General features: G+C 48.4%; 2 protein-coding genes across 2 annotated transcripts; one reads left to right on the plus strand and one right to left on the minus strand.

Moving 5' to 3' along the window:
* Nucleotides 1-20,964: 20,964 nt before the first annotated feature.
* Nucleotides 20,965-22,668, plus strand: LOC127315430 (mitogen-activated protein kinase kinase kinase 18-like). The gene has a single exon (XM_051345919.1). The coding sequence runs from the start codon at nt 21,199-21,201 to the stop codon at nt 22,666-22,668; it is 1,470 nt and encodes a 489-aa protein (XP_051201879.1). The 5' UTR covers nt 20,965-21,198.
* Nucleotides 22,669-31,812: 9,144 nt separating this feature from the next.
* LOC127315431 (mitogen-activated protein kinase kinase kinase 18-like) lies at nt 31,813-44,461 on the minus strand. Its single transcript, XM_071824216.1, has 2 exons — nt 42,743-44,461; nt 31,813-31,867 (listed from the first exon to the last, which is right to left on the minus strand). Exons 1-2 carry the CDS (start codon nt 44,365-44,367, stop codon nt 31,813-31,815), a joined length of 1,680 nt encoding a protein of 559 aa, XP_071680317.1. The 5' UTR covers nt 44,368-44,461.
* Between the last annotated feature and the right edge of the window lie 27,628 nt (nt 44,462-72,089).

Below are 72,089 nucleotides of genomic sequence, written 5' to 3' on the forward strand. Positions count from 1 at the left end.
TTCCATCACCCTGCCTATGTAGGCGTTCTTCGATATCCCTCTTAGGCAACGCTCTGGCTACGTGTAAGAGCCCCGATCCGTTGGATACATCTTGTAAGATAATTTCCGAGAGCTTTACTTGGATGCGATGGAAGTCTTCTCTAAGATCATCATCACTGATTTCCCCGACATTTTAATGGGGTCTCGCTTACTAGGTGGCAGAGACATCATCTCTGCATCCTCGACAAACCCTTTAAGGTGATGGAGGACATAGAAGGCCTCCTTAATGCTGCCAGCTGGCTGCTTGATACAAGGGAAGTTGATCACGTGCTTGAACCCGATCTTTTTAGTGTCCGGCCTGATATATTGCCCATTCTTGTCGAAGGTGCCTCCACTTTTGGAGTAGCCAAGGATAGCCTCATCGAGAACACCCCTTATTCTCGTGTAGTCTTTCTTCGTCGTCGTACTCGACGAGTCGAAATCTTGGGCTAGTGACCACTTTGGATCTAGGATGATGAGTGTGCGATTTGTCCCTGCTCAACACATGCAATTGAAATGGAATGTTGGAAATGATCGGCAATGGAAGAAATATATAAGAAAGCATAAGTTACGACGGCCGTGAGCGGATGTGTACTTACTCGGGAAAGACAGCAGAAGAATGGTGTTGCTCTCTTTGTGCATGAGCATGAAGTTCTGGAGGTACCGCACCGCCTTGGTCCGTGTCCTTGAGCCGTCTCCGGAGCTGGCTATCGCGCATGTAGTAGGGATCCGCTACCGCGATGTGGCGGGGTCTCTCTGTTGATCTTCATCTGAAGATTGATCGCGTATAGGCGCACCAAGTTATAGTCGAGCCGTTTCGAGTGAAATAGATTGAAGACGTCCTCGAACGCTATGAAGAAGATATCCGCGGGGTCTTCATTGACGAAGCTCTGGTCGGACGGCACCTTGACCGAGAACACCGGGTAATTTGGATCCTTTTCTTTAAGAAGGACGCTCTCTTGATAATGAATAGAGTGCTGCAAAGGGAGCATTTGTCCACTTGCGAGGTGTTCCATGTCCGGAGGCGTATAGGTTTACCAGCCTCATGACACCGGGCAAGCCATCCGGGGTAGGTGGTACCATGTCGTCGGCCCGGATCCTCTTAGGAGCAGGCTGGCTCGAAGATGCGCCCTTCTTGGGTCCTCTCTTCCTTCCCTTCTTCACCTGACCTACGGGGGTGCTTGTGGTGCTGATGGTGGTGCTTCGGGTCTTTGGTGGTGCTTCTGAGGTTGCTGGGGTTGATTTGGGTGGCTCCCCGATGATCGTCTTACGCAGCGTGTTAGGGCTGAAAACGGTAGCAGGCTTGACTTGAGCTGGATTGCCAGCCTCCGGAGGAGTGTCTTGAGAAAGACCCGTGACGACTGTGCGCTGCTTCGTGTTGTAGGGGGACGAGTAAGTTGATCGCCGTGTGTGCGGAAGGCTTGTTCATCCATAGGAGGCATGTACATATCTTGGCTGCAGGCGCCAGTGTTGATGTAGGCATCGATGTCATCATCATCATCTACATCGTTGCCATCAAGTGGCGCCATGTCCTGGACCTTAGGTGGTGGCGGTTGCGATGCCGCCGCTTGGCGTACCGCGTGTCTAGTAGACGGTCGTTGCGGTAGCGCTCCCAACAACTGTTTGTGTCGTCTGGTGGTGACGGTGATCGTCGGTTCCTTCCGGGTGGCGGCGGCGACCGCCGGTTCCTTCAGGGTAGTGGGGCGGCGACCGCCGGTTCCTTCGAGTAGTGGGGCGGCGACCGCCGTTTCCTTAATGGTGTCATCGGCGCGGCGATCTTGGGCCGGATGTTAGGGGCGGTGGCGCCGGTGCTTTTCTTACCACTCGGAAGACCCCCCCCCCCAGACGAATCTGGTTCTTCGGCCATGTCATAAGCCATGAGGTGCAATCCCCAAGGGGGAAAACGTCGCCTTCGTGCGTGCCCGGAGGTTGAAAGGGGGGAGGCGTAGCGGTACTCCGGCACTACCATTACCAACTTGACCTTCGCCACGTCTTTCGCCAATGTAGTGCCGTGCATAACGCGGGAAGCCATGACATAGCCGCTAGCAACTTCCACCAACTCGCCGCCGGGCTCCACCGTTTGCGAAGTATGCATTGTTCATCCCGAGTCGGGCGCCATGTTGGGCATCGTGAGATGGCAGTCACGAAAGGCATATATAGATAAAGACGATGTCGCTAAGGAGTAACTACTGATTTTACCTCCTTGATGGCGTCGATCTCGGCCACTGTCGATACAAGGGCGGCGGTTGGGGGCGTCGATGCGACCGATTGGAGCTGCGGCCGCGGTTGGAGCTGCGGCGGCGTACGAGTGGAGCCCCGACGCCGGCGTCGGGTGGAGCGGCACCGTCGGCGACACGTGGAAGCTTGAGTTGCTGCCGCTAATGCTGGGCACATGTATCGGCCCCACTTGACCTCCCGCATTCCAAGCAGCTAACCCCTCCATCAACCCGGGGATGATCTGCCGGATCTTCTCGTCCAACAACTTGTTCATCATCTCCGTGTTCTCCAGAGGCTTTTCGGCCACCAGCTTCTCTAGTGACTCCACCTTCTTCTTCAGCTCTGAACCTCGGATTTATCCTTTGCCGATGACCTCCTCTCCAGCTTTCTCGTCTTGGCATCCGATCCGTAGTACTCGGATAGCTTCATACTTGTGCCAAAGCCGGACACACGGCCACCCGACGTCGGTGGCTTGTCTAGCTCCCTCTCCTTGTATTTGTTCATCGCCCTGTTGAAAGGCGTGTCCCACGGTTCCGTCGACCCACTGGGACGACGGGCCAGCCTCGTCAACTCTTCATCCTTCAGACAAAGGAACTTAAGGTTAGCCCATTTGGCTTCATTGCCTAATAAGATGAGCGAAATAATATAGAACTATCCTTACCAGGTAATTCTCGAAATCCTTCACGTCTTCGTGATCCGTAATAAATTCCCCCGTCTTCCAGTCTAAGTAGTAGCGGGACCGGACAAAGTTCCTAGCCTGTTCATCCTGGATTTTGTGCCGGGGGTTTTCTTTCCCAGACGTACCATCTCGGCATCCTCCTTGTCCCAAGTGGGCTGTTTTCCTCGGTAACCGCCGCTTCCGCAATGGTGGGTCCCTAAGTTCAAATCCCGCATTTTCTTCCCCCAGGCGGTCCATTTTTTAACATCGTCACTCTCTAAGTAAGACTTGAATGCATTAAAGTCTTGTAAGGAGAGCGACGGTTCTTTGGTACTTATCCTCTCCCAGCTTTCACCGGCGTCGATCTTTTTCTTCAGCCGGTTCTTCCAGCTGCTCAAGGCGGTGCTCATCTTCGTGAGAGCTAAAGAGTCCACCTTCTTATTGAACGGCTCCGGGAACGTGTATCGTTGGTGAAGCTTCTGGAGGAGGGATTGGACGATAGCCTCGTTCTCCTTGCTTCTGAGGTCTTGAGTTAGGATCGGCACGGTTTCACGGACGATGCACCCTAGTTGCATGCCGTACCCTTTGGCAACCCACGAAGGCTCCATCGGTTGGCCACTTGGGGAGACTACCGTGACAACATCGGTGACGTTGGCGAGCACTTGCGGCCTCCGATCCCTCCTCGCCCTCCTCGCCGTCCTCTTCTTCTTACCCTCCTGAGGGTTGCCGCCGCTATCACCTTCCGTGCGGTTGGCCGCGTTCTCTTCACCGGTCGTCTCTTCACCGGTCTGGGCGGCGTCGTCCCAGGTATCTTCATCGTCGCCGGTGTCGGCGGCGGCCCCCCGGCCCTCTCCCTCGGAGGCAGTGTCCCGGCCCTCTTCCTCATCGTCGGGCGACTCGGCGGCGGCCTTCCGGGGCTGCTCGTAGTCCTCCCAGAAGTCCTTGTTGGCCTCTCTCGCTTCTTCGTTCTGGCTCCTGGGCTTAGAAGTGTTGCCCGACATGTTTATTTTTGCACTTCATTAAAAAGAGGCAACAAGTTAGTACAAAAGTGAACCAAAAAATTCGGCATGACCTTTGCTATTTTTTCTACGTAGGAGTGCCCATTTCTCAACCGAAACGGAAGTTAATCAACGCTTCGGGAGAAATGGGCAACTCAATGAAATCCCTGCAAAATATCCACCATATACACCATATATCCACCATATACACCATATATCCACCATATCCACCATATCAGTTAGTACTACAAACCAGAAACCTGGAGCACTACAACAAATTAACCTGGAGTACTACAAACCAGAAACCTGGAGCACTACAACACCATATAGTTCCTATTTTTTTTTAACCTGGAGCACTACAACAAATTAACCTGAAGCATCTACAATACATCAAACAAAACCTGGAGCATCAGTACAGGAGGCATTATTAACCTAGAGCATCAATACAACAGATATTATTAACCTGGAGCATCTACAACAAATTAACCTGGAGAATCTACAATACATCAAACAAAACCTGGAGCAATCACCTGGAGCACTACAACAAACCTGGAGCATCTTTTTAACCAACTGTTAGCATATTTAGTGCAGCCAAGGCAGTAGCTAATGACTTAGAAAAATGACTTCAATAGTAGGCAGTAGCATTTCATTCAAAATCAACTTGGCAATATCATTTCATCATTAGCTTGTTCATTTTTTCATTTGTATTAAAAAACCTATTGCATTGTATTAAAAAACCTACTGCATTGTTCATTTTATTGAACCATGTACATCAACAGAGTAGTAGCAGCTTCATTTTAATTTTCATTTAAACAAACTTCATTCTTTTTCAGAGAGAACTTCAAGAACTTTATTAGCTCTACTGCATTTTCTCAACGAACACAGTTCATATATACTATATATATACTGTATATATACTGCAACCATCTATGCATTTAATCATGTATTTAATTAGTGGTCATATGTGAACTAAAACCATCTATTTAATCAGTGGCCAAAGGTGAACTAAAACCATCTACATTCAAAACATTACCTAGCAGTAGTAAATTTGTATCTACATTCACTAACTACATTCAAAACCTAAATCAACCAATTCACTAACTACATTCACTAACCAATTTGTATCTGCCAATTCACTAACTACATTCAAAACCTAAATCAACCAATTATTTGTATCTACATTTCTGCCAATTCGAATTTAGAAAATGAGCATGAGCTATTGCTAACATAGCATTACCTACCAATAGCTAGCATAGCATTACCCAGCAGTAGCAAATTTAAATCACCAAATTATATCAACTAAATAAACCTACTGCTAGCTACTGCTGCTACTTTATCAACTAATTAAAATTGTCCTAAAATTGTATAATTGTTTACTGCAAAACACAAGAGACCAATTAATTGTTTCTTGCCAAAACCAATTAGCTCTAGTGCAAGCAATGAATTAAAAAAAACAGCAACCAATGAATTAAAAAAATAGCAAGAACTTTCTACATCTAGCTATGGAGCCCCTGAATTTCATCACATAGAAAGAATATAATGCCATAACCAAGAAATTAGCTACTGTTAGGATCATGGCAATTCTTTGATGGCTTGGATGGCTTGGATCATGGCAATGCAAACAACAAGAACATGAGACAATACAAAATCTGACCAATGTTGCCCTTCTTCTCCGAAATTCGGGCACAAGACAGTGGGGAGGGGGACAAGGGAGTGGGGAGGGGGAGAGGGAGTCTCACCGAACGGCGGCGGTGGCAGGGCGCGGTGGTGATGGCGTTGTACGTCCTCCTCCTCTGCGGCGGCGGCTCGGGCTGCGCGTCCTCCTCCTCGATCTGCGGTGGCGGCTCGGGCTTGGGCGTCCTGCTCGGCGGTGGCGTGCCCGTCCTCCTCCTCCTCCTCGGCGGCAGCAGCGCTAGGTGGCGGCGTGGCGGTCCTCCTCCCTCCTCCTCTGCGGCGGCGGCTCGGGCTCGCGCGTCCTCCTCCTCGATCTGCGGTGGCGGCTCGGGCTTGGGCGTCCTGCTCGGCGGTGGCGTGGCCGTCCTCCTCCTCCTCCTCCTCCTCGGCGGCAGCGGCGCTTGGCGGTGGTGGTGGTTGCAGTGGCGCTAGGGTTGTCGGGGAAGGAAACTGCTGTTGTGAGTGTGGGGAAGAAAGGGTCGATCGATATTTCACCAAGTGTCTAAATTCTGTGGCGCACCCCTCCATGTGCGCCACGTAATTAAGCATTCGTGGCGCACCAGCTCGACGTGCGCCACAGAATCCCTTAATTCTGTGGCGCACCTAAAGGCGTGCGCCACAGAATTTAGGCACTTAGCAAAACAAAATGGTTTACTGCTGTGTACTGACAGTTACTTAGCACTAGCCCAGTGGTTAAGGTCAATGTTAGCCCATTAGTACCCAGGTTCGAACCCTGGCTGCCACACAATTTTTCTTCCTTTTTTTCACATTTTAGTTACATTTCAATAAATAACACAACATTATTTAGTAATTAGTAGAGTATTATAAATTAATTGTCTCATACAAACATGTACGTTCTTGTTTCTCTCACACACACATGGATGTACTTGTCTAACACACACTCACACACACATGTGATAGACCAAAAAAGATCTTCTTCGTCCGGCTTCGAGCTCTAGCTAGTGTCTCTTCGCAATCTTCTTGCCCTTTCGGTTGTTGGCGGTTGAATACTTTATGCCGGCCACCTTGAGATTTCTTCGCGTGAACGGACAACCTTTAGAGGGTAGGGAGGTCTTCCTTCTTACTTTACTAGTAGTAGGCATGTCGAAGTGCCTGTCGAATTCCTCCTCAATCTTCGGGTCACCGTTCTTGTCCAAGTCTTCCTCGTTGGCGTCTCCTTGCATTCCTATGATGCTCCTCTTGCCCCTCCTGACGACAACACGGCTAGGCCTCGACGGATCGGTGATGAAGAAGCATTGGTCAACTTGGCTACCAAGTACCCATGGCTCATTTTTCGCGGATGCGTTCTTCGATTTTGCATCGGGTATAACCATGGTTGTGAAATATCGGCCTTCTTTTTCGACCTTCTTGGCCCATCTCACACGAAACATTGGCACCGTCTCTCCACAGTAATTGAGCTCCCATATCTCCTCGATCCTTCCAAAAATCTTTCATTGACATTAGTCTCATCATCGGCGTATGACAGCATAGTTACTCCTGAGTTTTGATTTTCACTATTTCTGTCCTTTTCCTCGGTGTAGAATCTGTAACCGTTGATGTCGTACCCTGATAGGTCCTTACGTTATGCGCGGGTCCCTGTGATAAGGTGTATATGAGTTTTTCATCTTCGGTAGAAGGCGTATTTCTACGTGCTTCAAGCAGTTGTGTTTGCTTGAACCAACGCGTGAAGCTGGAGTTGTGCTCTTTGGTTACGTCTCCCATCTTCCTCGGCCGGCCCATATCGATGTAATTCTGCTCGACCATGCTTTTGTGCTCTTGCACGAAAGGTTCGATCAGTTTTAAGTGTTGTAGCGCGACCCGGTGAGCCCTGTCAAAGTCGTCGCGTCGATTTTCAATGCCGACATGGACTGAGCGGTAGCCCTCGCGGTGACCGACTCCCGCGAGCCTCCCGAGGTGTGTCCGGGGGGGTAGACCAACATGATCCTCGTCGTCCTCGGTGCTTAGATAATTACGGCAGAAGGAGATGCACTCGTAGGTTAGAAACCCCTTGGCCATGCTTGCGTCAGGACGGGCCCTATTGCGAACGTATCCTTTCATGACACCGTTCTGCCTTTCGAAAGGCATCATGTTGTGGAGGAACGTTGGGCCGAGCTGCTTGATGTCTTCAACGACATGGAGAAGGAGATGGACGCATATATCACAGAATGCAGGCGGGAAGTAAATCTCGAGCTCACATAGTATCACCACGATCTCATCCTGTAGCATCTTGAGCTGCCTCACGCCGATCGACTTCCTGGTGATAACGTCAAAAAAGTTGCATAGGCCAAACAGCGTATCACGGACGTGCTCGTCCATTATGCCTCGGATCGCAACGGGAAGTATCTGCGTCATTAGCACGTGGCAATCGTGAGACTTCATCCCGGTGAACCTCTTCTTCGCTACGTCCAGATATCTGCTTATATTCCCGAGTAACCGTGAGGAACTTTCACGCCTAGGAGGCCCGTGAAAATCTGCTCGGGCTCCTCCGGACTCGTTGTGAAGCGAGCAGCGGGAAGCTGCACCGCGTTCTTCTTAGCCCTTTACGGAGACGTTGAGTCCCTTCCGTCTGATCATCATCATCATCATCATCGTCGTCAGTACCGGGGGCTTGAAGATCTTTCCTGATGCCAAAATGTTTAAGATCGTATCTTGCTTTCGGTCCATCCTTGGACTTTTCTGAGTTGCAAAGAGTGCCAAGCAGACTCTCGGTAACGTTCTTCGTAATGTGCATGACATCGAGGCTGTGGGCGTGTGGAGGACCTTCCAGTACTCCAAGTCGTGGAAAACAGACCTCGCTTTCCATACACCGAGCAGCGGCTCTGGCTTCGGTCGCTTCTTTCCCGGCGCTGGGCACTCCTTCCAATTTTTCAGAAGATCATCGATTTCTGCGCCGCTCCTCGGGCGTGGGGGTCCATCGGGCTCATCTTTACCATTGAACATATCACCGCGTTTTCTCCACGGGTGATCCAAGCGAAAGCCACCTTCGAGCACCTGGGTAGACGGTTTTCGAGGACCCGGGATCCCTTGGTAGTTGTAGATGCGGGGTATCGTCCATGCACTTCACACAGCCGTTGAATCCGTGGCCCACAGGTAGATACATATGCGTAACCAGGATAGTCCGTGACCGTCGTGATCAACGCGGCTCTCATATCGAAATAAGTTCTAGTGTAGGCGTCCCACGTACGGGGTGGCGTCTTCCACAACGTGTCTAACTCCTCTTTCAGCAGCCCGAGATACAAATGCATGTCGACGCCTGGTTGTTTCGGCCCCTGAATGAGAATACTCAGGTGTATGTACCTTTGCTTGGTGCACAGCCACGGGGGTAGGTTGTAAGGCCATACAAACACAGGCCAGGTGCTATGCGTGCTACTCTGGTTGCCGAACGGATTGAGTCCATCGGTGCTCATACCCAGCCTGATGTTCCTTGCGTCGCCCACGAACCTACGGAATGCGATGTCCAATGTTTGCAACTGTTCAGCGTCGAAGGGTGTGTCGGCATATAGCCCATCTCCGGATCTTCTTCGGGCTTCGCCTTTCCGCGTGCCATTGCATGAGCTTTGCTTCCTTAGGGTCCACGAAATACCGCTGCAGACGGGGAGTGATAGGAAAGTACCATACCACCTTTCGAGGTACCTTCTTGTTCCCAACCTTGTACCGTCCGTGGCCACACACCGGACATGTGGTTCTCGTCCTTGTACTCGCACCTATAAATCACACAATCATTAATGCAGGCGTGGTATTTTTCGTGCGGTAGGTCAAGGGGACACACGACTTTCTTGGCCTCCTCGGTACTACTTGGCAATGTGTTCCCCTCCGGGAGACGATCGTGCCAGAATTTTAAGTTCTTGCCGAAGCTGGAATCGGTCCACTTGTTCTGCGTCTTCATCTGCAGTAATCAAGCGTTACATGCAAGCGCGTATCCTGCGGACGACACCCGTGAAAGATCGGAGTCATCCCGTCTTTCTCCATTTGCGACAGCTTGGCTCTCTCTCTAGCTGCAACTCTATCGTTGCTCGTCTCCTGGAGGAGAAGATCTTGAACATGAGAGTCCCGCAAGGCCGAAATTAGCGGGGTCGCGCCGGAATCTTCTTCTTCATCATGATGATGTTCTCCGCCGGCATCTTCTTCTTCATGATGATCTTCTCCGCCGACTTCTTCTTCATGATGATAGTCCCCGTCGGCATGATGATAGTCTTCTTCATGATGATAGTCATCTCGCTCGACATGGTCTTCATGCGCACCATTTGATGGGGCCGGCCGCGCCTGGTTGTCTCGCATGAAACCGCGCCTCGGCGGGTGCTCCTCCGGTTGTCCGGAATCAGGGTTGATCCAGCGCTCGAGTTTGCATGATCGACACGGACATCTTATCTGGCGCCTATTGTTCCGAATCATGTCCTCCTTCGCGTCTATCTTGTATCTAGAGATTCGAGCGGAACTCATCGAGAGGACCATGCTTGCCTGCAAATGGTATACATAGAACAGGAAATTAGAACCGCACCAAATGCACACACATGCATGGGCCGTACCTCTCCTCAAGGTATTACATGGAGCGGAAAAATTCGGCATGACCTCTCCTCAAAGTAGGACATATGGGTAGTGCAAAACTTGCCGAAACGGAAATGAATCAACATTTCGGCAAACATCCATGCACCACACCGACACACACAAGCGCTTCACCTGCAACAAGCATCCATACACACGACGGCCACACAAGATCAACAAGCATATGCATGTCTCCTCCAAGCATATGTATGTCTCCTCCAACTACTCACCTTCTAGATTCGATACCGAGACGAGACCGCGATCGATGAGTTCGAGAGGAGGAGAGAGTATGGAGAGCCTTCTCCTCAACTCCAATTAAGTATCAACCAAAGTAAGTGCAATAAATACCCAAGCAAGTGAAAAGTAGAGTCAAAATGGTATGAGAGAGAAGGGGGGGACGAGCTAGATGGAGGAAGAAGAATGACTTGTGTAGTGTGGTAGGTGGGAGGTTGGCTCACTTTTGTAGATCTGGTTCGCTAATTCTGTGGCGCACCTGAACAAATGCGCCACGTAATACCTTATTTACGTGGCGCACGAGCCAAGCTGCGCCACGTAATAGCTTATTTTTGTGGCGCACCGTGGCTGTGCGCCACAGAATAGCTTATTTTTGTGGCGCACCGTGGCCGTGCGCCACAGAATATCTTATTTTTGTGGCGCACTGCAGTACATGCGCCATAGAAATAGTAAAACCAATGATTGGGGGTGTCAGCTGGTGGGGCCCACCTAGTTTTTGTGGCGCAGGGTTCTTTGGTGCGCCACAAAATTAAGCTATTTTTGTGGCGCACCTTGCCTGGTGCGCCACAAAAAAAGTTTCTGTGGCGCATATTTAGTGGTGCGCCACAGAACTAAGCTTTTGCCTATAAGGGTTTTCCTACTAGTGCGAGCCCCCGAGTATTATCCGTGTCGCCGAAAGAAGGCCATTAAGGATGAAATACTGAAGATGAAATCCGAGATGAAGTACTTGAGATGAATCCATATTAAAGATTACACCATCATATATTGAAGATGAATCCGCCGATATCATAGAGGATGAATCCATTGACCCGAAGAATCCAGTAATAACCATAAAAGATGAATCCGTTGATATCATAGAGGATGAATCCATTGAGCCGAAGAATCCAGTAATAACCATAAAAGATGAATATGTTGATATCATAGAGGATGAATCCATTGAGCCGAAGAATCCAGTAATAACCATAAAAGATGAATCCGTTGATATCATAGAGGATGAATCCATTGAGCCGAAGAATCCAGTAATAACCATAAAAGATGAATCCGTTGATATCATAGAGGATGAATCCATTGAGCCGAAGAATCCAGTAATAACCATAAAAGATGAATCCGTTGATATCATAGAGGATGAATCCATTGAGCCGAAGAATCCAGTAATAACCATAAAAGATGAATTCGTTGACCCGAAAACGCGTCGGGTAATATTGTATAAGTGATACAATAATAACCCAAAGAAAACCAATCCAGTAATCCAAAGAGAATAAATCCACTGAGCCGAAGAAGATAAATCCACTAAGTCGAAGAAAATAATTCCACTGAGTCGAAGAAAATAATTTCACTGAGCCGGAGAAGATATATCCAGAGCCGAAGAAAAAAAATTCACCAAGTAACCGAATATATTTGTGGTAACGAAGTAATGATATAGCCCCCAGTGTTAGGTGAATTTGCTCTAATGATATAATGACGCAACCCCCGAGTATTCGGGTGTGGCGAAAGTAAATAATAATTGACTATCGGAAGAGGAACACTTAGTTTTTTTATCGGGTGCGGCGGAATCGGCGTGGAAGTAGGTCGTCCGGTAGACGCAGTCGAAGCGGTGAACATAATAGATGTGGCGGATCCTCGATGGATGAGCCCCCAAGCGTAGTGAGCGCCATGGCGAACTCATAGTTTTGTATCGGATGGTCGGACCCATGTAGTAGTAGTCGATGAAGTGATGGGTCCGCACCGGGTAAGCTCCCGAATATATCGAGTCCGCGATGTGACAAGCGAGCCCCCAAGTATGGCAACTATACGCGGCGAAGTAATCGGAGCTTGTTCCGATCTGAAGTTGTGTTGAAGCGCGGAAATCTGATTGTTGTGTCGGATGACTTGCGGCATAAACACGTTGTCGGCTTTCCGAAGATTGCGTTTCGCAATGGCAAGCGGAACGTGTGACTGCATGCAACGAAGTAGTCACAGTTGTTTGAACTCATGATTAGGCATAAATATATACAAAATAAATGTGTGTGGAGATTAGATTCAAACGAGTCAAATGATAGAATAGTCAAGAAGAGAGATTAAATAGGAAAGAAAAAACCGATCAGGGAACATAGCCACGCGGTGACGTTTTCTTGGTGCGACTTGCCTCCTGCCCGATCAAGCACTTTTTCCTTGGGAATTGATTCACGTGAGCAAGCTTAGATGCAATCTGGGATTCGATGAAGACCACAAAGAGCACTCCTTCGGTCCCGTGTTGCATATGCATGCCCACTACCAGCGATGAATTTGCCTCGCGAAAAGCTGGTTCGCCGACTTGGGACACGGGTGTCACGCGATGAACGCGGCGACTTTAGGTCTTCAGTGCACGGAGAAAAAAAAATCCAATCATCCGCCAGATTGATTCGTCGATGATGAACTTGACGATCTTCTATCTAGATGGATCTAGATGTTGTCGATGATGAGGGATCCCGCCCGGATGACGAAATCCAGTCGTCGCAGTCCCCACGGTCGGCGCCAATTGACGAGGGATTACCTCGTCAATGCCTACATATTGTAGACTTGGGTTTCGGGAGAGAGCGACGATGGAGATTCCGGGAGCGAGATTAGGCACACGACGTACCCAGCTTCGGCTCGGTGGAAGATCCCTACGTGCTGCTAGCAATCTACTATATGATCATATGTATGTTTACAGGGTGCCGCCGTAAGCGGAGCTATGTCGCCTATCTGTTGTCTATCTGTTGGCCTCCTTACTTCGGGTGCCCTGGTTAGCTTTATATATGCAACCAGCCTAGGGTTTTACAAGAGTCCTAGTCGACTACTTCTTCGGGTTGCCTTGTTGGGCCTTCTCCATATTGGGCCGAGCCGATCCAGGTATACCAATAATGGGTACCCGAAGGGTATACCCATGTCATCGGGGACCTAGTCCCTCTCGGCTCCTAGTGCGGCGGCTTGGAGGGAGGCCTCCCTACTGGGTACCGGAGGCTGTGTGGTCGGTGATGCGGAACAGAGGAGGCGTGGCGACGCTGGGGTGAGGTGGCTTGCCGCGCCGCCGGCGGCAGTGTGCACGCAGGCCTGGATGGGCTCGAGCGGGCCTACATGGGATCGTGCGGGCCTAGATGGGCAAGTGCGGGCCATGCCCTCTGGTCGCGCCGGCTCGGCTCTGCATCTTCGGAGGGCCGGCCTCAGGTTGGTCCTCTTCCGGCGGTGGTGGTGGACGGAGTTCCTCCGGCGGCGGCAGCAACCTAACTCCCTGGATCAGACCATCTCGATCTCGTTCCTGGTTCGTGATGGGTGGCTGCTGCAATGGTTTTTGTGGTCTTCGTTCTCTTCCGTCGGCTAGCAGATGCTTCCCACGGTAGTGGTTCAGGCCGGTAGTTTCTGGCTCATCTCCGTCTCGGTGGGGGCGGTGTTTGGCCCGGGTGAAAACCCTGCTCGGTACGTCCGATGCTGACCACGGTGACGCCTGCGGGCGCCATTTTCCTTCTTGGAGGCGTGTTCTTGGGCCTGACTGCTCTTCCCCTCGACGCTGGGGGAAACCCTAGGTCTGCCTATCAGACCGGGCAGCGGCGGCGCTGCCACGTTGCTTTCCTTCTTGAAGGCGCTGTTTTGGCTGCGAGGGGTGTCCCAATGCACTCGGAGGTGGTGGTCTTCCCGGTGTTGGCTACTGCTCAAGGGGTGAGTCTCCGGGGCGCAATGTACGCCATCGCCAACACTCTCTAGTCGGCTCATTCCCAAGTTGGTCACACCCAGCCACTCGCTCGCTTCATCTTCTAGGAGCATGTAGTGGTTCGTTGGTCTGGGCAACTTTGGTTGTTGGTCGTGTTGTGGCGGTGTTGGCTGTGACGCGGTCTAGAGAGTCTGTGCCCCGCCTTCTCGCCATTCTTGGGGTGAAGTTGGGCAAGGCGAGTTTGTCGTTGTTGTAGGAGTGCGTTGTAAGCCGAAAGGCATTTGTGGGGTTGTAGCCATTCTATGATGTTTCTTGTCAGCTTAATACAATGACGCGCACTCCGTTGCGGGTTCTCGAAAAAAAAATGCATACGATGGTACTGCTACATGGTAATGTGCACAGCTCGTTCAAAAAAAAAAAAAAAGCGCACAAAACTAGCTAGCCTAGTACGTGCATTCTCGTTGAAGACCTGATCAGCGTGTGAGAAGGAGGGAGCACGCCGCTACACAGACGCATCCGGCCGACGCGACGACCGATCTCTGGTCCGCCGATCGGTCGGCCAATTCAAAGTGTTTCCCTATTTATTTATTTTTGCTATATGAGGTTACGAGTGAGATCTCTGGCCACATCTCCGGTGAGTCTCCGAGGATTTACAATATATGAATAACTTTTTTGCTACAATATTTTTACGATGCTACTATAATTTCACGATATGTTTGCTACGGGGGTCAACGGTGAGGTCTCGGGTGAGGTCCCCTTCAATGGCTGTGACGATATCCATTTTTGCTTCAATAGCAAAATATTTTTGCTAAGGAGTCTCCGGTGAGGTCTCCGTTGAGTTCTCCGGCGAGTTCCCCGATATCCATTTTTGCTCCAATAGCACAACTTTTTACTATGCACTCTCCGACGAGTCTCCGGTGACCTGTCCGACGAGCTCAGCCTTTTTTTTTTGTGGGTGAACTATTTTTTGCTACGCTGAAGCAAAAATACGATTTTTTTACTACCAAAAAGAACACATATCAGCATGGAAAGAGGGAGGCTAGGAAATAAAATCCCCTCGAGGATTCCTAGCACTGTCGTACGCAGATCCCCAGATCGTATATTCGTCACGATCGACGCATGGAGCTCATATCCGAGACAGCGACCCCCCTACCGTACGTGCGCAGCACGTTAAATTCTGCATATCGTACCTCCCGGCTCCCTCCCAGCTGCTTAATTTGCTCGCCCACGTTTTCTTTTCGATCCGACATTATTTCAGGACCGACGGCGATCCGTGTGTGAGGAGTCGCTGCAGCTGGACGTGATACTAAACCAAGAACCGCGTGCGCACTAACTAACCATAAACCATCCATCCATCTATCGGCCATCGGTCTTGCTGGTGATCCATCCATATATGCATCTGATCGATCTGATGAGCAAGTTGCGAGTGTTTCGATAAATATCGTAGTATCAAACAATTTTACGATACTACTTCTTTCCATTGATAGTATCTTAGTCGTATCACGGTACGTATCACGGTATCTTAAGTGTCTCAATATAAAACTGATACTATATGTTTGATTAGGAGTCGATGAACTAAGTACTTCATCCGTCCAAATATAATTGACTCAACTTTATCTAGATATAGTTGTATGTAGATTTTTAGTGTATACACCCGCTATCTTTGAATCATTTAATTTTGAAAAGTGGGAGTATTTAAATAAAACAACTTTCATTAGTTTGTGCGAGAGGTTTGAATAAAAGTGGAGTTTGTCTGAAAAAAAAAGGCAGCCGGTTTGCTTGTATGGAGTACTACATCTAGACCTAAATCTTTTTTTTTCTAGATTCATTTATAGTTGGCTATACTCATTCATACATTGGATGTCAGACTTTGTTCAACATATAAATGCAACACCTAAATGATTGGTCTATATGAATGATATAGAATGCGCCTAAAATTTGAATTAACACTTTATTTTAAATACATTTAAAATATTTTCTCATATATACACGGATAATATGATGAATTATATTATGATATAACGGTAATATTATACTCTTTGATACTACTAACAAGAAAATGATACTATGAGTATCTAAATAGTGAAAACTTTGCTCATGAGTAGTGCGTTTTCAGTTTGTTTTAAAGAGAGCAAAAGTTTTGCCTTATTCATTCATTAAGAAAAAATAAAGTTTGTTAGAAACCGAGCCAAGCTCGGGATACAAAAGATCACTCTCGCGGCATTACCGCATTAGTGAACTCAATTGGTTCACACCCGCCAAGCTTCAAAGGGACAGCTCACACTTAATTTGAGTTAACACAATAGTTGAAAAACCTTTACATTGCATTCGTTTCAAATCGCCCAAGACGTGAGCATGATAAGAAATGCGATAGATTTCCTTCTAGAGCCATTGGGGAATACAAGGCTAAGGCACCAACTCTTCACCGTGTCCAAATTTGCCCAACTTCAAGTGTCCACCGATGATATCCCTAGCCAAGGAACGATAGAGTTCCAGAGTACGTCGTCAGTTAACGCTGCAAAGAATGGCTACGACTGCAAAACGACGCGCCATTACGATCGACGATCAGACGGCGACGACGGGAAGTGCGTGCATGCATGCAGATTTCCTCAATTTTTTCGTGAATGGTGGGCACGATTTGAGGATGGGTATTGTTCAGCAGATCGAGCTGTGATTAGATAGTACAGGCCAGGCATAGTTTAGGTCCACGCGCGGCAACGAGTGGTTGCTGAAAAGAAAGAGAAATATCTCGTGTCTCGATCTTCGCTTTGTTTAAGCTGGACGTGATGTTTGTTTTCCTTATCGTTTAGTCGGGTATGATCATGGGACCGTAGTGTTGCGACACTCGACCTGAATTTCCTGTAGCGTCGGTCTGAAAATACTGACCAGTAGTAATAGCATTTTGATCTGAATATGGCCGGGGGGACACTGCTGCAACAACTGCATGGATCGATGTGCTAAGAATTCTTCACGAAACTATTGCATCTTGCCCAATGCCCACGTAAGCATGCTACTGATCCTGCCGGTAATTTCTTCGCGAGCTGAAAAAACCTACTGATGTGATGATGCCTTTACAGACTGGTCTGATCTCCAAGTCACATGTTTAGCTTGAAAAACAGTTCTTCCCGAGACGTTGTCGGCTGCAAAATGGAGAATCACAATCAGTAAGCCCTGCTTTATACAGAATCCTGAAATCATAAACAGTCGTTGTCGCGAGTTTTACGAATTGTGAGGTGTGCTAACTAATACCTTGAGATCGAAAGCGACTGTCCTGTTTAATCTACAGTATCCCCTACCGAGTCTAAGTTTGAAGTAATGTATTTTTTGCTTGGAATATGCACTAAACTAAGTTGAAATGTCACCGTCATATATTTTGCAAAGCGTAATATATAATGTTGCAAATCAAGGACAAGATAACCAAACAGTGTGTCCAAGAATCGAGTATCCATTTCTATATAATCATGAGCAGTTCTCTTTGAGTGGAAAGACCAAAAGGTTACTTCTAGAAAGGAAAAGGAAAAGATGGAGTCTTGCCACGCAATTCTTCCATTCCATGCCGTATCGCAAGCTCGCAATTGGGGCAATGAAGAAAGATGTGTTCAACTAGATGTGGCTTTGCCACCGGTCACAGGTTGCTCAAGTTGAATGGGAAAGCTCGATTACAGTGGCCAATCCGGAGGAAAACCCTGCGGGCAAGTTACATGGTACAGCAGTAGGAGTATCACAAATTCACAACAGTAGTAGTGTTCTTGTGGCTTTACATCAAATCAGTGGCAAAAAACGCATGCTTTCAAGGCAGGGGAACTGTTAACTGTCCTTGATTATGTCACTGAAAGTACGAGTTAATTAAACGCAATGCTATTGCGTGAGCCGTCAGGTCAGGGTGGAGAATGTTAAAACTGTAAGATCAACTAGTAGTAGATCAGTGTCGGTAGTTCTATCTCGGTAAAGAATGTGTCCATGTATTGTGTTCATGTGCTGCGTGAGAGAGAGATCGAGAGGGAAAGACGACGTACCTTCTCCCTATGAGTTGGAACCGGAAGGAGTGGTCATGGTGGCGACGGCGGCGCGTAGGTGAGGGAGTGGTTGCGGCGATGGAGCTTCCCGTCGGCACTGCGCTGAACCTAGATCGGTAGGTGTGTTGTTGGGGCGAGTGGCACTCCGGTCAATCTCGTGATCTGTGCCATCGCCCCCACCACTCTATATATAGCACAGGCGACAGGGGCTCACCAACCAGTGAATGGTTGGGCACCCCTGATCAGGGCGCGGTCAAAGGGCACGTCGAGCCGTTGGGCTCGTACGTGGTGGAGATCAACTTAACTTTCCCCCCTTTGATCTCAACTTTACTTTTAATATTATACTTTTATTTTATTCGTTTCATTTTGGATCAGTCCATAGGGCATGTTTCATCGTCACAGCTCTATTGCTGATACAATCAGACAGGCACAATACACTTCTCTGTTTTGAAACAATTTTTTTTACTTTTGGGACTCTTATGATCCAGGATAGATAAGACTTTCCCTTAAACCCATGCCGACTACGTGTTCCTTGAACACGCTGGGTGGTAAGCCTTTCGTTAGCGGATCCGCAAGCATATCTTTTAGCCTCATATGCTCTGATACCAATGTTAAAACTGTAAGATCAACTAGTAGTAGATCAATGTTGGTAGTTCTATCTCTGTAAAAAAATTGTCCATGTACTGTGTGCATGTGCTGCGTGAGAGAGAGATCGAGAGGGAAAGACGACGTACCTTCTCCCTGTGAGGAGGAACCGGAAAGAGTGGTCATGGTGGCGACAGCGGCGCGTAGGTGAGGGAGGGGTTGCGGCGATGGAGCTTCCCGTCGGCTCTGTGTTGAACCTAGATCGGTAGGTGTGTTGGTGGGACGAGTGACACTCCGGTCAACCTCGTGATCTGTGTCACCGCCCCCACCACTCTATATATAGCACATGCAACAGGGACCCACCAACCAGTGAACGGTTGGACGCCCCCGATCAGAGCGCGGTCAAAGGGCACGTCGAGCCGTTGGACTCGTACGTGGTGGAGATCAACCTAACAGAGAAGACCAGTATTCAATTCCAAACTGTTGGTGAGTGGTTTGTTGGCCCTGGCAGTACAGTTAGGGGGCCAGTTAGATTGCATTGTGGTAGCTAATCCTTCATTTCTTAACGTCAATCGGTTGGTTGAGATAAGTGGCAGACCACTTCCACACTTCCTGCATATTCTGATCAAGTTATACTGCATTTTACTGCTTGTTTCTGCCTTGGAGGAAATAGAAAGTAGGTCATACATGTACATAAAAAGGGAATATTACATTAATCGATTTTCCCAAATCGTTCCATTTATGAACAAAAGTCCTGCGGAACAAGTATCATGACTTTTGCAACCTAAATTCATTTTTACCTTCTTACATCAAAATGTAGTAAGAGCACTATTTACAGCAGGGGAAGAAAGGTTGAAGGCAAAATTTCTCTAAGTTGAGCTAAAGGATAGACTTAATTGTCCACCAACATCTTTAATGAGATATCCCTGAGCATCTTGCCATTGCAAAGTCTTCAACACCGATTCCACTAGTCATGTGTCACCGAACAATTGGAGCAAGAAGCTTAGCCAACTGGGTGCTGCAAACAAGCAAAAACTCAAGTAAGTCAGGAGCGAGGCCTCTGAATCCCGCAATATTCTACAGAGTATTCCACATAAGCCGGGCAAAAACGCTCTAGAGGACAAGTGTCCCCCTCCCATGAATAAGCAGCCCCATTGTACCGCTGATTAGGAGTATGAAATTGAGAGGAAAAGGAAAGAATACATGCATCTTAGAATAGGAAGGCATGCCAAAACATAGGAATAGGAGAAATTGCATACCACTTCCATTCTCCCTGCAGCCTTCTGATCAAGTTATATTCCATCTTAGGCCCCCTTTGAAACGCAGGTACTCAAAGCATAAGAATAGGAAAAAAAATGAATTGACATGTTGGATTCCAGAACTTTGAGATCACCGTTCGAATGTCACGTGGAAAAAACACGGGAATTGTAAATACAAGCAGATGAAAACATGAGGTTAGACCTCATGTTAGTTTCCTCCAAAATTTCTACTGAATAGGCTATTCCATAGATATTGCAAAGAAATCTTAAATTCTATCATTTGTTCCAAAGGGCACCATGAAATTTTGTTTCCTGTAGGAATTCTATCCTCCTTTTTTTACATTTTTTTATTTCTTCCGAACGGGGCCTCACTGCATGTTTCTCTTACGGAAGTAATAAAAGGTAGTGCATACCAGTATTTTTAAATGTATAATCTTACATTACCCGATTTGTCCAAAGAAAATTCGAAATTAAAATCATATTTATATTAATGAACAATATATACTTGTAGAGCAACAAGTACCATGAATTTTACAACCTAGATCCATTTTCACCTTTTTTACTTCAAAATATAATAAGAGCGCCAATTAAAGCAGGAGAATAATGAAGGTTTAGATAGAAGGCAAAAAATCCCGAAGTTGAGCTAAAGGATCTTCAGTGACTGTCCACCTACATCTACGTACATCTTCAGTGAGGTTTATCATGCATCATCTATCAACTAAACCTAGTAAATCATTTATCATTGCAAAGTCTTCACCCCAAAGAATTGGAGCAAGAAGCTTATCCAGCCATTTTCGACCTGCGGCTGCAAACAAACAAAATCTCAAACATGTCAGAAGCATAGGACTTCCAGTCCCCCAATATTCCATTCCACACAAGCCGGGCAAAACCTCTCTGGACGACAAGTGTCCCCTTCCCATGATTGTTGATTAGGCACCACCAATGAAACCCTGAGGTCCAGCATGGCAATGTGCCCCATTGTACCTGTGGTTGGTGCTGCCAATATGAAACTGAGAGGGGAAAAAAGAAAGAATGCAGGCAGCTTGGAGTAGGAAGGCTAAGCCAAAACCCCACCCCCAAATGGCGAATCTCGTGGCGACGGCCAGGTCGGACCGCTTTGCATTGCATTGGACAGCCCAGAATTAACCACCTCGTCGTTCCAGCGAGCCTTGTAGTTGCAAGCTCGCTGTGCCCAGCTTCGAGTAGTATATAAGCATGGCCGATCACACAAAGCGCGATGGTGAGTAGAGTGCCCCCAATTCCAATTGCGTCCACCACTCCATAACAAGAAGCAGAGCGCACGCCACCGCGCCTCGGTCCAGCCCTTCTTGCGGCGGCGGCTGCTGCAAGAATGGGCGTCGTGGAGTGGACGCGGGGACCGACGATCGGCAGGGGCTCCTCCGCCACCGTGTCGCTCGCCGTCGATCGGCTGACCGGGGAGCTGCTCGCTGTGAAGTCCGTGGGCGCCGACCGGGCCGCCGAGCTGAAGAGGGAGCAGAGCATCCTGTCCAGCCTGACCTCCCCCTACGTCCTGCGCTGTCTTGGCTCGGAAGTGTCCGCGTCGGCGGGCGGGAGCGGCGGGTACGACATGCTCATGGAGTACGCGCCCGGCGGGTCGCTGGCCGACGAGATCAGGCGGCGCGGCGGGCGGTTCGAGGAGGAGGCCCTGATCCGTTCCCGCGCGCGCGACATCCTGCGCGGGCTGGCGCACGCGCACGCCTCCGGGATCGCGCACTGCGACGTGAAGGGCCGGAACGTGCTCATCGGGGCCGACGGCCGCGCCATGATCGCCGACTTCGGGTGCGCCCGGAGGACGACGGGCGGCGGCATTGCGGGTGAGCACCGTGTGATGGGCACGCCGGCGTTCATGGCGCCCGAGGCCGCGCGGGGCGAGGCGCAGGGCCCGGCCGCGGACGTGTGGGCGCTCGGCTGCACGGTCATCGAGATGGCCACCGGCGCGGCGCCGTGGCAGCGGTTCGGCAGCGCTGTGGCGATGCTCCACCACGTCGCGTTCTCGGGGGAGGCGCCGGAGTTCCCCATGTGGCTGTCGGAGGAAGGCAGGGACTTCCTGGGCAGGTGCCTGCGGCAGGATGCCGGGGAGAGGTGGACGGCGGAGCAGCTGCTCGAGCACGAGTTCGTTGCAGCCGCTACCGTCACGTGGTCGAGTTCCTTGCCGGCGATCACCGAGAAGGAGCTGTTCGTGTCCCCCAAGAGCGTCCTGGACCAGGCATTGTGGGAGGACAACGACGACGACACGACGGCGGACACCCCTACCGCCTGCCCCATCGACAGAGTCCGCGGCCTGGCCGCCGGCGCGCCGGACTGGACCTGGGACGCGAGCTGGATCGCGGTCCATTCCTCCGCCCCCAGCAGCGACGACGACAACGATGAGCCGGCAATGTCAGCCGAGCCGGACATGGACACAGATACCGACCGCGATTCCTCCGTCGGCGGCAGCAGCTCCGCTGGGCGTGTGTCCTCGAACAGCCAGGCCTCACATGCCGACGGCGATGGTTACGAAGGCACGGGCAGCTGTAATGCGGAGCGCCGTGATGATTGTAATCACGTGATTAGTAGCGATTGTACAGCCATTCTTCCAATCACAACAAGCAATGGATTATTTTCGGATAGTATGTTACTGTTCGTCCCAGCTGGCTGTGCCATTTTACTACGCTTTCCCCTGCTGTTATTCTTCCTGTCATTTGCTTCTCTCCTTCTCTCCTTCGTCCCCATTATTATTAGCAGCAGCAGCACTAGTACCTCAGACTTAACACGGCGCGACGAATGCCAGCGAACCGTCCTGGCCAATTGGCACGCATGATCGGAGGAGAGGAGACGGGGAATTTTGTTTGGTTCATGTGTGGCGCGTGACTGGCAACAACTCGTAGGAGGTGCGAGCTGGTTAGTGAGTGGTGGTTACGCCTCGCGGTACGGTACGGCCGGCGGGGTTAGTTATTAGGAGGCGGCGACGTCGGGCGTGACAGCGGCCGGCGGCGGGACCCGGGCGGCCGGCGGGCCATGGAGTCGGGCGCCGGCGACGTGGGCATGAGTGGCACCATAGCTGAGTCCGGTCCAGCCATCCAACCCGTCCCTGACCCTGACGGCGACGCTCGGACGCACGTACCTACCCTGCCCGGCGCACGTTCGGCACGCGCGCACGCCGCGTAAGTTCCAGCGTCAGCCTCGCTCGCTTTCGGGCATGCGGCTCGGCGCTCGCGAGCACAGCACGCGATCGTCTTCCTCGTGGACGTGCTGGCGGCCTAGTCTTCACCGCGCGCGGTTCGCGCCAACCATCCGACATAAGGCGGCCCTTTTATATGCTGTACTGAACGGTTGCATTATTAATGGAACCGGGGGGGCGCCCCTTTTCTCTAAAAAAAAAATAAGGCGGCCCTTTGCGTCTGCGCGGACCGGAAATACATCTACACCCTGCTCCAGCAGGGCGACGCATCGTGTCCGGAGCATCCGCAGCGACAACAAATATGCGTCAGGTTTGCGTCTCCGCGGACGCTGTGCGGTCGCGCCTAGCGTCCGCTCGCTTCCCCAAAGGCCCTCATGGCAGCGACCCAGGTTCGATTGGTCTCGAATTCACAGCAAACGCGCGAATGTCAACCGTCGGTGTGGCAACCACGCCGATCAAACCGCCAACCGCGAGCCCTCATGGCAGCAACGCAAATGGAGCGCGGAACCGCCGCGGAAGAGCAACCGCCGGCCTCTTCGTTATACGCGCCGCCGTTAGTCCCCGCAGATTATAACCCCTGCGTCTACGGTAATTCAAGTCGAACCGCCTCCTTCTTCTTCCTCTTCTCCAACACCGGCACGCCATGAGCAACTACACGCTTCCGTCGGACTCGGAGAGCGAGGGCAAGTCGCCCGGATTTCTGCATTGGTGGGAATCACCTGCGTCGCCAAGCGATCCGGGCTCCACGCCCAGCGATCCTACCTCCACGCCGAGTGAGGAGGAGGAGGAGGACGGAGGCGGCAATGCCAGGGAAGGCCAGGAGGAGGACGGAGGCGGCGCTGGCAGCGACGCCGAGGACGAGGAGGAGGGGAGGGAGGAGGAGGAGGACTCCGACGCCAAGTTCGCCCGGCTGGAGGTGCAGGAGGCGGCGGATGACAAGGCGGCGGCAAGGAAGAAGTCCAGGGCCCGGGCAAGGGCGCAGGCGCGGGCGGCGCGTCGTCGTCGGCCGTTCACCGACGACGACGACGAAGACGACATTTCTTCCTGTTCCAACTCCTCGACGGGCGCATCGGCCTCCAGTTCCTCTTCCGACGAGGAGGTGACAAGCAAGAGGCGCAGGAGTTTAGACGACGAGGCATGGCCTTCTAACAAGAATGCCAAAAATTAGTTTTTAGTTTATATATGCTTTAAAATTTGTCCTTATTTGTATGTTAAATATGTTAGAATTTTTTCGATTGAAGTAATCTATCCGATGAATTCTTTCGATTCGAGCAACAAGACATTCAATACTACTTGTTTTACCCTTTAAACTTGCTCATTCAACAAAAAAAAAAGAAAAAAAAAAGCAAGGAAACAAAGCACTGGGATGTCCAAAATGCGTCGGATCGCTGTAGGTAGCCCCCGACGCAAACGGATATTTCGCCCCTCGCGGTCATTTTGGCGTCCGCCTAGCGACGCAAACGGACGCCCGCGGATAATTTGGATGTCCAAAATGCGTCGCGCCGCTGGAGATACCTTAATTGTCCGTGGTGGCTCGCTGGTTGTGCATCAACCGTTGGAGTACCAGATTTAACTGTCGGTACAGTTAAGCCATGCAGTTACAGTAGATTCGGACAAACGTCACCACATTTTGCACCTTATGGCGAGTAGGGATGGCAAACATGTAGATAATTCGGTGAAGTGGGGTACAATTAACTGTCGGTACAATTAACCACCTCTCTTTGCCCTTCGAGCGTCCGCTGTCATCCATCCACAGCCCCATTTGAATGGTCTTGACCTTAAAACTCTTATATTAAACTCCCCATGCATCTCGGAGAGGAGGTGGCGCACATCATAGCAACACCGAAAATAAGGTCAGCACCAACGAAGATTGGAGGGTGGACCTCTGCTGTAGCCGCCACCATAGAGATCTCCTACCCCTCCAAGATCTACATCAGTACCACCAAGATGAGAGGGAGTAATCCACCTCTCGACTATGGATTGGTGGAAGTAACTTGATCTATCTATCTCTTGTTCTATCTATCAATGTATTAGTACCATATGAGCTTCCCTATGAGTTGATATTTGAGATTGAAATCCTCTTTTATGTGAGATGTATAAGTACCCCTTCTTGAGTACTTGTTTTATCCAACTTGCATGAGATAAGATTTGTGGAGAACATGTGCATTAGATAGATGTAACATGGCGGTAGTGATTGAATAGTGACTTCTACTTTGGTGTTTTTTTCCTTTCTTTTGTTGCCTCACTTGGAATTAAGTTGATAGATGTGCTATGGTTTCATCTAACGACAATATAGGTGGTTTTGTTAAATCAAGGTACAGTATTATATTTGAGGTCCAAATGATTATGTCAAAGTTCTTAACACTATACCCTGTTATTTCTTAAATCCACATTGCTTGGACTTTTCACTTTCTAGTGGAGTATAAGAGAGGTATCACACAATGCCCATACAAATGCTTATTTCACAATATAAGGTTCCACCAACATAATACTCCCTTCATTCCTTTCTATAGTGCCTATAGATTTTTGGCATTTGTTTCAGAATATAAGGTTGTAGCTTAAAAAATATAGCTTTTTTTCAGTTACCCCTTCCCCGTTCTGCTCCCAAATCGTTCAGCTCTCAAATTTGTTATGGTAAGTTAGGAAGATATGGATTTTACAAATTTTACGTTGATCTCAAATCGTTCAGCTAGGGGTCTTGTGTAAAAAATACTCTTGCGCTAATTTCCGTGCCAGAAAACTATAAGCACTATAGAATGGAACAGAGGGAGTACAACTTAATGAATTATTAGTGTCCATTACACCTTTATGAAAGAGTACTCAAGTGAAACCATGAATCCCGGTCCAATTTTAGTCATAAAAAAACCAAACCAACACTTTTATCAAATTTTATAATTTCAGCACTTATTAATTTCAAAAATCCAAAAATATATTTACCTGTAGAAAATTCAATCCAAAACCCAAAAAGATCTTTACTTGATTGTTTTACTTTTATTTCCTAGCATAGACTGCTATTTAATTTTATTTATTTACTACAATCTTCATATTACTTACACGAAACCTTATACGTGACAACCACACGGTGCAGTTGTGGACGCAAGGCAGTTTATTTTGTTTTGTAGGTTGCTCGAAGAGGAGAAGGGGTGTAATTCTTCGCCAATTCCCCTAGAGTTCGATACAACCCTTGAGTCACCATTGTGGAGAAAATACGCTTGCTACAACACTCTGCACTTGGAGTCCTAATGAGTTGGTACACACGGAGTTGTTGCGATCATGCGCGAACACCATCAACATCCGATCTAACAAGCATGGTTAGATCATGGGTTTTCAGCCTGGAGAAGGTCTATCTCCAGAATTTTTCTTCAACAAATGAAGGACTAGGGAGCCACCATCGCCAACTAGAACCACTCAATGTCAAACCTAGGATTTTCACCCTAGAAACTCAGAACGAAGTATGCGAGGGTCACTGTTCCCACTTATTGAGAACAATGCTTCAAAATGCCGATCACCCGACACAAAAAACATACTTCTTCTAATGCTCTGCTGGTACTCCTTGGGATCTTCTCAACTCGACACGGTCCCGGAGATGGAACTCTAGAGCCTGCTCGATCTTCATCAAACATGACCATCATGATCACCTATCAACACCTTGGTAATCACAACAACGGAAGTGCAAGGACTAATTTAACCAAGGTGGATGGAGATGACCACAAGCCAATGGAAAAATAATCTTCACGTCAGGTCGCACTCCAATGGCGGAGTCGAAGAGCAGGAAAAGAGCCCAACGCGATGTCTACTACATATGTCGATGTGGTGCACCACAGATGTCGATCGAACGCATGACTTTTGAATACCACACATATGCCTCCTAGGCGATTTCCAATGTGATTCCTTTGCCGGAGTAGCTCGGAAGGAATCCGATTGACGCTAGAAACCTTCATCAAGAGGAACATCATGGCCTCACCGGGTTCAACTCTTTATCCAATCTAGTGCCACTGGAATAGGGCGTAGATGGCCGTGACAACAGACCACGATAGGGCCAACAGTCTTATCTCGCGACGGCGAGTAGAGGCGGCGGAGAGGTGGTTTGGGTGGTGGCGCAGGGGGCCTCCAAAGTCACCTGATGCGATCCAAGAGGATCTATGGTATCAACCCATTGCCTGATCAGGGAGCCCCAAATTCAGCAAGCACAAACAACGTAAACCGGCTCATCCGCCGTCGGAAACTCAGGGCACGCCACCAGAGAATACCTCCTCCACCACCACCACGGCACAGGGACGCCGCCCTGATTGCTACGAATCAAAGAGCCGGCCTCACCGTCCCAGCCGCCCAAGCAGTTAGATCGAACTTTATCTTTTATTGGTACCAAGGGAGGATGACCGACTAGAAAACTCGTAACTAAATAAGTAAAAAGAAGCCACAGTTCCTTCCTAAATGGCAAGATCTTTGGCGCAAGAAGAAGGGGTGACCCATAGAATCTTGACTTGGTTTGGATTCCTCTTTCTGTTTTAAGAATACCGATTCAGGTTTTTCTCCTGCCTGTATCGAATATACACCAGTGGGAAACGGGGCTTTAGCACCGGTTGGTAAGGGTTTTTTTACCGGTTGCCCAACCGGTGCTAAGCATCTAGTGCTAAAAGGCCCCCCCTTAGCACCCTTTCAGTTACGAACCGGAACCGGTACTAAAGGGCACCACATGGCGGCTGCCGAGCGCCCGAGCGAGAGGACCTTTACCACGGTTCGAAACACGAATCGGTGCTAAAGGGTCTGCCGCGGCAGAACCCCGCTACCGGTGCCATTTTTTATATCCAATTTTCCCGCCCTCTTTTTTTCTATATTTTTAGAATTTCTAATATTTTAGTTATTTGACAAGTTTAGTCTATAACAAATTACTTACTCGTGGTCAAACTTCCCGCTCGGTCACCCATCCTCTCACTACTCCAGCACTAGCACCCTTAACTTCCGAGTTCCATCCCGTCCCGCGTCCAAGTGCTTCGCGCGCATGTATGTGTTACTAGTATCATATCAATCCTATTTACATGTTGGTCGATGTCACATTTTTTTATTGTTTCAATTTCAGATAATTCTTTTAATAAACAAAAGTAATGATGTAATAATAATCTTGAGTAAATAAATAAACATTAACTTTTAAATTTGTATTATTTTTAAAAAAATTAAATTTTAAAATATTTATTTTTTTGCCAAACCTAAAACCTAAAAATTTGAAAATCTAAAAATTGGCTAAAAGTAATAGTAATATTTATGCAGGATGCAATTATTAATTATAATTTTTTGAAAAATAAAAAAAATATAAAATCCTGAATTTATAGCAAAAAATAAAATCTTCCTGCTTTCATAATTTTTTGTGATTTATTTTTTGAATTTTCTATCAATTTCTTTTATATTTTACAGAGCTAAAAAGGCAATCGGGGGGGGGGGGGGGTGTGGAGGTGCGTGGTGAGCAGAAAAACCTTTTACACCTGTTTGTAACATGCACCGGTGCTAAAGGGTAGACCTTTAGCACCGGTTCGTGGCACGAACCGGTGCTAAAACTCCGGTCTTTCGTACCGGTGCTAATGCATCCTTTAGTCTGGGTTCATAGCCCGTCCGGTGCTAAAGTTCCAGGCAGCTCTGAACCAAAACCTCTTTTTCTACCGGTGATAACAAGCTAATTGATTGACCGTAATAGTACGTATGGCTTCCCCTAATTCGACCGGAGCGCTATGAGTGGGATTCCGACCATAACATAATTGATAGATTTGAGATGTGCCCGCAAGTAAAGGGGTTCTTGGTCCTGATGTCAAATGGAACGATTTGGAAAAATAAGCTCCAGAAATGCAGTCGAAAATAATAAGTAAACTAGTGTACTACTACTGTACTAATCGTAATATGTCAGCGGGGCATGCTTAATTTTGGCGCAAAGCAGCATTGACTTTGTTGTTCACTACTGTTGTTGCTACCGTAGCCTGAATCGACGCATGCTCCGGCGACGAGTCCAGATCCATGCATCTTGACTTTGTGCATGTCATCCCACGTTGATTCGTACGCTGAATAGCGGCGGGGCAGCATTTGTCGGCCTGCTCCGGTAGGCGTTCGTCAGATTAGGGTTTAGTGTGTTTTCGGCTAAGAGAAATTGGAAAGAAACAACCCTACATTGTCAGTCATATGACACCCCCTGCTTGAGCAGAGAGACAAAATTAAGCAGCATAGTGGTAGCTAGATCCTGGCGACATGTAGCTCTAGCGATCGGGTGTTGTCCCCTGCACAAGCAAAAGCCGAAAGCGAGCGGGCGGCTGGAAATCGTCATGACAGCCTTTGGCTTGAAGCTTTTCCCGTCGGGCATTGCCTCCTACGCAAGGATCGCATTTTACTTGCTCACTCGCTCCTGTGCAGCTGTGTTGTTCAAGCAAAACCTGCTGCGGCGCATCCTCTACCTAGCTAGCTAGTCTCATGCATGAACAATTAACATCGATCGCATCGGCCACACACAAAACTAGTCAGAATAAATAAATAACACCATCTCGCCTAGTTTTAATTAACCTAGAGAGATCCGTACTGCCATTTGAACCGCTGGGTGTGTGCTCAGCATCTCATGTGCTTCTATCAACGTATTTTTCTTTATCGAAAAAAAAAATATATTCTTACCCTTCACTCAGTCCATGCCTTCACTTTGTTAAGCTTCATGCACTAGCCACTTGAACCAAAAGTCCGAACTGATGGAAAGGGCTAGGCAATCTACTTGTACACTTCACAACACCCCCACTCGCGTGTGACGGGAGAAGAGAGTCAACACGTGAAAGAAGAAGAGCACACCGAAACACAGCGGTGGCTAAAGAGGGGGGCAACAACAATTTTTAGGCTTAATTGCGAAAACCAGGATTTGAACTCGAGACCTGGGGCTCTAATACCATGTTAAACTTCATGCACTAGCCACTTGACCCAAAAGTCCGAACTGATGGATCAGTGGCCAGTGGTCCTTTGCCTAGTTAGGGCATCTCCAACCGGCCGACCCAAACGGACGCGCTGGGCCGTCCGTTTTGGGCCGTTTGCGTGGCCGCCCGGACACGCGGACAGCGCCCCGCGTCCGCGTGTCCGTTTGGGTCGCACGCGGCGCCCAACGCGGCGACCCAAAGAGACGCCACGTGGTTCGTCTTCGTTGCGCGGCGCTGCGCCATGGCAGGGCTCGACGGGACAGCCATGGTGGGCGGTGGAACGCGCGGGAAAGATCCGCGCGCACCAAGGTTCCCGCGCGAACGCCATTGGCGCGCGCTCGCGCCCAAGTTTCCCGCCGGACCGCCGGCTATAAAAGACGGCGGCGGTCTCACAAAGACCGCATCACCGTTCTCTCCCCCTCCACCTTCTCCGGCGCCATGCCGCGCACCTGCGAGGCCACGTGGGCCAAGCTCTCCCTCGCCGCCGGGCCAGGTTCCCGCGGACGGAGGAGGAGGAGCGCGCGGACTCGCGGTGGGTCGCCAACGACGAGCGCTCCGCGTCGCGGCGGATGCGGCGGCGACGAAGGAAGGGGATGTGGAGATGGTGGAGGCGGCCGCGGACGGATGGCACGAGACCGCGGACGGGCTGGTACGAGGCCGCGGAGGAGGGCGGCCGCCGCGGAGGAGTCCGTCGACGAGGAGGACCTCGCGGCCGGCGAACATCAACGCCGCCATCGAGGAACGTCTCGCCGACCTCACGCGCGTGACGAAGGAGCACGAGGCCACTGCCGGGCCGGCCGCCGCCGATTAGGCGACCTCCTCGAGCGAAGAACCGGTTGCTCGCTATGCGAGCAGCCCGTCACCTCGTCCGGATGCCCTCGCCGAGCGGCGCGCCGGGAGGCTGCTGCGTCGGCGGAGCGCGGCCGGCAAGAGCGCATGCGCCGGCGCACAGGGAACCACGAAGCCCGGGCCGCCGGCCGCGTCCGCCGGGAGGCGCGCACCGCTGTGGAACGCGCGGCCCTGCAGGAGCTGGAGCTATGCGGGAAGCGGATGGTGCCGCAGCAGGAGGCGGAGCGCGAGCGCGCCCGAGGCGCGCGGACGGAAAGGAGGAGGATGAAAGCCTCCGCCGCAGCCGCAGCCGCCACCGCCGCACCACCCAGCTCGTGAGCTGGAGTGGAATCCTCACGCGTACAGGCCGCCCGCGTCGAGTGAAATCCACGGCCCCGACGGCGAGCCGGCGAGGATCCGCCGGCGAGGCCGCCGGCCCCATACGTAGTAGGATAGAAGTAGTAGTGTAAAAAAAATGTAATAGGTTCTTCTAAATGAAAACAAATGTTTATGTCTATGACACGCGGGCCAGGGGCGGATAAGGGGCGGACGCGAGCGACCAGCCTTTCGCGTCCGCGACCACGCAAACCCGGCCCAGATTTAGGCCGGGTTTGCGTCGTTCCGGACGCCGCGGCCATCCGTTTTAGGGATTGGTCCGCACGCTGGGCCGGGTTTTTGTCCGTCTAGACCCATCCGGACGCGCGGGCACGGGATGGATCGCCCCGTTGGAGATGCCCTTACGTCCATGGAGATCCAGTGCAACATGCAGCAAAGGAGCACCTAGCTAGCTAGGTAGAGCTAGCTTGTCACATGGAGTGGAGGATATGAATTGGTGGCCAATTGGGCGCGCCCTTGTAGCATGATAGGCCATCGCCAGCTTCTCGGATAATCCTATTCTTTTGCCACTTGTGTCGATCGTCTTTTTACCTTTCGGTGACGGTGAGCCGACAGTTCTTGAACTTCTATCTAGCTTGAATCCACCGCCATATCCAAATTTCGGATGGGATACGTATGTTTGGGTGCATCAGTATATCTCGCTTGTGCTTATCTGCAAATTTTCATCGTGCAGCACGAACAGCCTAGTCAACACAGCAAGGATCCAATTACATGGCAGGACTAGGAGTCTCGGAAACAAAGATCGATCGTCACAACGTACGTACGTGGTATCCTAAACTTCGGCAGCATCGAACACAGCACCGCGTTACCTAGCCAAAGCTAGCAACTGGAGCTTGGACGGACCCAGCTGACAATTTCCGTCCGATGACATAGATGCCACACCCACTGACAGAAGTAGCCAATAACACTACCTATACAGATTACGGACTACCGTATACATATCCTTGCTTTAAAGTGATGCTGAGATGTCGTCGCTGATTGCTTGTAAGCTAGCTACAGCTTATTCAAGAACGTTTTCCAGATCCAACAATCACCATCACATGCAAAGCCCCGCATCGCCGAAGACAATCTTCAGGCGCTGAATGCTGCTACTTGCAAACTAACCAACATTTGCACATGCCGATGGAATATACCGCCGTCAGGCTGGCTCTTGCCGGATCCTTTCTGACGATCGTTCGAATGGAAGATGCTGCGCATCGCAGCGCGGACATGGGAACCTACGTCCTCTGCTTCTGCTGGTACAGAGAGAGATATGCCCTCTCCCTCCTTCCTACCCCGCTGCGATCTATGCACATAAAGTACAAACGAGCGACAGGCGGATGATTGATCCGATCTGGTTCGTACCGCCGAAGAAGATTTCAACAGTTAATAATCAAATCTCGCCTACTACAAGCAAGTGTACGATGCATACGATCCATGAGGCTGCCCGTAAAGTATTTGTATAGGGAGACTAGCTTTGGTACATCGAATGCAACTTGTTGGGAATAACAAATGGTTTGCTTGCCAGTTCATGTACCGTCACATGCCGTTTTTTCATCGGTTAATTAGCGCCTTTCCCTTTTCTAAATTATATTATGTAATCATGTGATCAGTGGTCGAGGCTCTGGTTGGGTAAAGTTGAGCGTCAAGGCCAACTTCCTCGATGTCAAGCTCAAGTCAAGTTATGCCCAAGGCCGAGGCTGCTAAGTTTCTCAAAAGGTTTCGCCTATTTGCAAGAACTCCTACGATGTGAACCGCAAGACTCTCAAAGTAACCCAACACACTACAAGCATAGTTTGTGAGGATTTCCCTTCTCATGGTCATGATGTTCCCAATGATGGTCCCAAGACGTGGCCATATTTTTTTTCCAAGTGACCCAGCGAAGGGGTCAATTTTCGTTACCAAAGAGATAACGAAAACATGGCCAGACAGCCAAGTATCATCCAGGTGATAGTAGGAAAATCAAAAAAGGAAGGGGGCAGGGGGGGGGGGAGCGCCGCCGACCGAACTAGGTTTTACAGGGCAGGATTTTTTTTTTTTGAGAACACAGTACAACGCAGACGCTCACAAACACGCACGTACAAACACCCCTATGAACGCACGCACGCACACCCTACCCCTATGAGCACCTCCGAGGGACTGAGCCGGCATATCTTGAGGTTGACGAAGTCACCACTGGCGCCTCGCTGTTGACGGGCACGTCACCTACCACTGAAAGCAAAGCGCCGGTTAAATCCTGGAATAAATCCAGGTAAATGCAAACACCCATGTCAAGTCTAGGACTTGAACCTGGGTGGGCTGGTTCCACCACAAGGGACCTAACCACCAGAGCCAAGCTCTGTTTGCTTACAGGGCAGGATTTGATAGGCAAAAACACACAATACGGGCATCAGCAGGAGCCAAAACAACCAAATTCCCCCAGCAACCAGAGCACTTTTCTTCAATCATGAGTACCAGATTTGTTATTGTCATCTCCAGTATCCATCTTGTCCATCAGAAGAGGAGGATTTGAGGCAGCCACCTGTTCCTAAGTCAGCAGCCATCGCAACATGGCTCAGGAGGTTATCAGCACCGGCTCGAATGTCTTTGGCATCTGTAGTTCCATGAAGACTTTCCCAGTATTTCATAAAAACAACAGAGTAACTTATGATTAGAACGGGGGGAATGAATAAGCTTGCCTTCAAAGTAAGAGGGATCTTGCTTTTCCATAAGTGCCTAAAAAATTTTGTACATGCCATTGATGCATAGATGTTTTGTACACTGACTTAACAGTAAATCTGCCACTTTTTGACCATTTCCAAAATGTTTATCTCTCTCCTCATTAAGATTGATATGAGATAATAAGGCCAAGAGTCTATTTTTCTGAATAACTAGATCAGGGGTCATCTATCTCTTAAAGGTAAAGTTCCAGCACATATCAGCAGCAACTGCCACTGAGATGCTTTGCTCATTACAGATAATGTAAATATCAGGGAACATGTCTTTCAGAGGGCTAATCCCACACCAGGAATCACCCTAGAAACTGGTCAATCTTCCATTTCCAACCTGCATCCTTCTCGCATGTTATATTGTGATCCAAATTCATATACTAAAGGGAGGCTAACTTCTGACGAGCGGAGCGAGGCCCGTCGTCGTACGGATCGTTGCCACCGTCTATATATATTCCCTGTAAGCCGCCGCTAGGGTTTTGTCGCATCATTGTACACCCACGGCGTTTGTAAACACCACCGAAATAGTGAAGTTTTGCTGACTGGCGCCCGTGGTTTTTTCCCTTGTGTGTTGCAAGGGTTTTCCACATTAAAATCTCGTGTCCCCTGCAGTGTTTTACTTTTCGTTCTTCGTTTATTGTGCATCTCGATTATAACAAGTGGTATCAGAGCCCGTGTTCTTTGGATCTAGGGTTTACGAGATGTCGTCACTGAAGTTCGATCTACCGCAGCTGGACAACACCACGAGATTTGCTTTGTGGCAAGTGAAGATGAGGGCGATTCTCGCCCAATCTTCAGATCTGGATGAAGCGATCGATGCTTTCGGCGAGAAAGCGAAGGATACCTGGACCGATGCGGAGAAGCGGAAAGACCGTAAGGCTTTATCGTTGATTCAGCTCCATCTGTCCAATAATATTCTGCAGGAAGTGCTGCAGGAGAAAACCACCGCCGAGTTATGGGTCAAACTAGAGGAGATCTGTTTGTCCAAGGATCTCACGGGCAGATTGCACGTGAAGATGAAGCTGTTCTCGCATAAGTTGCAAGAGGGGGGTTCGGTAATGAATCACCTATCTTCCTGGAAAGAGATTGTTTCTGATTTGCAGTCTATAGAAGTTAAGTATGAGGATGAGGATTTAGGTCTCCTTCTTTTATGCTCGCTGCCTAATTCTTTCAGTAATTTTCGTGACACCATATTATTGAGCCGCGACAAACTAACTCTCGCGGAAGTTTATGATGCTCTCCAACAAAAGGAGAAAATGAAATCTATGGTGCAGGCTGAAAGTTCGTCCTCCAAGGCGGAGGCATTAGAGGTCCGTGGCAGGCCTGAGCAGCGAGATAACTACTACCACAACAACAGAGATAAGAGCAAGGGCGACAGAGGTCGCTCAAAGTCCAAAGGACGTGACAAGTTCTGCAGGTATTGTAAGAAATCTAACCACAATACTGATGATTGTTGGAAGCTGCAGAACAAGGAGAAAAGTAGCGGAACTTACCAACCGAAAAATAATGATGGTAATGGTAAGCCTGCCGTTCTCACCGGTAAGGGTGAGGCTGCTGTTGTTGCTGGTAGTGATAGTTCTGATGGAGATTGCTTAGCTGTCTTGGCTGCATGTGTTTCACGTGATGATGAATGGATTCTTGATACTGCATGTTCGTTTCATATTTGCTGTAACAAAGATTGGTTCAGTTCTTATGAGTCTGTGCAGAGTGGAGATTTTGTGCGTGTGGGGAATGACAACCAGTGCAGCATTGTTGGCATTGGTTCTGTTCAGATCAAGACCCATGATGGGATGACACGCACGTTGACAGGAGTGAAACACATACCCTCCATGGCGAGGAATTTGATCTCCTTGAGTACCCTTGATTGTGACGGGTACAAGTACAAAGGTGGGAACAAACTTTTGAAGGTATCATCAGGTTCTCTCATTATTATGATTGGTGATATGAATTCTGCGAAATTATATGTCCTTAGAGGTAGCACTTTGCCTGGTATTGCTGCTGTTGTTAGTTCTGATGAAACTAGTAAGACTAACCTTTGGCATAAGCGTCTTGGACATATGAGTGAGCTTGGCATGGCAGAATTGGCAAAGAGAGAGCTAATTGATGGCTGCGATTTAGGTAATCTTGAGTTCTGTGAGCACTTCATCTTTGGTAAGCATAAAAGAGTAAAATTTGATGCTTCCGTTCATACCACCAAAGGCATTTTAGATTATGTACACGCTGATGTTTGGGGTCCGTCTCGTAGAACTTCTAATGGTGGTGCTAATTACATGCTTACTATTATTGATGATTACTCAAGGAAAGTGTGGCCATATTTCCTGAAACATAAATCTGATGTTTTTAATGCTTTTAAGAAGTGGAAAGTTATGGTAGAAACCCAAACTGAAAAGAAGGTTAAGATACTCCGTACTGACAATGGTATGGAATTTTGTTCAAATGAATTTGATGATTTTTGCAGCAATGATGGGATGGTAAGACATCATACCATTCCGTACACCCCTCAACAGAATGGCGTGGCTGAACGCATGAACATGACCATTATTTCGAGGGCTCGCTGCATGTTGTCTAATGCAAAGATGCATAGAAGTTTTTGGGCTGAAGCAGCCTCCACCGCATGTTATCTCATCAACAGGTCACCTTCTGTTCCACTTGATAAGAAAACTCCAATTGAGGTATGGTCTGGTTCGCTCACGATTATTCAGATTTGAGAGTTTTTGGTTGCACTGCTTACGCTCATGTTTATAATGGAAAGTTGGAGCCAAGGGCTGTTAAGTGCATCTTCCTTGGTTATGGTTCAAGAGTTAAGGCATACAGATTATGGAATCCTGAAACTAAGAAAATTGTGTTGAGCAGGAATGTCGTTTTTAATGAGGCGGTTATGTTTAATGATAGTCCGTCTACTGATATTTCTGATGCTATTGATTCTCCTGATGTTTCTGATGATGAGCAGCACAGAATTGGCGTGCAGGTGGAGCACGCAAAGGAGAATGAAAATGTGGTTCCTGAAACCAACAATGATGATAATGATGTTCCACCTTCACCACCTTTTGTTCAGCGACAAGGACGGTCTATTGCTGCTGACCGCCCTAAGAGAAATATTACACCTCCTACCCGATTAATTCAAGAATGTGATATTGTTGATTATGCTTTGAGTTGTGCTGAACAGGTGGAGCATGATATTGAACCAGCTACATATACTGAAGCCATTGCTTCGGTTGATAAAGAGAAGTGGGTAGGTGCGATGCAAGAAGAGATGCAATCGCTTGAGAAGAATGGCACATGGAATGTTGTGCACTTGCCTAAACAAAAGAAGGCTGTCCGCTGCAAGTGGATATTTAAAAGAAAGGAAGGTTTGTCTCCTAATGAGCCTCCACGGTTTAAGGCAAGGTTAGTAGCAAAAGGTTTCAGTCAAATTCCAGGTGTTGATTATAATGATGTTTTCTCCCCGGTTGTGAAGCATAGTTCTATTCGTGCTTTCTTTGGCATTGTTGCTATGCATGATCTTGAGCTTGAGCAGCTAGATGTAAAGACTGCTTTTCTGCATGGTGAGTTGGAGGAGGAGATATATATGGACCAACCTGAAGGTTATGTTGTGCCTGGTAAGGAGGATCTTGTTTGCAAATTTAAGAGGTCCCTTTATGGTCTGAAACAGTCGCCACGACAGTGGTATAAAAGGTTTGATTCATTTATGCTTACACATGGTTTTGAGAGATCTCAGTATGATAGTTGTGTGTATATCAAGTTTGTTAATGGAACACCTATTTATTTGCTACTATATGTTGATGATATGTTGATTGCTGCCAAGAGCATGAAAGAGATCACTATTTTAAAGAATCAATTAAGTAGTGAGTTTGAGATGAAGGATCTTGGTCCTGCTAAGAAAATACTAGGCATGGAAATTAAAAGGGATAGAAAGTCTAGTTTGTTGTTTCTTAGTCAGGAAAAGTACATTGAGAAAGTTCTTCATCGTTTTAATATGCATGATGCAAAGTCAGTTACCACTCCTATTGCTTCTCATTTCAAGTTGTCAGCTTTGCAATGTCCTAGCTCTGAAGATGGTATTGAGTACATGTCTCGAGTTCCCTATTCTAGTGCTGTTGGTTCCTTGATGTATGCCATGGTTTGTTCACGTCCTGATCTGTCATATGCTATGAGTTTGGTCAGTCGATACATGGCTAATCCTGGTAAAGAACATTGGAAAGTTGTTCAGTGGATTTTCAGGTACCTTCGCGGCACATCAAAAGCTTGCTTGAGGTTTGGCAGGATTGGTGAGGGGCTCACGGATATGTGGATTCAGATTATGTCACGATTTGGATAAGAGAAGGTCCCTCACAGGTTATGTGTTTATCGTTGGTGGATGTCTGTTAGCTGGAAGGCTACTTTGCAGGATGCTGTTGCACAATCTACTACTGAGGCTGAGTACATGGCTATTGCTGAGGCAGGTAAAGAGGCTGTTTGGCTGAAAGGTTTATATGCTGAGCTTTGTGGAGATAATTCTTGCATTAAGTTGTTCAGTGACAGTCAAAGTGTTATTTATCTTACTAAAGATCAGATGTTCCATGAGAGGACAAAGCACATTGATATTAAGTACCACGCAATCAGACATGTGGTTGCAAAAGGTAAAGTGAAGGTATGCAAGATTAGTACTCATGATAATCCTGCTGATATGATGACTAAGCCTGTCCCTGTGTCCAAGTTTGAGCTTTGCTCAAGCTTGGTTGGTATAACTGTTTAGCCCAAGTGGCTATTGGCGCCAGCAAGTGTTTTCTTTGTTGATTCAGGTGATTGTTGAAGTTCATGCTACAAGGAATTTGTCTCAAGGTGGAGTTTGTTATATTGTGATCCAAATTCATATACTAAAGGGAGGCTAACTTCTGACGAGCGGAGCGAGGCCCGTCGCCAGAGGCCCGTCGTCGTACGGATCGTTGCCACCGTCTATATATATTCCCTGTAAGCCACCGCTAGGGTTTTGTCGCATCATTGTACACCCACGGCGTTTGTAAACACCACCGAAATAGTGAAGTTTTGCTGGCTGGCGCCCGTGGTTTTTTTCCCTTGTGTGTTGCAAGGGTTTTCCACGTTAAAATCTCGTGTCCCCTCAGTGTTTTACTTTTCGTTCTTCGTTTATTGTGCATCTCGATTATAACATCGCACACAGATACACATTTTTAATTTGCAACATGTCAACTCACAGAGGGGAACCACCAAGCCTGTGTTTTACAAAAAACACACCAGCACCTCTAAGATATTTGTTCCTCATGAACTCCTGCTAGGGCCCATTGTCACTCTCTAATTTCCACCACTATTTACACATCAGACTATATTGAATTTATACAGATCCTTCAAGCCTAGACCACCTTTCTTTCTTGGATTACAAATTCATTTCCATCTCACAAAATGGCATTTTCCTTTGTCAGTGTTTATGGGTTTATCAATCTCTTCAATGTTTGTCTTATATAGCAATCTCATGGACATTTGATATACTGCAATACCGAATAAACATACATCAATTTTGATGAATCTTACACCAATGGACATAGTATTGCCAACCCAGCCACTCTTTTTTTTTTGTTCTATCACCCAGAAACCACATTTCAGCAACAGTAAGTCTCCTGGCACGTATAGGTGTGCCTAGATATTTGATTGGCCAGGAACCTTTAAAACAGACCAGCAAAGCAATGAGCTTTAATTTCATCATCCAGTATCAACATAACTTCAATCTTCTCAAAATTTATCTTCAGATCAGACATGGAGTCAAAAACGTACAACAAGAGTTTCAAATTTCTTGCCTGGTGCAAATCATCTTGAATCAGGAGAATATTATCATCAGTATACTGAAGCATAGCAACTCCCTTGTCAACCAAATTAGTAGCTAACCCACATGTATTGGGATGGACGGGACGTCGATGTGGTGCTACGCCACTAAGGCTATAGACTGGCGCCGCCTCCACCACCACTGTGGGAAACTTTTCGTTGGTCGGTCCACTCTCTGCCTCGTCGTTTGGTGAGGTCGTCGGTCTCACACAGCGGATCATCTCGCTTGGGGCCATCTCTCTGCATCCCCAAGTCGGAGCAATCACCCCTCCCTCCGACACGATGTCTTGAGAGCTGAAGGCCGAGGCCGAGCCACCCCTCCCTCAGTGCCACACTGCCACTTTTCCTTCCGACGCCCCAACAATGAGAGGTTAGCTTGGCTGCCGCTACCGTCAAAGGAGGACACGAAGAAGGTGGCCTTTTATATGCGTCGCTTCGTGTGCCCGATGACCTGGACGACTCGTAGGGGCACACCAAGGTGCTGATAGGATCGACGAACAAAGTGCCGACGCTGACAAGGAATACACTAGATGGTGGTCTGCGACGAAGAGCAGCGCCATCATCAACCTGGACGGTGATGAGCTAGTCTTTCCTACGTGGCTTCTCATTCTCCTTCTACGACGAGGATGTCGACGACGGTGACAATAGAGGCGAAGGGGCGGGCAACGACGCTTGGTGGGCTTGACTTGCGTCTTCAACCGGTGCTAGTAAATCAAGGGTCTATGAGGTTTAGTTTAAATTTCTCTAGACTTTGTTCAAACCATTGTTAATAAATCTAAGTTTGAATGAATTTCATCGTTTGTTTAAAAGTTGTTTTTTTTCTTATTTAGGGGCTATTTGAGAATTGTCGGTTTTGGGAGCGCTCACGCGTGACACATGAAAGTTTGAGGTACAGTACCTGCTACTGTTGCTGCTAAGAGCATCTCCACTCGTCCCCCCGACGAGGCCCCCGAGCGACGTTTTTCCCATCCGGACGGCGAAATTCGGCCCAGTCGCGCCCCCGGTTCCTCGTTTTCGTCCGGATTTGGCCCTTCATCCATCCGGTGAGCCCACGCCATCCCCGGCCCCCCGGGGACCTATCGGGGACTTCGGACGAGTGAAAAGCGGGGAAGGGCCCGATCTGTCGGTGATTCGACACACGAACCCCACCGCCACCTCGCTCAAAATCTCCCCCACCCCTCGTATCTCTCTCGCCGCCGGCACCACCCCGCCGGCTTGTTGCCCAGATTCTGCCGTCCCTCCTTCCCCACCTGCCTATATTCCACCGTCTTTCGACGACGGCCTATCTGGCTGCTCTTCCGCCGGCCTGTTTTCCGACTTTGGCCTGCTCCTCGTCGCTCGCGGCTCGGGTTGCCTCGACCACGCCCGTCAGGTGTTCGTCCATTTGCCTCGCCGGCCATGGACTCGGACGAAGAGGAGGAGCAGATGTTCGTCGAGCTTATGCAAGAAGAGATGGCAGCAGCCGCCCAAGACGACGAGCACATGATGATCCTCGGTTGCTTGGCAAGCATGTACGCCGGACTGGCAACTGGTCGACGTGGTGGGTCGGCACCAGGTCGCCGGAAGTGCAAGCCGAGACAGCGAATGGAGGGCTACTGCATGTTGTACGCCGACAATCCATTGCACGGTGAGAGTGTTTTCCGGCGTCGTTTCAGGATGAGCAAAAAGCTATTTCTGCAAATTGTGTATGCCATCCGAGACTTTGATCCCTACTTCAGATGCAAGGCGGATTGCACTGGTTTGGTTGGATTTTCGTCCATCGCGAGAAGTGCACAGTGGCTATGAGGATGCTGGCGTCTGGAGCTCCCGGTGATAGTGCAGATGACTATCTTCGGATGGCGGAGTCCACCGCCCTTGATTGTTTCTACCGGTTCTGCAGGGCCATCATAGCAGTGTTCGGGGACTATTACTTGAGATCACCCACTATCGAAGACACTCAGAGGATCCTTGCAACAAATGAAGCTAGGGGTTTTCCAGGGATGCTTGGAAGCATTGACTGCATGCATTGGCAATGGAAGAACTGTCCGTTTGCGTGGCAGGGAATGTACAAGGGTAACAAAAAAGGTTGCACTGTGATACTTGAAGCAGTGGCTACCCATGATCTCTGGATTTGGCACTCTTTCTTTGGTATGCCTGGATCCAACAATGACATCAACGTCCTAAACTGCTCCCCGGTCTTTTCCAAGCTTGTTGAGGGTCATGCTCCCCCGGTGGACTATGTGATCAATGGTCGGCACTACAACAAAGGATACTACCTTGCAGACGGTATCTATCCAAAGTGGGCAACATTTGTGAAGACTATCTTGAACCCTAGCACCCCCAAACTTTGCGAGTTTGTCAAGAAACAAGAAGCTTGCCGAAAAGACGTCGAGCGTGCATTTGGTGTCCTCCAGCAGAGATTTGCTGTCGTCCGGTTCCCCGCTATGACTTGGTCCAAAGATCAGATGTGGGAGGTGATGAACTGCTGTGTGTGCCTACACAATATGATTATTGAAAATGAGCGAAAGCATCCGGTTCCTCTGGCTGAGCAAGAAGCACCATATGAGAGAGAGGGTCCTCTTGCACAGCCTAATCACCAGGTGCCTCCATCATGGACCGCCTTCATTGCTATGCGCCAGGAGATTCGAGACTCTACAATGCATCAGCTGCTGCAAGATGATCTGGTGGAGCACATATGGAGGCTCCGAGGCAATGCCAACGCCGACGCCAACTAGTTTGTCTTAATTTGTTTGAAAAATTGTGAAATTGTGTGCTTCATTTGTTTCAGCACTTGTTAAACATTGTACTGACTATCGCCGAATTTGTTTCAGCAATTTTCGTACTCTTGGTCGCCGAACTTGTTAAATTTTATGTTAAATTTGTTTGAAATATGTCAAATGGTCGAGGTTGGGGGTTTCCTGCCGGAGGGACGGCTGGATCTTCGGCGCTCCCTAGACCAAATCTTTCTCCAATCGGACGAAAATTTCGCCGGATTTGGGCGTGGGAAGCGGCAACGAGTGGGGATGCTCTAATAGTGGGGCGGATCGGAGAGGAGAAACAAATGACAGGACGAATAACAGCAGGGGAAAAGGTAAACTTGCGCAGCCAGCCGGGACAAACAATAACATATCCGAAAAGAATCCATTGCTTGTGATTGGAAGAATGGCTGTACATTCGCTGCTAATCACGTGATCACCATCATCACTCCGCTCCCCATTACATTTACAGCTGCTCGTGTCATCGTGACGATCGCCGTCGGCATGTGATGAGGCCTGGCTGTTCGAGGCCCCAGCGTCAGCCACACGCCCGGCGGAGCTGCTGCCGCCGACGGGAGAATCGCCGTCGGTATCCGCCTCCGGCGACATTGCGGGCTCGTCGTCGTCGTGGACGGTGGGGCCGGAGGAATGTACCGTTATCCAGCTCGCGTCCCAGGTCCAGTCCGGCGCGCCGGCGGCCAGGGCGCGGACTCTGTCGATGGGGCAGACGGTAGCTGTGTTCGCCGTCGTGTCGTCGTCGTCCTCCTCCCACAATGCCTGGTCCAGGACGCTCTTGGGGGACACGAACAACTCCTTCTCGGCGATCACCGGCACGAAACTGTACGACGAGGCGGCGGCGGCGGCGACGAACTCGTGCTTGAGCAGCTGCTCTGCCGTCCACCGCTTTCCGGCGTCCTGGAGCAAACACCTGCCCAAGAAGTCTTTGCCTTCCTCCGACAGCCACCGCGGGAGCTCCGGCGCCTCGCCCGAGAACGCGACGTGGTGCAGCGTCGCCACGGTGCTGGCGAACCGCTGCCACGGCGCGGCGCCGGTGGCCATCTCGATGATCGTGCATCCCAGCGCCCAGATGTCCACAGCCGGGCCTTGCGTCTCGCCCCGCGCAGCCTCCGGCGCCATGAACGCCGGCGTGCCACCGCCGCCCATCGCACGCTCACCCGCAATGCCGCTGCCCACCCGCCGCGCGCACCCGAAGTCGGCGATCATGGCGCGGCCGTCGGCGCCGATGAGCACGTTCCGGCCCTTGACGTCGCAGTGCGCGACCCCGGCGGAGTGCGCGTGCGCCAGCCCCAGCAGGATGTCGCGCGCGCGGGACCGGATCAGGGTCTCGTCGCACCGCCCGCTGTGCCGCCTGATCTCGTCGGCAAGCGACCCGCCGGGCGCGTACTCCATGAGCATATCGTACCCGCCGCTGCCGTCGTCGGACGCGGACACTTCCGAGCCAAGGCAGCGAACCACGTAGGGAGAGCTGAGGCTGCGGAGGATGCTCTGCTCCCGGCGGAGCTCGGCGGCCCGGTCGGCGCCCACGGACTTCACAGCGAGCAATTCGCCGGTCAGGCGATCGACGGCGAGCGACACGGTGGCGGAGGAGCCCCTGCCGATCGTCGGTCCCCGCGTCCACTCCACGACGCCCATTCTTGCAGCCATGGTCGCCGCCGCAAGAATGGGTTGGCGATCGGTGGCGTGCGCTCTGCTTCTTGTTTTGCAGTGGTGGACGCAATTGGAATTGGGGGCAGGGATGAGTACTCTACTCACCACCACACCTCGCGCTTCCTGTGATCGGCCATGTTTATATACTGCAACAACAAGGCTAGCAGATAGAGCGGCGATGCTTTGGAAGGGCTGGGGTGGTTGATTGTGGGCTGTCCAAAGTGCTCCGAGGCGGCCGTCGCGACGAGATTCGCCATTTGGCAAAACGGGACTGGCCATTTGGCCTTCCTATTCTAATCTGACAGTATTCTTTCTTTTTCCTCTCAGTTTCATATTGGCAGCACCTAATCAGTGGTACAATGGGGCACATTGCCATGCTGGACCTCAGGGTTTTATTGGTCACGCCTAATCAACAATCATGTGAGGGGGACACTTGTCGTCGACAGAGGTTTTGCCCGGCTTGTGTGGAATGGAATATTGGAGGATTGGGAGGCCTCTCTCCTGACTTAACTTGAGCTTTTGTTTGTTTGCAGGCTGGCTAAAAGAATCCCAATGGAGTCCATCAAACAAGCTCCTCGATGTTCTATTGATGCGTTAGACAGAAATTCACGCTTTGGCGCGCGTTCAAAATCGAGTTTCTATCCAGTGCACCCCAATAGCATATCTAGCGTTTTCAGGATGTCTCCAACCCACGAGGCGCGTGGTCGGTGTCCCGCACACAAGCGACAAGACGGCTAGTGACCATTGTCATTGACATAGCCAAAATCATATTTAACTTTTCCCTTTCCTCTTGCCACCTCATTTCTCCCGACCAGCCGCTACTCTTTCTCGCCCAGCACATGTCGTCGCCAACGCAACATAACACCCTTGTTGTTGTTGTGTCGGCCAAGGTGATGAAGGGCGCGAATGAGGCCTTCGTCAAGCCACGCAAGCAAATGCCGCCAAAGAAGAAGCAGGCGGGGATGACCGAGGAAGAGTGGGAGGCCATCCTCATCCGGAGGAAGTACGTACTCCACGTCGTAAAATCCAGTGGTTGTGCGTCAAAGCGAACATCAAGAAGGAGGCGGCCGCGAACCTTTCCATAGTACAAGGGTTTGGCATGGGCACCACTCCCCGCGATGGCGGTGGTAGACAAAGTAGATCGACGTCGGTAACCGTTCGAGGACAGCATCGCCGTCATCCCCAACCTTCTTCTAGGAGAGCACATAAATGATGTTGTTGTCAAGGTTGCCCTCGAGTAGGTCGATAGCGATTCGCACAGTGGATTGAACCCAACACCTTGTTTTCCCTGAGCACCATCGACCACGTCCCACGGCCCTCATCGACCTCAACCGTACCCTAGTGATGGCAAGGATAGGCTGAAGAATGCCAGTCACCGAGGCCCTTGTGGAAGTCGTTGGAACACCGATGCTTGTGTGATTCTTGAAATGGGGTGAGTATTGATCCCTGACACAACCAATTAAACTCATTTTTCGATAAAGGGAATATATTAATATCAAAAGATACCAATTACACCCAGCCTCTGCAATAACACACCACCCTAATGGCACTACGGATGCACACAGCCAAAAAAGAAAATAAAACTAAGAAACAAAAGTCCCGCTACAGTATCTCGGGCGTAACAACAACAATACATCCACCGCCAAGACAACACATGAAATACAGACTCTCCAAAAACGACGTCTTCAAGAAGGAAATAATGCTCTAACACCGTCGTCGCCCGATCAAAGATCTTATGTCTTCACCCTGAAGATAGTCCCCGCTCTCAAAACAATGCCTCCAACAAGACCAATTAAACTCATACGTTGAATTTTTACGCTAGAGCAAATCGGTCCTCTCAAAACAATGCATTTAATATGCCATTGTCAGGCAGAAACTAACTAAATCCAGACCTTAGATCTGAAGGAAGAATGGAAGTGGTCTGCCACTTACCTCAATCAATCAATCGACCGACGCTATGAAATGAAGGATTAGCTTCCACAATGCAATCCCTCTGGCCGACTAAGTGTACTGCTAGGGCCAACCAACCACTTATCAACAGTTTGGAATCGAATACTGGTCTTCTCCACCCTGACGGTTCACGCAACGTCATATTGCCTTTAAGTCCTACATTCAGTGACATAATAATTGACGATTGTTAACTGTTTTCCCCGCGTTGAAAGCATGCGTTTTTTTGCTCCTGATTTGATGCACAACCGCAAGAACACTACTACTATTGTCATACTCCTACTGTACCTTGTAGCTTGCCCGCAAGGTTTTCCTCCGGATTGGCCGCTGGAATCGACCTTTCCCATTTATCTTGAGCAACCTGTGACCGGTGGCAAAGCCACATCTGGTTGAACACATCTTTTTCCTTGCCCCCGTTGCCGCATGGAATGGAAGAATTGCGTGGCAAGACTCCATCTTTTCCTTTTCCTTTCTAGAAGTAACCTTTTGGTCTTTCCACTCAAAGAGGACTGCTGATGATTATATAGAAATGAATACTTGATTCTTGGACACACTGTTTGGTTATCTTGCGCTTAATTTGCATCACTAATTTTCTGGACCTACCCCTTGCAACAATACATGATGCTGACATTTCAACTTAATCTATTACCTCTTCTAAGCACAAAATATGTATAGTTAAAACCTGACTCGGTAGCGATATTGTAGACTAAACATGGCATCGCTATCGATCTAAAGGTATTACTCGGTACGCCTAACTACTTGTAATTGTAAAGCTCATGACAACGACTCTTTATGATTTCAGGATCCTGTATAACAAGAGCTTATGGATTAAGATACTTCATTTTACAGCCGACAACAACGTCTCAAGAAAAACCATCTTTCGTGCCAAACATGCGACTCAAATATAAGACAAGTCTCTAAAAGATTCACAGTAGTTTTTTTAGTTCATGAAGAAATGACCTGTCGGATCGGTGCCGGTGGACAGGGCTCAAATCACAACATGGGTAGGGATCTTGTTTTAAATAGGATATATGAGATTAATTTTTGAATACAAAAAACATGTTCAAATATTATCAAAAAAAATCGACAACATACATCTGTGTTATATATGCAACACCAAAAACACAACTGCTGCTTCAAATTCAACATACATTTTGAGAGCTAAAAAATATAAATTTGGGAATGAATAGTGTGAAATATTGTTCACCCAAAGCTGACACTAACCATAGTAGAATTCGTCCATTTTGCTTTTCTAAACGTAGATTTAGTTTTGAGCTGAACTTTTTTTTGGAGTTGTAGATGAAGTTTATAGGTATGCTGTAAAATTTTGTCCATTTTTTCCGTATTTTGTAAATATGTTTCTTATGAGCTGATCTTAAGATCTCACATAGTGAAGAGATCTCATAGAAGTCTCGCCCTGCAAATCAGGCACCGCGCTGAGTTGCTGGACGCGGTTGTTGCAACAGTACAGTATGTCAGTATCGTCCATGCATATTGGGATCAAAATGCTACTACAACTGGTGAGCGTTTTAGGACCAACGCTACAGCAATTCAGGTGAAGTGTCGCAACACTAATGTCCCATGATCCGACTAAAAGATAAGGAAAAATTAACTATCATGCCCAGTTACAGAAATAGAAAATTCAAGACAAGAGATATATCGCTGTCTTTTCAGCAACTACCCCGCGCCACTACGGGGAAGACGCCGTGGGCCGACGGCCCCGCACCGTCGGCACAGGTAAGTCCACCGTCGGCACCGTCTCTGCCGACGGTGACCGTCGGCGTACCGGCGTCGGCACAGATGGCGTCGGGGTTCGAGAGGGCACCGTCGGCGTAGCACGACACCGTCGGCACAGGCGTACGCCGACGGCTGGACGGTGGCCGTCGGCCTGCCCATCGTCGGCACACTCATCTCGCCGTCACGCCGGCTGCCGTCAACGTGCCCACTTGTGCCGACGGTTTCACCGTCGGCACAGTTTCATTTTTTTTTTCCAGAACCGGCGGGAAATCGTTCTGATTTGAACTGGAAAAAAACGCGCGCTGGGCAGCAGCTGTGCCGACGGTGTCACCGTCGGCACAGACCCTGCCATTTGGCACAGCTATGGGCCTGTGCCGACGGTGACACCGCTGCACAGCTGCTGCCCAGTTTTTTTTAATTTCCCTGATTTTGCTCCATTTGCACAGCAATTGCATATAAAATAGCAGTATCATATACGAATTGCACACATATAGCTCACATCACAGATATAGCACAAATATGGCACCAAATCCCAAATTTAGTACAAATATAGCACACAAGCAATACGGTACATATAGTCATCCTACATAGATCATTCTACACATATAGCATGTGTCATGTAGCTAGTACAATGTATGGTGGTGCACCACCCGAGTGACGATCTAGCTACAGACGATCTAGCTCCGAGTGGGTGAAGTGAGGCCGCTGTATTTCGACGGTGCTCGGGGAGGTAGAACCACGACGAGAGCCACCGGAACCAGAAAAATGCCGAGGTTCGGCAGAAGCACCAGGAGAATGGCGACCGGGGTGCATCGGCGTACCACAAGGAGTGTCGTTCCCGGATTCTCCCAATCCCTACATGTTGGAGGGAGTTAGCAACTTAGCCATGTCACACCAAGTTAGCAACTTAGCCAAGTTAGCAACTTACCGGGGTCAACTGACGCTGACGCTTGTACATGATATAGAACTCCTCCTTGGACGGGAACACCAAGGCGTCGGCCCCGGATGAGGTGGCTGCGGGAGTGGTTCCTCTCGCACTCCAGCCATCATGAACCGAGTGAAACTCTGCAAGAAACGGGAGAGATAGCTCAGATTCAAACATGGGGACTTATGATGTTTTGCAACCATAGAGATTGAAACTTACCGCCATCTCGGTTGCTCGTCCACCGGACATAGGCATCTTTCACAAGGTCATGCTCCTTAATCTTCTCGAGATACTCCTCGTAAGCTCTCGCATAGGCCTCCTCGAGCTGAGTCTACAATTTCAGAAATAATGCGTCTCATCAACATAGCCATTCAGGAACAAGAGTCAAAACAGAGGATGAAAGTGTGGATGACTTACATCTACCTCTACCCGAGAACGGCATGTAGTCCGCGAGGAGGTAGCGTAGCTGCCGGAGGGGAGGGTAGCCTTGATCTGCGTGAAGTTCCTCTGAGGCTTGAAACCCCCAGAAGGCAGGCAGTGACGTCCATGCGGCTGGCCGGACCCCGCCAAAGATCATCGCCACCTCGTCGACCGGCTCGGTCATAGGGTCCTCCACCTCTGGATGGAGCTTGGCGTACTCCTCGCAGTATCTTTCCTTGTTCTCTTTGGCCTTGCCGTAGTACATCTCAGGCGCGGGCCGAGGCTCGTTCGGACGGGGCGTCACCTGCTTCATGTGCGTCCACGCTTCCATCTGACCAAGTTCCCTCCCGAGCTTCTTCCCCTGCATCACAAAACAAATGTTATGCATATCATCGAAAATCAAAAAAATGCAGCTTGTTCCATTTTTATATGTACCAGACGGTCCCGATAGCGATCGGTGCTTTGCTGCTCCCGCATGTGTGTTCCCTGATGCCCACGGTTGGCCTTGTTCCGGTCGCTCACGGCCTTGAAATCGGGGTTTTCGCCGACCCAATTCTTGACCAACTCCATGAAGGCGTCCCTCTTATTATTATCAGCCCAATGTGGTACAACCTGCAAAATCAAAACTCATTTGAAGAACAAACAATATAGTTGCAAGTTAGCCGCGGTACATAGAATCGCATTGACAATTACTTACCGACATGAAGTCCTCTATCGTCATAGCCGGGGCGAGTCCCTGCACAATCTCATGCTTTGTGTACATTACGCCCTGCTCAGCATAGAAGTGGCCGATGCACGTGATCCTCTGGTTGTACCACTGCTGCCGTGTCAACTTCCGACACATGTTACGGAGCACCACGTCCGCCCTCTCCTTATGCTCGCCGCCACCCTATAATTGCGCTGCAATCAAGCATAACAGAAAGTGTGAGAGGCATGAGTTATCACGGTGGGGTTATCAACTACATATGAACGAAACCCAAAGAGTATGCATTACGTACCCAAAACTTCTTGATCACGGCGTCGGCGGCGGAAGTAAAGCCAGGGTAAGGCGCTATCTCATAGTCTTCCCAAGTGTAGGCTAGCTTGGACTCGCCCCCAAGGACCGGAGTGTACATCCCCGGCCAGTACTTCCTAATAGCAGCTCCAATCAGACTCCCTGGCACGCGGACATTCTTCCCCGTGTATGTGAAATTCCTGCACAATTATCAAACATTAGAAAATGCTAAGTGTCATAACGAAAATGAAATCACCTTACTACTTACTCTATCTTTCCTAGGACAAGGAGCCACTTCTCATCCTCCGTAGCAGGTTCCTTACTCTCATCGGGAACCTGCGCTTCCCCACGAATCCGCAACTTCTTCGGAGCCATCTCCGTCGAAGCCTCCTCGTCCCTAGACTCCTCCTCCTCCTCCCTAGTGTCCTCCTCCTCCTCCCTAGTGTCCTCCTCCTCGTCCATAGACCGTGAAGCCACCGAGCCGAAGCGAGGGAATGTCAGCTAGAAGGAGCTGTGCATTCCCCCTCGTCCTCCAGCCTCGTCCTCCCCCTCGTCCTCCAGCTCGTCCTCCCCTCGTCCTCCGGCCTCGTCCTCCCCTCGTCCTCCCCGTCCTCCGTCCGCGTCTTCGTAACGCCGGGTGGGAACAATGGGTCTTCCACTCCGTCTCGGAAGCACCCGGCCCCCGGCTTCCGCTGATGCATCTGATCAAGCAAGGAGCTCGATGATGCCTTCCGTCCGCTCATATTGGGCAATTACCTGCATAAGAAAAGAGAAAATAATTAATAAGCATGTTGAAAATTAATAAGCATAATGACAAATATAGGTACTAAGCATAATGAAAAATGTAGGTATTAAGCATAATGACAAATGTATGTATTAAGCATAATGATAATGTAGGTACTAAGCATAATGACAAATGTATGTATTAAGCATAATGATAATGTAGGTACTAAGCATAAAAGACCCTCACCATTCATCACCACTCTCATCTCTAGGCATTGGGTTCTCAGCCTCACTATCAAAATCAGTATCATATGAGTATTCATGGTCGGCATTGGGTTCCGGTTGAGTCTCGACAATGTTGTCTTTGCTCGCATGGCGCTTGGTGAGCATAGCTATGTCCTTCAGGTCCACCACGGTCTCACCACGCATTTGTACATCGTTGTGGAGATCCTGAAGACCTATGTCTATTTGAAGAGCCCCGAACTGCTCTTCCTCTTGATAGAAAATTCCCTCATATGTTACCGGGTCAATGTTGTTGTAATCGTCCTCGGAGGGGATGGGTAGCTTACCATGTGGCGATACCTGGAACACGACTTCCCAGCCCATGAGTTCCTCATTCTGACATGGGTAGGACAAATAATAAACTTGCTTGGTTTGGTGAGCCACAACATAGACGTCGGATCCGCTGTAGGTGGTTGTAGGCCTAACTTCAACTAAACCAATGGAGGGGGTGCTTCTCATTCCACCGTGTGGGTCAAACCAGTGGCATTTGAACACAAAGAGCTTGAGTTCTATGTTTGCGTTGTTGAACGTCAACTCGTATACCTTTTGTAACCTTCCATAGTAATCAAGATCATCGGCTCCGCGGGTGTAGACCCCAGTATTTATTGTTTTTGCATTAGGCCGGTTCTTCTGGTGAAACTCCGTATGGAAGCGATACCCATTTACATCATACTTCTCATGCGTATGGACTCTACGGTTAAAACCCTGGGAAACGCATCTCAACTCATCTGTCATCTCAACGTTGGGATCAGCCACATAGGTGGAAACAAGTACCATCCCCTATGATCCCAAGGTTCTCTCCGGTTCACCTCCGAGGGAGTTCCCCCCCTATACATGCAGAATCTGCCTAAGTGTAGGAACCCCATGTCCGAGAAGCCGGGCACACCCGGAGGGGGTAGCATTGGATATAGAACCATCTCAAATCACTTTTGTGCATGCCATGTGGACACACACAACTTTTGGGGCCATTCCCTAGGTCCGATGCTCGATTTCGACGAAACCCTAGTTACGTTGACCGCGCCGTCTACCCCTTTGACTGCATCCCATCGGGGTCCCCCGGTGGGCGTATGCCTACGTTTGAGCTTGGTTAGGTCATAGGTACATGTGGAAACAAGTACCATCCCCTATGATCCCAAGGTTCTCTCCGGTTCACCTCCGAGGGAGTTCCCCCCTATACATGCAGAATCTGCCTAAGTGTAGGAACCCCATGTCCGAGAAGCCGGGCACACCCGGAGGGGGTAGCATTGGATATAGAACCATCTCAAATCACTTTTGTGCATGCCATGTGGACACACACAACTTTTGGGGCCATTCCCTAGGTCCGATGCTCGATTTCTGACGAAACCCTAGTTCTGTTGACCGCGCCGTCTACCCCTTTGACTGCATCCCATCGGGGTCCCCGGTGGGCGTATGCCTACGTTTGAGCTTGGTTAGGTCATAGGTACATGTGGAAACAAGTATCATACCCTATGATCCCAAGGTTCTCTCCGGTTCACCTCCGAGGGAGTTCCCCCCTATACATGCAGAATCTGCCTAAGTGTAGGAACCCCATGTCCGAGAAGCCGGGCACACCCGGAGGGGGTAGCATTGGATATAGAACCATCTCAAATCACTTTTGTGCATGCCATGTGGACACACACAACTTTTGGGGCCATTCCCTAGGTCCGATGCTCGATTTCTGACGAAACCCTAGTTACGTTGACCGCGCTCGTCTACCCCTTTGACTGCATCCCATCGGGGGTCCCCCGGTGGGCGTATGCCTACGTTTGAGCTTGGTTAGGTCATAGGTACATGTGGAAACAAGTATCATACCCTATGATCCCAAGGTTCTCTCCGGTTCACCTCCGAGGGAGTTCCCCCCTATACATGCAGACTCATCCTAAGTGTAGGAACCCCATGTCCGAGAAGCCGGGCACACCCGGAGGGGTAGCATTGGATATAGAACCATCTCAAATCACTTTTGTGCATGCCATGTGGACACACACAACTTTTGGGGCCATTCCCTAGGTCCGATGCTCGATTTCTGACGAAACCCTAGTTCTGTTGACCGCGCCGTCTACCCCTTTGACTGCATCCCATCGGGGGTCCCCCGGTGGCGTATGCCTACGTTTGAGCTTGGTTAGGTCATAGGTACATGTGGAAACAAGTACCATCCCCTATGATCCCAAGGTTCTCTCCGGTTCACCTCCGAGGGAGTTCCCCCCTATACATGCAGAATCTGCCTAAGTGTAGGAACCCCATGTCCGAGAAGCCGGGCACACCCGGAGGGGGTAGCATTGGATATAGAACCATCTCAAATCACTTTTGTGCATGCCATGTGGACACACACAACTTTTGGGGCCATTCCCTAGGTCCGATGCTCGATTTCTGACGAAACCCTAGTTCTGTTGACCGCGCCGTCTACCCCTTTGACTGCATCCCATCGGGGGTCCCCCGATGGGCGTATGCCTACGTTTGAGCTTGGTTAGGTCATAGGTACATGTGGAAACAAGTACCATCCCCTATGATCCCAAGGTTCTCTCCGGTTCACCTCCGAGGAGTCCCCCCTATACATGCAGACCGCCTAAGTGTAGGAACCCCATGTCCGAGAAGCCGGCACACCCGGAGGGGGTAGCATTGGATATAGAACCATCTCAAATCACTTTTGTGCATGCCATGTGGACACACACAACTTTTGGGGCCATTCCCTAGGTCCGATGCTCGATTTCTGACGAAACCCTAGTTCTGTTGACCGCGCCGTCTACCCCTTTGACTGCATCCCATCGGGGGTCCCCCGGTGGGCGTATGCCTACGTTTGAGCTTGCTTAGGTCATAGGTACATGTGGAAACAAGTATCATCCCATATGATCCCAAGGTTCTCTACGGTTCACCTCCGAGGGAGTTCCCCCCTATACATGCAGAATCTCTCCTGCCCTTTTTTTCCCGCCCACCCTTTTCCCGCTGCTTCTCTCCCGCCCTTTTTTCCCGCCCACCCTTTCCCGCTCCTTCTCTCCCGCCCTTTTTTCCCGCCCACCCTTTCCCGCTGCTTCTCTCCCACCCTTTTTTCCCGCCCACCCTTTCCCGCCCATTCTCTCCCGCCATGTTTTCCCGCCGTTTCAGCCCCTCGTCGGCCTATATATAGCCATGGCTTCTCCACTAACAACACCAGCAACATTTCTCCCTTCATCACTTCTCTCATCCAATAGAACCACAAAATCCTCTGAGCTGAGCTGCCGCTGAGATGGCTCCTCGTCGCCGTAGCAACATGGGCTTCATCGGCGTTCGCCTGCGGCCTGCGGGGCATTTCGCGGCTGAAATCACCGCCGGTGGTACGCGTGTGTGGCTCGGCACCTTCTACACGAAGGAGGCTGCTGCCCGCGCATACGACGTTGCGGCTTGGAGGTTTGGCCGGCCGCGCCACGAAATGAACTTCCCGGAGGTCAGGTCTCTGACGGAAGCTCAGAGTCTCTCTACTGAGCCACTACTTCGCTCACAGGGTGAAGCGCGGCGGTACAGGGCTGGCCAGCGGCGGATTGATACCACCGAGGCGGACGAGCAGTTCATGGCACAGTGGCGCAGAGACCATCCCGGAGACGTCGAGGCAACGCGCGCATTCTGGAAGGAGAAGCAGACGTACAGGAGAGAGAGGAGGGCGGGAAAGCGGCAGAGCAAGGCCGAGGTTGAAGCAGAGTACGCCAAAGGAGAGGCGTCGACATGGGGGGAGAATGATGAACGGTGGTTGTGGAACCTCACAACCACCGCTTCAGAGGACACCCCCAGCGAGGATGAAGATTTCGACTTCTCTGATTAATATGTGTGTGTCGACCCAGTGTTAAGTGCTTTGTTCGTGTGTGGGTGTAGTTCTTTAAAAGCTTTGGTTTGTGTGTGGGTCTAGTTCTTTAAGTGTTTTGGTTCATGTGTGTGGGTGTAGTTTCTTTAAGTGTTTTGCTTCCTCTGTGTGGGTGTAGTTCTTTAACTGTTTCGGTTCGTGTGTGGGTCTAGTTCTGTAAGCGCTTTGGTATGTGTGTGAGTCTAGTTATTTAAGTATTTTGTATCGTGTGTGGGTCTTAAGTATTTTGTATCGTGTGTGGGCCATTCACCCCCTCCGAGGTTCGATTTCTGGCGAAGGGGTTCTATACCGCCCTTATACATATATATAGGTTTCTCGCAAAGGGGTTCACCAAAATAGCAGTGAGAAATAAATAAACAAAAAAAATGATATGGATTAATAATTATATGGGTAATAATTATCTCTTTGATGCAAAAAAAAATAGAAAAAACCAAAAAATGGGCATAATTGGCTGTGCCGATGCCATACGTTGTGCAGTGGGTCACCGGCACAGCGAAGGGGGACCCAATGATCGATCATTGTCTGCGAAGCGGCCGCCGTTGCGCCGTGGGCTACCGTCGGCACAGTGCAGACGGTGCCGTGACAGTTTAACGGCTGGGCCCTCCTGTCAGAGCGTGTACCGACGGTTGCAGATGTGCCGATAGTGACCTTCGGGCTCCACCTAGCTGTGCCGACGGCCGCGGTTGCGCCGAGGGTGGCCGTCGGTGTACCGTGCGTTGTGCCGACGGCCAAGCTGTGCCGACGGTGAGCTCCGTCGCCGGTAGCTGGAGGCCTCTGTGCCGACGGCCCCGACATTTGGCCGTCGGCACATAGTCTGGCCGTCGGCACACGTCGGTTCTCCCGTAGTGCGCGTGTGGACCTAAACTATGCGAGTGTATCAAATCACAGCTCAATCTGCTCAACAATAGCCACCCTCCATCAGTCGATCGTGCCATGCATGCGTGCCCACGCCACCATCTTCGAACAGAGGTGATCGTCGGTGCGGACGCGCGGTAATGTTTGCTTGTTTTTTTGACAAATCTAGCCCTTAGTTCAAAACTAATTGATCGAGCATCTGACCTCCCTGTAAAACTTTTTCAGAACCCGATCCATTGATGTCACCGACGTTGTGAAGATAGGCGCCAAATAATCTCGGCGCCGAAGCAAGGTTGACGCTGACCCTCGGAGCAAATTTTGATGGCGTCTTCCCTGGTGGCTCTTAGCCTAGGAGGCAGATTTTTAAGTAAAGATTCAAATGGGCAATTAGCTTTGCTAAATGGTCAGACTTGTTTTTTTTTTTTTGAAAAGGGATAAACCCGGCTTCTGCATCGTGATGATGCACACAGCCTTTTATTAACATCCAGCATATTTTGTTCAGAAGTACTTATTACATCTCAAGGTTCGCTTAAAGTTGATACAAAAATCAACCAGCGAAAAAAGGAAAACAGCACAAAGTGACTAAGCATCCTCTAGTCGACTAATATGCTGCCAGCCAGCCCGGCACAAGATATCCTGAGCGACCATCTGGAGCCGTGTGCATCCAGAAGCCATGACATCCTGTTGCTCTTGCGGTGAAAGGAGAGCCCAGAGTTGGATCCAATGCACCATGGAGAAGATCACCTGTAAAAAATTGAAATTTTTCTTGTTGTTAAAAATTATATCATTGCGGCATCTCCATATTGACCAACATAAGGCTGATACGCCAATGCGAATTAAAACCTTGGATTGTTTGTCAACACCGTTTAACCAATTTCCAAACATATTTGTAATATTGGTTGGCGGAGGGAGATTATTAGTGAAATTAACAGTTCGCCATATTAGTTTAGCAAAGGGACACGATAAGAATAAGTGTTCCACCGTCTCTTGTTCTCCGCAAAAAACACATTTAGTACACCCATTCCATTGTCTCTTTGCTAGATTATCTTTTGTTAATAGCACCTTATTACTTAGGAACCACATAAAAATTTTAATTTTTAGGGGGATTTTCATCTTCCAAAGATATTTCCGCAAGTACGTTGTATGATCATTCATAAGATCCTCATACATAGATTTGACTGTAAACAACCCATTAGTTGTTAGCTTCCACATAAAACAGTCCGGTTCATTATTTAAATTAACCATCATTAATCTTTGGCATAAGTGTAACCACGCTGTCCACTTATTACCAGATAGTACACGTCTGAAACCAATATTCAGTGGTACGTGTGCTAATACGTGAGCCACCAACACATTCTTATGGTTCACAATATTATATAAAGATGGGTACTGACTAGCTAACGAGGATTCCCCTAACCAAATATCTTCCCAGAATCTTGTCGATGTACCATTACCAATTTTAAAATATCCTTTAGTAAAAAAATCGTTTTTTATCCGCATGAGCCCCTTCCAAAAGGGGGAATCAGTCGGTTTTGCTTGTACTTCTGCAAGTGTTTTTTGGCTTAGGTATTTGTTATGTAGTAATTCTTGCCACATCCCTTCCTCATTAAGTAATTTAAAGAGCCATTTACTCAGTAAACATTTATTTTTGAGTTCAAGGACTTCAATACCTAAACCTCCTTGGTCCTTTGGTCGGCAAATTATATTCCATCTTGTGAGCCTATATTTTCTGTTATCTTCATCCGATTGCCAGAAGAATCTAGATCTATAGAAATCAAGACGCTTCCTTACCCCGATGGGTATTTCTAGAAAAGATAACATGAACATTGGAAGACTTGTTAAGACAGAATTGATAAGTACTAATCTATCGCCATACGATAGTAATTTTCCTTTCCAGCATCCCAATTTTCCTTCAAACCGGGTCTCTACTGGGTACCAATCTGAATTTTTAAGCTTCCTATAATGAATAGGGATTCCCAAGTATCTGAATGGGAAAGCCCCAATATCACATCCAAAAATTTGTTTATATTGTTGTTCTTCCTCTTTAGCCTTCCCGAAACAGAATAGCTCACTTTTGTGAAAATTAATCTTGAGGCCCGATAGTTCTTCAAATAAACATAGAATTAATTTCATATTTACCGCCTTTTGCAAATCGTGTTCTAAGAAGAGAATTGTATCATCAGCATACTGTAGGATAGAGATTCCACCCTCAACAAGATGAGGAATGAGACCACCTACTTGACCATCCTCCTTTGCTCTTTCAATTAAAATAGCAAGCATGTCTGCTATAATATTAAAAAGCATTGGAGATAATGGGTCACCCTGCCTGACACCTTTTTTTGTTTGAAAATAGCGACCAATGTCGTCATTTACTTTAACACCAACACTTCCTCCATGCATGAAAGATTCAATTAACTTACACCAGCCAGTTGCAAAACCTTTCATTCGCAGCGATTGTTGCAAGAAGGACCATTTTACCTTATCGTATGCCTTCTCAAAATCAATTTTAAAGAGAACACCATCCATTTTTTTACTATGTAATTCATGGATAGTTTCATGTAAAATCACCACCCCCTCCAGAATGTTACGGCCCGGTATAAATGCGGACTGAGTAGGTTTTATTACTTTGGGGGCAATCCCCGTAATACGATTGGTAGCTACTTTAGTGAAGATTTTGAAACAAACATTCAGAAGGCAAATAGGCCTATATTGCTGAATCTGGATCACATCCTGTTTCTTTGGAAGTAAAGTGATAACACCAAAATTCAGTTTGTAAAGAGGCAAGTCCCCTGAACTAAGCTGAAGAAATAGTGCCATAATGTCATCTTTAATCACTTCCCAGAACATAGAAAACAGATACGGCGTGTTTGGATCTTAGGCTAGAACCGTTGTAGCCAAGCTAGGCAAGGCAGTCTATTTGGCATCACTTAAAAATCTTGCTTTGCTGGGTAATCTAGCCGGTAACTGACGCCAAGACCTTTCCAAAGGAGGCGAGCCGAATTGGCTCTCTGGAGCGGGCAAGAAAATGAAGCGTCTGTGCTTACTGCTAGTGCTAACCAACATCAGCTAGATAAATCTGGCCTGTCTAAGCAAGACTAGAGAACCAGCTAGCTGTGTGTGGGTGTGGTAGCGTTAACTGACGACGTGCTCATGAGATCGATCAGATGCATGGATGGACGGATCACCAGCAAGACCGATGATGGCCGGACGGATTGATGATTAGTTAGTGCGCGCGCGGTTCTTGGTTTGGCGTCAAGTCCAGCAGCGACGTCAAGCTAGCAGACACGTACAGTCGATCGCAAAATTGTCGGGAAGAAGACAAACGTGCGCAAGCAAAGCAGCTGGGACGTACCGTACGACATGCACAAATTAACGTGCCGCACACGCACGTAGACTGATCGCTGTCGCGGATATTATGAGCTCTATATGTTCGTCGTGAAGGATATACGATCTGACTGGGAATCCGCGTACTGGCGTCACACGACGTGCACGTACCTTCCATATACCCTTTGGGACTTCTTTACGGATGCGACTGTCGGACAGAGAAATCAAGGTACACCAACTGTTCTCGGAAAATAAAGCCATCTTCGCGAGGCAAATCGGACAAAAAATGTCCATTTTGATTTGTTTATATCGAACCATGAACATAAAATCAGTTGCGCCAATTCCCACAAGTTTGGGTCAGGATCAGCCCCAGCGGCCCAATTTTTTTAATTCTTTATATAAAGAAAATTTAATTTACATAGTAGAAATGAAAAACATAGAAATTTTCAAAAATGGGTAGAAACGATAATCTACTGCTCGTCGTCGTCCTCCTGGGTTGGGTCCACGATCACCAGCATCTTCCACGGCCAGTTGGACACCGACAACGCCAGAGGAATGCGAGCGGATGAGCGGCCAGAGCAGGCACAAGCCACCGACGAGCCTGAGCGCCTCCTCCTCGTCCACCCTTTCGGCATGTGTAGAGTGGAAGGACGCCTCTGCGTGGTCGGTGTCTTCTGCAGATCGGAGGCTTTCATGGGGAGTCTGACCGCCTCCTCCTCGTCCACCCTTCCAACATGTGGCGAGTGGCAGGATGCCTCTGCATGGTTGGCGTCTTCTGCAGATTAGAGGAGTTCATGGGGAGCCCGAGCGCCTCATCCTCGTCCACCCTTCTGGCATGTGGAGAGTGGTAGGACGCCTTTGCGTTGTCGTCATCTTCTATAGCCCGGAGGACTTTATGGCGACCCTAGGCGCCTCCCTCTCGTCCACGCCATCCGGCATGACGGGGAGATGGTCTTTCGCACCCTTTCCCCTATCCTTCTCCGCAAAGTAGGCAAGGTAGCCTAGCAAGTTGTCTATATCGTCCCTCTTGGACGCATGTGACTCCTCCGCGGCATCCATCTTCACATCTACGGTTGTCATTGTGTTGTCAATAATAGTGCCATGATGGGTACTCACGACTTAGGGTTAGTAGAGGAACTAGATGACGGGATGCTCGAGACGGTTTGACTCAGCGATTTACCCATGTTCACGTCCCCTCGGTGGAGGATGCTACTTTATGATAGAATTTACTATATTGGCACAAAGTACATATTACAATGAGCTATGATCCGTTGCCCTAAAGTTTGTCTCTATGCCAGCTTATAAAGGCGTTAGAACATAAGGTTAGATGGGGATAAACACTAGTGGACAAACGCGCACTTAGTTGTCAGGATGGGAACACAAGAAAGCAGCGTAACAAAAGAAGCAAACACACATGCACACACGCACGCACACACACGCGCGCGCACACACACAAACAAACAAACAGGAGAGTGGTTACACACACACAAAGAGGAGAGTGGTTGAGCGCATGCCCGACCTGTTCTGTCTCCCCTCGATATAGCCTACGATGTGGAGGCGCCTAGCCGACCGGACATACAACGGAGGAAGACTCTCTAAGTTTGGTACGTGTCAAGCATGCACACGCTTGTTAATGCGTACATGCTTCGGCGGGAGCCTCCTACTCCCTGGCCTGGAGGGATGGGTCCTGGGGGGCCTCCGTGACCGAATCCCGGCTCGAGGACGGCGGGGAAAGAGAACGAAGGAGGGATATGGGACAATAACGAGATTCTGTGGGGGGGGGGGGGGAGCCTTTGGCGAAGAGAAACATGTGTGGTGTTGTGCGTGATGTGTGGTCATGGTTAGTGTGCGTGGTAGGGTAGGTGCAGGGTGAAAACAAAAAGGAAAGAAAAATAATGAGATTGCGGATGGAGAAAGTGGATCTGGCCAAGCAGATAGGTAGGTGCAAATTTTTGCCCTTCAAAAGATTAGGGGCGTGCCTGTCAACACCCGGATTTTTAAGTCCAGATGCCTATTATGCCATTCATCGCAATCTCAGAAATATTGTTTTTGCGAGACATAATAGATTGATATCACAACACATCATTCATTACATACCATCATCATCTTACAAATAGAGGATCACATGATCCAATCTTAATACAACATAGGGGATCTAAGGATCCAATTACAAAACACATAGCAGAAGCGAAGTAGCGGTCGTGGTCCATCTGTTCCACAGGCAACTGTTGACGTCAGGAGTGGTCCTAATTGTCGTAGACGTCCTGCTGTCCATCTTCCTCGTACTGCTGTTCTCCTTCATAGTCTAGCCATTTGAATAGCCAGGGACAAAGCCATGAGTACTTTAAAGTACTCGCAAACTAATACTAATGTAAGCACTATCAACTATAGTAAAGGGGTGCTAAGCTCTAGGTTTATTTGCATAAAGCCAATTTTAGTTCATAAACATTTAGTAAAAGACTCCTCATTTGTCTAACTTACTCCAGTGGGAACATTAGTGTCATTCCCACAACTCTGTTGTGATTCATGTCAAATTCACCTTTCAAGTTCAAGTCACAATTCATCAGTCACATGTCACATTTTATGAAAAGCTCTGATGACGGAACAGTATGGCCTTTCCAACCGTCCATAACCATGGACGCGGCTATTCGAATAGGTTTACACTCTGCAGAGGTTGCACACTTGTGCCACAACATTTGATTACATCCGTCAGGGGTAACCCTGAATATTCGTAACTCAGTACGCGGATCATCAACCATAATCTTTCACTTACATATCCTAGTATAGGCACCTCTCCCCATGAGCTTGGCCTCCCAGTGAAGACAAACCGTCAGCCTAGGAACTGCACAGGGCTTGGGCCGGACATTCACCTCATTTCACGTCATTTCACATCAATTCACTTCCCACGGAGGCAGCCTCGGCATAACCCATATGACGCTTGTTTAGAGGGTGATACGTCTCAAACGTATCTATAATTTCTTATGTTCCATGCTAGTTTTATGACAATACTCACATGTTTTATATACACTTTACATCATTTTGATGCATTTTCCGGTACTAACCTATTAACAAGATGCCGAAGCGCCAGTTCCTGTTTTCTGCTGTTTTTGGTTTTAGAAATCCTACACAGGAAATATTCTCGGAATTGGACGAAACAAAAGCCCACGGTCTTATTTTCCACGGAGCCTTCCAGAACACCGAAGAGGAGACGAAGAGGGGCCACGAGGCAGCCACACCATAGGGGGCGCGGCCCCACCCCTGGCCGCGCCGCCATATGGGGTGGGCCCCTCGGGCGTCCCCCGACTCGCCCTTCGCCTATATAATCCTTCCGTCGCGAAAACCCTAGTACCGAGAGCCACGATACGAGAAAAGTTACTAAGACGCCGCCGCCGTCAACCCCATCTCGGGGGGTTCTGAAGATCGCCTCCGGCACCCTGCCGGAGATGGGAATCATCACCGGAGGGCTCTACATCACCATGCCCACCTCCGGACTGATGCGTGAGTAGTTCATCCTTGGACTATGGGTCCATAGCAGTAGCTAGATGATTGTCTTCTCCTCTTGTGCTATCATGTTTAGATCTTGTGAGCTGCCTATCATGATCAAGATCATCTATTTGTAATGCTACATGTTGTGTTTGTTGGGATCCGATGAATATGGAATACTATGTCAAGTTGATTATCGATCTATCATATATGTGTTGTTTGTGATCTTGCATGCTCTCCGTTGCTAGTAGAGGCTCTGGCCAAGTTGATACTTGTGACTCCAAGAGGGAGTATTTATGCTCGATAGTGGGTTCATGCCTCCATTGAATCTGGGACAGTGACAAAAAGTTCTAAGGTTGTGGATGTGCTGTTGCCACTAGGGATAAAACATCAATGCTTTGTCTAAGGATATTTGTATTGTTTACATTACGCACAGTACTTAATGCAATTGTCTGTTGTTTGCAACTTAATACTGGAAGGGGTGCGGATGCTAACCCGAAGGTGGACTTTTTAGGCATAGATGCATGCTGGATAGCGGTCTATGTTCTTTGTCGTAATGCCCTAAGTAAATCTCATAGTAGTCATCATGATATGTATGTGCATTGTTATGCCCTCTCTATTTGTCAATTGCCCAACTGTAATTTGTTCACCCAACATGTTATTTATCTTATTGGAGAGACACCACTAGTGAACTGTGGACCCCAGTCCATTCTTTTACATCTGAAATACAACCTACTGCAATCATTGTTCTCTTTTGTTTTCTGCAAGCAAACATCATTCTCCACACCATATGTTTAATCCATTGTTTTCAGCAAGCAGGTGAGATTGACAACCTCACTGTTAAGTTGGGGCAAAGTAGTTTGATTGTGTTGTGCAGGTTCCACGTTGGCGCCGGAATCCCTAGTGTTGCACCGCACTACACTCCTTCACCAACAACCTTCACGTGGCCTTCATCTCCTACTGGTTCGATAACCTTGGTTTCTTACTGAGGGAAAACTTGCTGCTGTACGCATCACACCTTCCTCTTGGGGTTCCCAACGGACGTGTGCTTCACGCGCCATCAGAGGGAACCCATACTAAGACACATAAAATTCCAGTTAAGCCCTACCCATAATCAGGTATTGTGGGGGTACTTGTAAATTGGAATGGTATCGCATCCGAACCCAACCATCATTTTTTATAAAATTCATCATGTCAATCAAGTCACATTCACCTTCAAAATCTTTCAAAGTCATTTCACATGTTCCCATCTAGATTAGTCAATTTTATTTGTTAGCACTAGCAACTAGTCATGAGGGGTGCTAACTAGCTTTGATTGCTCTAGGCTAAATTTGATGCTCTTGTGCTACTCTAGACCAAGTGAATCATGAATCAAAAAGTAATTTTGATAAATAAAATTCAATAAAGCTTGTAAAGTAAACTTGGGATAGGACCATTAAGCATAAAGTAAAATATGGTGATGCCTTGCTCTTGTAGAGCTTTGCACTTTGCAAGAATATTAGCTTGCCTTGGTTGGTGTATTGATCAAAGTGGTCTTCTTCTCCTTGGAAGTAGACCTCCTCCTACTCTTGATACTCCTCGGTACTAGCGTCTAAAAATGAATACGATGTACACAATCACCAAACAAAACTTAAAAGCTAGACTAAGCACACACATGAGTCATACAAGCTAGGCTAGCATCACAACATTATTATTATGTTGGTTGACTTTGTTTTCTTCTTAAGAAAAATAATTTCCTCTCATTACAAATATTAATTAAGGTTTTTATTAAATTATTTGGAGAAATAATTTCCTCTCATTGAATATTGTTAAGGTTTAATTTCCTCATATGATAATATATGCACTCATGTTGACCAAGGTCAACACTTCATAATCATCATTTGGGAAAATGATTTAAATGAGGTGCTAAACCTCATGCACTTTAATACTAACATGGTATTGATTTAATATCACCAAATAATTCACTATGAGATTTAAATAGGCCATGGTCACTACCTCATCTTGAGTTACTTGAGACAAGATTTAAATGAGAGAATAGCTCCCATATTATTTAATAAATATTTTTGGATAATTTAAATGGACTAGAAATAGCCATAGAGCCATTATTTAATCTAGACGATGATCATACAAACAACTATGTCATATATTTACATATTATGATAGGCAATGTGAAATGTGATTTTGGAGAGTTGGAATCAACTCAAAAGCATTTTTGGTTGATTTTTAATAAATGTTTGAACTTGAAAAAGGCACTGCCTTGTTATTTTTGTCACATTAGTTCCACACATAAATTTGAGATGAGACCAGTGTAGTTGCTTAGATCTTTTTCTAAGCTTTCCGAATATATAAAATTTATAAAATTTGGCCCAGTAGATTTGTCCCTATTTAATTTTGAACATGTCATCTGTGAGCAATTTAAATAATTCGAAAATTTGAATTTAAACGACTGGGCTTAGGCGGGAAAAGAATTGGGCCAGCGAGAGGGGAAAAAGGCTGGGCCAGCCCAACTACGCTCTAGTGCGCCGTGGGCTGCCTGATAGGGTGTGCTCCACCGGTCAATGCCTCTTAAATCGCCGAAGCGGTACGAGTGACGGGGGCCGCACGATTAGAACGAAATCGGATGGACGAGAGAGGTCGTCGTCTCCGGCGAGAGGGGACCTTACTGGCGGCGACGGTGGGGGGTTGGAGAGCTCACCGGAGCTCCGGCAGTCGGCGGCGAGGTGCGCGGCGATGTTGGCGTGGACGGCGAGTCGACTGGTACCGGCGGCGTGTCCTTGGGCGGCGTCTATCTCCGGCGAGCTTCTGCGGCGGTCACGGGACTCCGGCGTGCAATTGAAGGGCGATGGTGGACAATGTGGACGGGAGAGGGTTCGAGGATGATCAGAGAGGAGAGGGAAGTGGAGTGGTGTGCTCATTTGCGGCCGGAGCTTCCTCCTTTTATAGCGGCGAGTGATGGCCGTGGGGCGCGAGCAGGTCGGTGGTGATGACGGCGGTGGAGGTCACGCGGGGCCAGAGGAGTGGGCGCGGCGTGTAGGCGGCGTCGAGGCGGTGCTAGCGCACGTCACGGCGAGGACGGGGGTGGACGGGAGCAGGCGGGCGACGTCGTGTACTGGCGTACGGTGGCAGACTGTCGTCGATGATGAAGGCGGCTACAGAGTTCCGGCGAGCCAATTACGGTGTACAGGAGGTAGGTGGTGACCTGGTGAGTGCGTGTGCGCGCGGAGGGTTCAAGGGGAGGACGAGCGTGACGAGGGGCAGGGACGCTCTGGCGCGTCCAGGACTTGCCGCGGCGTGCTCTGGCGCGTCGTGGGTGTCACTGGGCACGCTTGGGCTGGCGCGGGTGCTGGTCCTCTCGGTCGATGGTGAGCACTGGCTGGTCCAGGAGAGTGAGGAGGAGAGTGTTGACATGGTTGGGCACGATGGAATTGACCAGAGAGAGATGGAGCATGTGTGAGTGTCATGCATGCACGGCATGACTTTGTTGTGCAATATTTTTTCCAAACTATGATGTCTCTGGTACTGAAATGATGCAAGAGGTGTAGGAGAGTACCAATGCTGAGCAAGGATGGATGGTTAGGGCAAAAATACACTGGATTATAGCATGTATGTAGTTGGTAGAATGGTGCACACAACCTGTTCGACACAATGGCCGCAAGAACAAGATTTTTAAATTTTTGATTGAATTTTGGTGGGTTGTAATCATATAATATTTGAAGTATAATGGTGGTGGTGGTGGTCAAATTTGAGTTGGTTTGCAAAATGCCAAAATGGGTATGATCTTTTTTTTGCTTTATGGTTGCTACTTTGCTTGATCACCATTTGAATTTGAGCAAGAATTTGCAGGGGTTGTTTTGAGCAAAGTTGTTCATCTTGATGAGATCTTGGATGAAGTGCAAAGAGTTGGATTTGTTTGGTTTAAGAATCCCTAAATACAGAGGCTCAAAGTGGGCATCATGCTAAAAATGGCAGATTTGACCATTAGTGCATGTGAGCTCATTTTGAATTCAAATTTGATTTGATTTGAGTTTCTTTGATTCCAAAAGTGTTAATAAGTGTTTAGTAACCATCTCCAACTAATGGTGAAAGCAAAAATGATCTAGGTTAAAGATTTGCAAAAATGGCCATATGCACATATGTGCATTTTATGTTTTTATTTTCTTTTCCTTTTCTTTGACCAAAGGTTTTTGTTTTGAGTTCATGGAGTGTTAGATTAAGTTTAGTAAGGGTTTCAAACCATTTGGGCCAAGTATAATGGCATAGGTCAAGATTTGGTATTATAGCTATGTGCCACATATGCCTCTATGCACATTCTTATTTTCTTTTTATTTCACCTTAGATTTAGTTGGTAAATGATAGGTTAGGTTTGTTGAGGTTTTGCAGACCATCTAGCAAGGTAGAACATGGCACAGTTGATTATTTGCAAAAATAGCCATAGGCTTACCTAGGCTTTTCTTTTTAATTTATATTCTTTTTATTTATTTATCTTGGTTGGTAAAAAGGAGAGCAGGTTTAGGGTTTTAGATCATTTCAAAATATGTCAACAATAAACATGGCAATGTCACAACATATAAGCATGATCACTATGCATCAAACTTAATTTAATAAAAGTTTTTGTTGGTTCCAAATTTTGGAAATAGGGAAATTCATTTTCTTTGTTTTGAAATTTTTGGGATGTTACAAACCCTTCCCCCTTAAACAAATCTCGTCCCGAGATTTTAAGAAAAGTTAGGTTCCTAAGAGATATTGGGCAATTGGATTAACAGGAAAACATACTTGGCATGGCCTGAGGTGCTTCCTGTGCTTCTGTTGCATTCATGTGGTAGAGGCGGCCATTGCGGTTGTTCGGGTTCCTTCTAGCTGCAAATCGGCGCTGTTGCTGGGCAGGTGCAGCGGTGTTGGGAGCAGTCTTGGCTAACCTTTTGGGGCACTCATTGGAGTAGTGTCCCACAATTCCACATTCATAGCAAGTGATGGTGGATTTGTCCTTGGGGTTGACGGGAACAGCGTTGCTTCCAGTCCTTGGGGCAGTATTGGGGTTGTTGTTGTTATTACCATTGAGGTGGTTGTTGTTGTTGGTGTGGTTGCTGTTGTTGTTGTTGTTGTTGTTGTTGTTATTGTTGTTGTTGTTGTTGTTGTTGTTGTTGTTGTTGTTGTGACCTCCGGGCTTCGGGTGGCCTCCATTGTTGTGGTTGTTGTTTGGACGGTAAGTCTGAACATGTGGCTTGTTGTTTCTTGGGGCAAATCCTCCTGCTGAATTGTTGCGGTACTTCTGTGTATGGTGGGTGACAAGGTATTAATTCGTCAATGCCTACGGATTGTAGACTAGGGTTTAGTTGGATGTAGAGGGCAAGTAGATCTCGAAGGTTTTCAGCCGAAAAGTACTCGACGAATATGAAACTAGGGTTTGGGAAACAATGATTCGATGCTTTCTTTGTCCCTCGACTCCCCCTTATATAGGAGGTGGAGTCGAGGGATTCGTATTGTACAAGTTACAGAGTCCGGGAAGGTTTCTAACTCTTCCCGCAGGATTACAAATAATGCTTCCTATTACAATTATAACTTTCCTTAACAATATCTTGGGCTTCCGAGTCTTCTTAATCTTCGGGTAGTGGGCCTTCAATAAACTCCGGGTACTATCTTTGGCAGGCCCATTGGGGATGCCTATGTCAGTAGCCCCCGAGATTTTGCTTGAATCGTAGAGTCAGGGAAAATCTCCACTGTTTATTTTTACTCGACAATTTAAAACTTTTCTATATTTCTTCACATAAATTTCTATATTGTGCAGGGATAATGGTAATTGGGGCTAGTTCATCTGACGGATCAGGTACTAGTTAACTGCTCTAGTGGCAATCCGCAAGAACCTACTTCAAAATCACGTCCCTGGACATGATCTCGGGATACTGGTGTAAACTTCGACAGGTGCCGCTTAAGGTCTTACCATTCTGTCGAGTCCCAGTCATATTTATCGGGTACCTAACGCGTCCGTTAGGATTTTTCTTCATATCTGTTGATACGGATAAAAGTAGCAAACCGACGTCAGAGATGGTGCCACGCCTCACAGAACGGATCTGGGGTCTTACCTTCGCAAAGTTTTGCGGCATTCAGAAATTGATCGCAACTTTTGGCGTTCTGAGAATATATTGTCGAGTGCTTATTCGGCTGTTGGAATGGCACATTTTATTGAGTCAAAGATGACTTATATTGCTCTCCCGTTGGGAGTATATGCAGAGTTATTTATAACTCAAAATGTACTCTTTTGCCCTTCTATCTTTCTTTTTTTCATTCTTTCTTTCTTTTTTTTTCATTCATTCTTTTTTTTTATAACTTCATCGGGCACGCGAACAGCGTTCCCGATGGGAGTAGCCCCCGAGGCTACAGCCAAGAACTTGTGCTTGGTTGTAGGCTCCACGCCTTATGCCGCTATCTTTTCTTTCTCTCCCGAAGTTTTATAATTTCTCGGGTGCGCGAACAGCGCTCCCGATGGGAGTAGCCCCCGAGGCTATGAACAAATATTTGTATTTGATCATAGGCTCACGCCATTTCTATTTTGTCTTTCTTGATCTTTTCATTTTTTCAAAATAGCCCTCGAGCATTTGATCAAAGGCTCTCTAATATTTTTGCATGTCGCCTTTTTATGCCGCTATTGAGTCGAATTTTTCTCTCTGACAAGGTGACGTTATTGCTGACGATAGCCACGATTGCGAATCCGAAAATTGCAAGAAGTTTTCTCCCGCTGCCCTGCGGGCCCAAATTATCCATTATCTTGACACGTCGTGTAGGTGGGGGACACACGTCCTCCGCTTTTCCTGGCGCACGTACCGTAACTTCTCTAATGTTAAAATACTTTTTTACCCTTGTTTCTACGTGGTTGTCATCTGCCGCACCCCTTTTCCATACAACGGTCCGCCGCTTCGCCGCACCTCTATATAAGATCTCCTTCTTCCTCGAGCACTTCCGCTCGCGCCGTTCTCCTACTCTCCTCTGCAAAAACCTCCTCCCGCGCCCCACAATTCCCTAAGCTCATCTTCTCCAAGCTGTATTCCTGCGCCATTGTTGATGCCACCGCGTCGGTTGATCAAGCGCAGCACGCCTGAATCGTCAATGGCTGCCGCAGATCTGGGAAGCGCGGAATGGGAAAGGTCCAAAATTTCCTCCCAGGACATCAATCTCTTGAAGAAGCTAGGGATTAGCAAGAAGCCCAAGGCGCTGTGCTTCCCTAGTGAAGAAAGCTACCCAACCCCTCCAATGGGGTATCGGGTAAGTTTCATCGACCATCTCATCCGTGGTCTTTCCGCCCCCATTCATCCTTTCCTCCGTGGATTGCTTTTTGTTTATGGTCTTCAACTTCACCACCTCACACCCAACTCAATCCTCCATATCTCCATTTTCATCACCCTTTGTGAGGCCTTCCTTGGCGTCCAGCCTAACTGGGCACTATGGAAGCGTATTTTCTTTTGTCGCCGCAATGGCTCTCCCAATGTCGCCTATAATATAGGCGGCGTTGTTATTTCTATTCGCCCCACAGTCGATTACTTCGATGTCAAACTCCCTGACTCAGTTCAAGGGTGGCGCAAGAAGTGGTTGTACATTCAGGAGGAGAACCATGGGTGCGCTGAAGACAACATCCCTCCTTTCGATGGTGCCGAGAAAATCCTTCGCCGCCGCTCCTGGGATGCAGAGGCTACCGAGGAAGAAAAAACCTCGACAGAGGCCTTGATGACTCGCATCCATGAGTTGCAAAATACTCGCGGCAAAGAATTGCCAGGTATCCAAATCACAGTGTATTTTCTTAGAACCAGAGTGCAGCCTCTTCAGGCTCGCAAAAACCCTCTCTGGAAGTATGCTGGCGACGAGGATGCAGATCGGTTGTCAGTGGATTTGGAGGTCAAGGACTTGGAAAAGCTTGTACGAAAAATCTCCTCTCTCAGCAAAAAAGATCCTGTCCCTTCTTCTTGTCGTGTAAAACCGTACAGCGCCACCAATGCGCTTCCCAAGGTAAACTTTGTCGATTGACTTGTTATTGCTTTGCTATCTTTTTGTAACTCCTTTTTTTGACATCTTCCCCTGTTTTTATATAGAACCATCCAAATCTTGTCTCTCTTCCTCCCCTTCCTGAAGGTGGAGAAGTCGAAGAAAGGGCCGTTGTCACCGACGACAACCAAGATGCCCCCTCTTTTGTGAATGAACCCGCAGATTCTCGAAAATCTGCGGGATCTTATGAAAAGGAGGCTGCCTCTGAAGGCACTGCATCAGCACAATCTCCTCCTCCTGCTGTTTCTCCAAAGAACAAAAGGAAAAGGAATGATGTCGAAGATTCCGGCACCTCCAATGCCGAAGAAACTGTTCCTTCACGTCAGAAGGCAGCTTATGATCCATACCTCGAGGCCCTCATCAGTTCGTAAGTCACCCTTAATTTTTCTTGTACTCGAAAATTTTTGTCTACCTTGTTTTTTTTTACGCTGCCAACATTTAATCGCAGTGATGATGAGGAAGAAGTACCAGCTTTTGATGTGGCTGCTCGAACGAGTACGTCACATACTCTAGTTGTTTCGGAGACGCCAGTTGAAGGAGAGGAATCCTCGCCTCCTCAACAAAATGTCGGCGTTCCTACACCTCCTTCAAGCCCCCTTGTCCCTTCACCGAAAAGGGCAAGGATTGAAACAATCCCGGAGCCTACTCTCCAATTGAGTAGCTCCTCTAACCCTCTCTTGGATGATGTAAGTTCTTAATTTTCTTATCACTGTCTATATTTCCTCTGTTTGCTTCTTTATGCCATCATATTTTTCCCATATCAACATTTTTTCTTTGTCCTTCTTTGACAGCCTATGATCAAAGAGCTTATTCGCATCGGTGCCCAATTCATTGGGTACCGTGAGTATGCCAGTAAGACTGAAGGTAATGCCTTGCTTCTTCTTTTTGCCCTTGCCTTCTTACTCCTTTGTTGTCGATGTTTTTAACTAAATTTTATCTTTTCTTGGCAGGAAAACTGGCGGAGGCCAACGAACGTGCCAATACACTTGCTAAAAAATTAGAGCAAAGTGAAGAGGCTCGTAAGAAGGCCGAATCAGATGCTATTCAAGCTAAAGCAGAAGCTGACAAGGCCAAGACTGATGCTGCTGGTGTCGAAGATCTTAAGAAGAAACTTCACGATGCCGAGACTTTGCTGAGCGAGCATATAGCCGCACAATCTGCTCACGAGGAAGCGATTGTTAAACGCGTAAGGTCGCAAAACCGTCGCTTTGTCAGTAAGTATCTGAACCACTTCACATCCTTTGGACTTTCTTTCCTTCACTCGTTTGTTGATCAATAAGTTTTTATCTTGTCAGGCAAAACATCTCAAGAATTTGAGCTTGAAGATCCCGACAATGATCCTCTTCTTGACGCCCTTTCATTCCTTGAGTTTCATGGAACAGAAGCACGCGAGGGCATTGATCAAGCTAAAGCAGGGCTGTCGCGACTCTTCCCCTACTTCTTCCCGAAGA

The sequence above is a fragment of the Lolium perenne genome, chromosome 7 (genome assembly GCF_019359855.2).
Source record: "Lolium perenne isolate Kyuss_39 chromosome 7, Kyuss_2.0, whole genome shotgun sequence".
Taxonomy (NCBI): domain Eukaryota; kingdom Viridiplantae; phylum Streptophyta; class Magnoliopsida; order Poales; family Poaceae; genus Lolium; species Lolium perenne.

What these genes read in the sequence shown, in the direction of transcription:
- LOC127315430 (XM_051345919.1), top strand. Translation starts at nt 21,199, where the DNA reads ATGGGCGTCGTGGAGTGGACGCGGGGACCGACGATCGGCAGGGGCTCC.
- LOC127315431 (XM_071824216.1), bottom strand. Translation starts at nt 44,367, where the DNA reads ATGGCCAGTCCCGTTTTGCCAAATGGCGAATCTCGTCGCGACGGCCGC. An exon ending in AGTTTACCTTTTCCCCTGCT is followed by an intron (nt 31,868 to 42,742) that starts GTTATTCGTCCT and finishes TGTGTTGACTAG; the next exon opens with GCTGTTCGTGCTGCACGATG.